General features: G+C 36.0%; 1 protein-coding gene across 3 annotated transcripts; it reads left to right on the forward strand.

The window, feature by feature from the left end:
- Positions 1 to 33,976: 33,976 nt before the first annotated feature.
- Positions 33,977 to 43,540, forward strand: LOC112703417 (uncharacterized). Of its 3 annotated transcripts, XM_025754853.3 has the most exons (8): positions 34,170 to 34,371; positions 35,421 to 35,496; positions 35,761 to 35,873; positions 36,470 to 36,532; positions 36,676 to 36,723; positions 36,805 to 36,858; positions 43,048 to 43,102; positions 43,220 to 43,540. In XM_025754853.3, exons 3-8 carry the CDS (start codon positions 35,784 to 35,786, stop codon positions 43,360 to 43,362), a joined length of 453 nt encoding a protein of 150 aa, XP_025610638.1. In that variant the 5' UTR covers positions 34,170 to 34,371; positions 35,421 to 35,496; positions 35,761 to 35,783; the 3' UTR covers positions 43,363 to 43,540. The 3 variants fall into 3 exon arrangements, with proteins under 3 accessions (XP_025610637.1, XP_025610640.1, XP_025610638.1); XM_025754852.3 differs by lacking the exon at positions 35,421 to 35,496 and having other exon boundaries at positions 33,977 to 34,371; XM_025754855.3 differs by lacking the exon at positions 35,421 to 35,496 and having other exon boundaries at positions 33,977 to 34,371; positions 43,319 to 43,540.
- Positions 43,541 to 72,089: the final 28,549 nt, after the last annotated feature.

Here is a 72,089-nt window from a genome sequence, read left to right on the forward strand (position 1 = left end):
TGACATGTTGATATGTTTGTAATTTAGCCATTTGTTTGAAATGGGTAAAAATGGTTGTATGGTGGTTTTGTGAATCGTGGTAAAGTATTAATGTATGAGTTGAGGAGGCTTGATGTTGATTTTGGTATATTTTGATTGATTTCAAAAAGGGTTGAAACTAGCATGTTTTGGTTGATTTTAAAAAGGGTTGAAAATGGCTTGTTTTGAAAATGGCACTTTCTGGTTTTGTATGAAAAACATGGTTTTTGGGCATACTTTGATGGGACATAACTTGGACTCTGGATCTCTGTTTCGAACAACGGGTGAAAAACGATTTAAAATGAGAAAGTTATGTCCGTTGGAAGATTGGGGTTGAATCTGTGAATTCTGCAGCTTTTAACTTAGAAAATTTTTAGCAGAATGGCCTCTCACGCGTAGGCGCACTTGGCGCGTACGCGCCGTTCTTTCAGAAAATGCCATCCACGCGTGCGCGTGGTGTGCGCGGGCGCGCCAATGTGCTGCACCCAATGCCCAGCCATTTTCCTGAGAGTTGTGCCAGAGTTGTGCCAGTTTTGTGCCTGTGGCGCAAATGCACCCACGCGTACGCATGGCTGACGCTTACGCGTCGTCTAGCTATGTTTCAATCTGCGCGTCCGCGTGTATGACGCATACGCGTCGATGAGCTTTATGGCCATCCACGCGTGCGCGTGGAGTACGCGTACGCGTGGCTCTGTTTTATCCCAAAGTTGATTTTTGAGTTTTAAAAACTAAATCTCATACTCTAAGCCTCCGATCTCACCCCCATGTATTAAATCATTATGATATGCCTATCAATGAGAAAAGAGTTAGGGGATGTGGTAATTTGCGAGTGAAGCAAGGGGAAAAGTTATGATTAATGATGATCAACGATGATTATATGAGATATAGAGGATGATGGTTGAAGTACCGTGTATGCCATGAGCCGAAGGGCTATATTTATTGATAAATGGCTGGTTCTTGATTGAACCATGAGCCGGATGGCTGAGTTATTGCCGGGGTACGGCAAAGCCATTATTGATTATGGCTGAGTATAAATGCATATATGATTAATGAATGAATGTGTTAAATGGATAATAATGGAAAATATTGAAATATGATGTGTAACCCCGGGTAGTAGGCAGTGGCGTTGTCCACTTGCTCCGGTATGAGACGGAAAATGATGTTTATGATAAATGAGTTTAATTATGGAGTTTTGAATGAATGTATTTGTGATACCTGGGTAGTAGTAAGGGTTGTGGTTCGTCCCACTTGCTCCAGGTTAATATTTGAGATTTGATAACAATGAGGATTGATAATATAAATTGAGATTGAATGAATATATGTTTGAGATACCTGGGCAGTAGCAAGGGTTGTGGTTCGTTCCACTTGCTCCAGGTCAGAGATTGTGATGCCTGGGTAGTAGTGGCAGTAGTGGTGAATCCACTCGCTCCAAGTTGAGCTTTTAAACACCCACCTGGGTAGTACCCGCAGTAGTGGTTGCTCCACTGGCTCTGGGTTGAGCGGGTAGTAGCAAGGGGGTTGTAGCTCAAACCTACTTGCTCCGTAAGGGGTGTTTCTGTCCAATGGTTAGCTACCAGGACATGTCGGGTTGGCTATATAACCGATAGATGATATCATCAGCCATAGGGCAGGCATACATTATTTGCATATGTTTGAATTGTTTGGGTTTGGCTATTTATTTTGGATTTCTACATCATATATGCCATGTTACCTGATTATATGCTACTTGTTCTACTTGTACCTTATTTATGAATTAATTGTCTGTATTGCTTGTGTTTGTACAACTGAGAGATCCCTCATGTTGGTGTCGGTGGATGTTGAGGGCTGTTCTTGATGAGATGAATTGATAATGCGATTGCATGATAATGATAATTTTTGAATGAGATAATTTGAGGCCCCTGGGTAGACGTAGTGATATGATTTCACTAGCTCCAGGCGAGGGTGTGATGTATTAATATAGAGTTGCTGAGGCAGAACAACTGGTGATGGTTTTGCTTATGATTCTGAGTCTGATTCGTGGAAGAATCAGCGAGTTGGGAAACATGTGTAACATGAACTAGATTTAGTATCCCCTTACGACAGATGCCTATTTATGGATTAGTGGGAATCTAGGCTGGATACTTGGTGAAAAGGAGTTTAGGATGCTTAGTGAGTTTTTATTGCAGTGCATTGTATTTATTTGGCACTTTTACCGTACTGGGAACCCATGTGCCCGGGGTTCTCATTCCGTATATATCTCTTGTTTTTCAGATACAGGTCCAGGTGCTCAAAAGTGAGCTGTGGTTCGTCTGAGAGACGGCGAACATCTTTATTTTCTCTACTTTGTGTTTTGCTTAGAATCTCTCCATCCTTGTTTTGAAAAGATTATATTATGTATTGAACTCTTTTGAACTTGCCTATAGAGGCTCATGTGTTTCCTTTGGGAGAGATTAGGATATACTGTTGTCAACTACTTTTATACTGTACCCTAGCCGGCCTAAACTTCGTGGGTCGCGACTAGTGGCTATTTACTTATGTTATATATATCTATCTGTTATCTATCTCTTAATCTCCTTTATGCCTTGTCCGTATATCGCTTTCGGCTTCACGTTTTATCTTTTCGTTGTCGAAACATGAGTGATACGTCTTCGCGATTTTATTTCTACTCTTTTCAGGCTTCTTGATTAATATTCCTTTCGAAATTACCTATATTTATATATTAAAAATCCACCTGAGAGTCGTACCACCGTAATATCATTGACTTATGACTCGAGCATAAGAATTTGAATATTAGTGTGTTACATTATGGTATCAGAGCAATTTGTCCTCGTGTGCCTGAGGGATGGAACTGCTTATGCTTCAATGTATACTCTGAGTTTGTACCTGTGCTAGTTAGGGTATCTAACCAATACATCTGGCATGAAGTCCATGAGTGTACCTTTGGTACTTTGAAGCACTATACTTCCGATATTGAGACTGATCAACTTGATATCGATTGTTTAGTGTATATAGGAACCAGATGGCGCCTCGTGGACCCGGTCGGGGACGTGAGAGAGATCATACTAGTACACAGGAACCGGAAATCAACCTGAATAACCTGGTAAACCTTATGGCGGCGTTGGAGAATATGGCTGCTGCTATGCAGGCCACTGCGGAGGCCCTTGGGCAACAGATAAACAATAATGGCAATGGCGGAAGGAAAGCTCAGGGCCCGATGACACTGGCAACTTTCTTAAAGGTTAACCCACCTAAGTTCAAGGGAACCACCAATCCGACTGAGGCCGATACCTGGTTTCAGGCTATGGAGCGAGCGTTGCAAGCGCAATTAGTACCCGAGGAGCAGTGTGTTGAATTTGCTACCTATCTGCTCACGGGGGAAGCATCGCATTGGTGGCAAGGGGCTCGACGTCTCCTACAACAGGGGAATGATCTTATCACTTGGGATGCCTTCCAGGTGGAATTCTATAAGAAGTACTTTCCAAATTCCGCCAAGACAGCCAAGGAATTGGAGTTACTATAGTTGAAGCAAGGTGCTATGTCTGTATCTGAGTATACAGACAAATTTGAGGAGCTATTCAGGTTTTTCCGCATGTGTCAGGGAGCTCCGGGAGACTTCAAGGAATGGAAATGCATTAAGTATGAAGGAGGGCTCTGGAGTGACATCTTGAGTTCAGTGGGACCAATGGAGATCCGAACTTTTTCAGAGTTGGTGAATAAGAGCAGAATTGCTGAAGAGTGTGTGAAGAGGATGGTTGCAGAGAAAGGAAGTCATAGAGAGCACAACCAAAGATTTGCACGAAGGGGTCGAGAGTTTAAGGAGAGAGGATACATACAACACTTTCCCCAAGGACGGAATAACTTTGCAACGAGTGAGGAGTCCCAAAGAAACGGTAAGGGAAAGCAGACATCGACTTCTTCTGATGTTTCGAGCTGTCAAAGATGTGGAAGTCATCACCCAAATAGGCCGTGCCGATTTGGGTTAGGTGTATGTTACAAGTGCGGGTTACCAGGGCATGTATCAAGAAATTGCCAACAAGGAGAGAGTCAGGATGCGGGCCGATTGCGACAGTAAGATTGAGGTAATTATTATCATCAAGCTTAAAGGACAATACGTGATTTTATAATACCGCTTGTACAGTAAAACTGGGAATGTCAAGCTTAATATTAGACTGAGAAGCAAACCGAATAGTCCGAGTAAGGATTTGCCTTAATCCAAATGGATAAATGCCTGTGATGTAAATGATTTTCTGTTGAGAATGATGTGTTGTGTTTGTTATATAGTTGGTTAATTTCTGGATTTTTGGTGAAACGGATTGAACCCGTGACTTTTAGTTCCTTTGATTTAAATAGATAAGGAATGGTCCTAAATGATGGATTTGGAAACGTTGATTTGAAATGCCAGTCACGCTAAGTTGTGGTTGGGTACTTGAGGAAATAAGTGATGGAGCTAATACTTGACGAGAAATCAAAGTGGCATAGCGGAAGCTTGCTAAAAGCGTTAGCATAGTATGGTAATAATAAGGAAAAGTGGGGTATGATTAGAAATGCTTTATGCTTTGAGTACTTAAAAGTTTAGTGAGCTTATACAGATACTGATTCTCGATAATTGGAATTAATTGCGGCTGTGAGCCTTAATGGTTCTGAAATGGATGAGAAAATTATCATTAATGCATAGTCAGATTTAGATGATGATTGAGTGCAAGTTGTCGTGTTTGAGAGATGAGTGCTATGATGTTTGGTCATAGTGACCTTGGATTTAGATCAAGATTTGTAATGATCGGTTTCAGAGGAATCGTTTGGAAACCTTTAAATTGCAATACGGATGCGGTACTGAGATTGGTTTGAGAGAACCCGTGACGGGTGGTAAACTCCAATTTTTGGGGAGGTGCTGTTGAATTTTTTTTTCCAAGAATTTGAAAGAGTGTTGGTTATATTTTTGAAAATGATTTTTGATCTGAGTAACTTCAACAAAAGAGATGTGTCTCGAAAGCTTTTATAGATTAGTAAAGGAAAGCGGATTCTTAGGAGTTTGTCAGCTTGTTAGTCCAAACTCGTTGAATTCTAAAAACGAAGAAAGCTTTGATTGATTATAGTGATGTGGGATGATGGCTATGATTAACGAAGATGGCAATATTATTGATGACATGATTTGAGATTTAATAGGGCGTGGGTTGATGAGACGGTAAAAGTAAGGAACGAGGCTGTTGGTCAGCGTTGAACGAACGACCGAGACCCTCAGAAATAGAGAAATCAGAGCGCAGCAACGGAAGCGCGCAGAGTAAAAGGACCTTGGAACTGTTATGCGTTTGATATAAAGGAAGACTATGCTCGCGTACTTGTAGTGATAGATGGAATTTTCGAAGGCGAAAATTTCTGTTAGGAGGGTAGAATGTAATACCCGGTCTAACCGAAATTAATTAAATAACAAGTTAAGTAGGAGCGAATATGGGTGGAAGATTTGGCAATTGGAATTTGATGATTTAAATATGACATTTGGATTCAGTGAATTTTTTCGAGTCGGAAAACATAGTTTTCTGCGTAAAAGCGCACAGTGAAATTTTGATCGGCAGTACCGGCTGAGACCTGTCTGGTACTGCAGCTGAGAAAATTGATTATGAGTAAATAAGATTAAGAAATGAGGAATTATAATTAGGGGAGGTAGAAATATTTGAAGTGTGATTTAGAGTGCTAATCTTAAAGGTTTTGGTCCAAAATTGGGCCAATGGACAAAAATAAGTGAACTGGGCCTAAGTGGGCCCAAGACCCAACATATATAAACATTAATTATGAGCATTTCAGCTCATTTTGCCCTAAAGAATGAGTGTTGGGCGCTGAATTGAGAAGAGAGAAGAGAAGAGAGAAAACCTAACTCTCTTTGATCTTCAAACCACCATAACTTGAGCTACGGAGCTCCGATTGACGAGCCGTTTGCAGCCACGCGTCGCTCTTCTCATCCTCTACAATTTATCTAAGTTTTGTGGTGAGTATTCCATTCATCTCTGCCCAGGTTTCGAAATTTCCCACTGTTACACGTTTTTGGGAAGTTAGTGTTGAAATCTTGTGATTTTGGGTGTTTAGGGATACTCCAACATGGATTCTAAGTGGGTTCTATCCCTACTTCATATGGGCTGAGGTAAGAAGTGCTCAAACCTTTGTGATTTATCATCTTTATGAGCCCTAGGTTAATGTATGAATGTGATATTGGTTATGTTAGTGCATTTGATGGTTTTGGTGCACAATTGGAAGATTGGTGTTGCTTGAGGAGCTTTGGTGAGGCTTAGGGCTAAGGTTGGTGGAGACTTCCAAAGAAGAGGCTCAATTGATTTGGCTACAAGAGGTACGGTTTAAGTTTCATTTAAGTACCGTGTGGTGTGATGAGAATTCCTAGGCTAGATGCCCCTAGGATTAAGTTTGGATTGTGTAAATGGTTGGTGCTAATCTGCATAGTTGGTTTGTAATGTGAATCTATGATTGGGTTGAATTGTGTGGCCTTGTATGCTTGGTGTATTGAAAATTTGATGTTTTGGGTAATGAGTATTGATTTGTGATTTATGCATTTAAATTGTGAAATTGGGCCGGAGGCCGGAAAGAGGTTAGGAAGGTAAGTTGATGTGTGCATTGTATGATAACACAAGTGATTGGATGAATTTTAGATAATGAATATATGAATGATTGGGTTGGTTATTATTGAGGTTTGAGGAGTTGAAGTGTGAAAATTGGTAATTTTGGGTGAAATTGTAAAGATGAAGTATGTTGGATTTTGGTTGAGATATATTATGTGGTCATGTATGTGAGTATGATTATTGATGCCTTGATGGTATGATAATGCATGAGAGATGTGTATGTTGTGATATATGCTTGAGGAATGATTAAGGTTGATTTAGGGGTGAAACCATGTGATAGTGAGTATGATATTGATTATGTATAATGATGGTTGATTGGAAATAATATTATTGGAAATTGGGATGAGGAAGAATGTATGACATGTTGATATGTTTGTAATTTAGCCATTTGTTTGAAATGGGTAAAAATGGTTGTATGGTGGTTTTGTGAATCGTGGTAAAGTATTAATGTATGAGTTGAGGAGGCTTGATGTTGATTTTGGTATATTTTGATTGATTTCAAAAAGGGTTGAAACTAGCATGTTTTGGTTGATTTTAAAAAGGGTTGAAAATGGCTTGTTTTGAAAATGGCACTTTGTGGTTTTGTATGAAAAATATGGTTTTTGGGCATACTTTGATGGGATATAACTTGGACTCTGGATCTCCGTTTTGTGCCAAACTTGTTTAGAAATGAAATTGGATCCGTAGTGTCCATGCCGTTTGAAGAACAGGTGAAAAACGATTTAAAATGAGAAAGTTATATCCGTTGGAAGATTGGGGGTTGAATCTGTGAATTCTGCAGCTTTTAACTTAGAAAATTTTTTGCAGAATGGCCCCTCACGCGTAGGCGCACTTGGCGCGTATGCGCCGTTCTTTCAGAAAACGCCATCCACGCGTGCGCGTGGTGTGCACGGGCGCGCCGATGTGCTGCACCTAATGCCCAGCCATTTTTCCGAGAGTTGTGCTAGAGTTGTGCCAGTTTTGTGCCTGGGGCGCAAATGCACCCACGCGTACGCGTGGCTGACCCTTACGCGTCGTCTAGCTGTGTTTCAATCCGCGCGTCCGCGTGTATGACGCATATGCGTCGATGAGCTTTGTGGCCATCCACGCGTGCGCGTGGAGTACGCATACGCGTGGCCCTGTTTTCATCCCAAAGTTGATTTTTGAGTTTTAAAAACTAAATCTCATACTTCTAAGCCTCCGATCTCACTCCCCATGTATTAAATCATTATGATATGCCTATCAATGAGAAAAGAGTTAGGGGATGTGGTAACTTGCGAGTGAAGCAAGGAGAAAAGTTATGATCAATGATGATCAACGATGATTATATGAGATATAGAGGATGATGGTTGAAGTACCGTGTATGCCATGAGCCGAAGGGCTATATTTATTGATAAATGGCTGGTTCTTGATTGAACCATGAGCCGGATGGCTGAGTTATTGCCGGGGTACGGCAAAGCCATTATTGATTATGGCTGAGTATAAATGCATATATGATTAATGAATGAATGTGTTAAATGGATAATAATGGAAAATATTGAAATATGATGTGTAACCCCGGGTAGTAGGCAGTGGCGTTGTCCACTTACTCCGGGTATGAGACGGAAAATGATGTTTATGATAAATGAGTTTAATTATGGAATTTTGAATGAATGTATTTGTGATACCTGGGTAGTAGTAAGGGTTGTGGTTCGTCCCACTTGCTCCAGGTTAATATTTGAGATTTGATAACAATAAGGATTGATAATATGAATTGAGATTGAATGAATATATGTTTGAGATACCTGGGCAGTAGCAAGGGTTGTGGTTCGTCCCGCTTGCTCCGGGTTAATGCTTAAGATACCTGGGCAGTAGCAAGGGTTGTGGTTTGTCCCACTTGCTCCAAGTCAGAGATTGTGACGCCTGGGTAGTAGCGGCAGTAGTGGTGAATCCACTCGCTCCAGGTTGAGCTTTTAAACACCCACCTGGGTAGTAGCCGCAGTAGTGGTTGTTCCACTGGCTCTGGGTTGAGCGGGTAGTAGCAAGGAGGTTGTAGCTCAAACCTACTTGCTCCGCAAGGGGTGTTTCTATCCAATGGTTAGCTACCAGGACATGTCGGGTTGGCTATATAACCGACAGATGATATCATCAGCCATAGGGCAGGCATACATCATTTGCATATGTTTGAATTGTTTGGGTTTGCCTATTTGTTTCGGATTTCTACATCATATATGCTATGTTACCTGATTATATGCTACTTGTTCTACTTGTACCTTATTTGTGAATTAATTGTCGGTATTGCTTGTGTTTGTACAACTGAGAGATCCTTCATGTTGGTGTCGGTGGATGTTGAGGGTTGTTCTTGATGAGATGAATTGATAATGCGATTGCATGATGATGATGATTTTTGAATGAGATAATTTGAGCCCCCTGGGTAGACGCAGTGATGTGATTTCACTAGTTCCAGGCAAGGGTATGATGTATTAATATAGAGTTGCTGAGGCAAAACAACTGGTGATGGTTTTGCTTATGATTCTGAGTCTGATGCGTGGAAGAATCAGCGAGTTGGGAAACATGTGTAACATGAACTAGATTTAGTATCCCCTTACGACAGATGCCTATTTATGGATTAGTGGGAATCTAGGCTGGATACTTGGTGAAAAGGAGTTTAGGATGCTTAGTGAGTTTTTATTGCAGTGCATTGTATTTATTTGGCACTTTTACCGTACTGGGAACCCATGGGCCCGGGGTTCTTATTCCGTATATATCTCTTGTTTTTCAGATACAGGTCCAGGTGCTCAAAAGTGAGCTGTGGTTCGTCTGAGAGACGGCGAACATCTTTATTTTCTCTACTTTGTGTTTTGCTTAGAATCTCTCCATCCTTGTTTTGAAAAGATTATATTATGTATTGAACTCTTTTGAACTTGCCTATAGAGGCTCTTGTGTTTCCTTTGGGAGAGATTAGGATATACTGTTGTCAACTACTTTCATACTGTACCCTAGCCGGCCTAAACTTCGCGGGTCGCGACTAGTGGCTATTTACTTATGTTATATATATCTATCTGTTATCTATCTCTTAATCTCCTTTATGCCTTGTCCGTATATTGCTTTCGGCTTCACGTTTTATCTTTTCGTTGTCGAAACATGAGTGATACGTCTTCGTGATTTTATTTCTACTCTTTTCAGGCTTCTCGATTAATATTCCTTTCGAAATTACCTATATTTATATATTAAAAATCCACCTGAGAGTCGTACCACCGTAATATCATTGACTTATGACTCGAGCATAAGAATTTGAATATTAGTGTGTTACAATCCATATTTTACTAAGGTAAAAGCAAGAAAGTCAAGTACTAATAAAGTCACAAATTAAAAATTCTTAAATTATGTGCAGCCCTCTGTACTTCGGTGAAGAAATGGGACTCAAATATGGAATTCGTGTAAATATAATAAGGCATTTCAAACTCCTTGATATTGGCCACATACCTCTGCATGCTTTCAAATTTAGGACTCGTATAACAGAGGGCGGCATAGTTGATGATCCATGATGAGCGGATAATTTGTACGCTTTTTGGCATTGTTTTTAGTATGATCTAGTTAGTTTTTAGTATATTTTTATTAGTTTTTAGTTAAAAATCACTTTTCTCGACTTTACTATGAGTTTGTGTGTTTTTCTGTGATTTCAGGTATTTTCTGGCTGAAATTGAGGGACCTGAGCAAAAATCTGATTCAGAGACTAAAAAGGACTGCAGATGCTGTTGGATTCTGACCTCCCTGCACTCGAAGTGGATTTTTTGGAGCTACAGAAGCCCAATTGGTGCGCTCTCAACGGCGTTGGAAAGTAGACATCCTGGGCTTTCCAGCAATATATGATAGTCCATACGTTTTCCAAGATTTAATGGCCCAAACCGGAGTTCAAAGTCACCCTCAGAATTCCCAGCGTTAAACACCGGAACTGGCACCAAAGTGGGAGTTAAACGCCCAAACTGGCACAAAAGCTGGCATTTAACTCCAAGAAGAGTCTCTACACGAAAATGCTTCAATGCTCAGCCCAAGCACACACCAAGTGGGCCCGGAAGTGGATTTTTATGTCATTTACTCATCTCTGTACACCCTAGGCTACTAGTTCTCTATCTATAGGACCTTTTACTATTGTATTTTCATCTTCTGATCTTTGGAATCTTTTGATCTTTAGATCTTTTGATCATTGGGAGGCTGGCCTCATGGCCATGCCTAGACCTTGTTCTTATGTATTTTCAACGGTGGAGTTTCTACACACCATAGATTATGTGTGGAGCTCTGCTGTACCTCGAGTATTAATGCAATTACTATTGTTCTTCTATTCAATTCCGCTTGTTCTTGTTCTAAGATATCACTTGTTCTTCAACTTGATGAATGTGATGATCCGTGACACTCATCATCATTCTCACCTATGAACGTGTGCCTGACAACCACCTCCGTTCTACCTTAGATTGGGTGGATATCTCTTGGATTCTTTAACCGGAATCTTCGTGGTATAAGCTAGAACTGATGGCGGCATTCAAGAGAATCCGGAAGGTCTAAACCTTGTCTGTGGTATTCTGAGTAGGATTCGATGATTGAATGACTGTGACGAGCTTCAAACTCCTGAGGGCGGGGCGTTAGTGACAGACGCAAAAGAATCACTGGATTCTATTCCGGCCTGATTGAGAACCGACAGATGGATAGCCGTGCCGTGACAGAGTGCGTTGAAAATTTCCACTGAGAGGATGGGAGGTAGCCACTGACAACGGTGAAACCCTTGCATACAGCTTGCCATGGAAAGGAGTAAGAAGGATTGGATGAAGACAGTAGCAAAGCAGAGAGACGGAAGGGACCAAGCATCTTCATACGCTTATCTGAAATTCCCACCAATGAATTACATAAGTATCTCTATCTTTATCTTTATGTTTTATTCGTATATCACCCATACCCATTTGAGTTTGCCTGACTAAGATTTACAAGGTGACCATAGCTTGCTTCATACCAACAATCTCTGTGGGATCGACCCTTACTCGCGTAAGGTTTATTACTTGGACGACCCAGTACACTTGCTGGTTAGTTGTGCGAAGTTGTGATAAAGAAGTGAGATTGCAATTGTGCGTACCATGTTGATGGCGCCATTGATGATCACAATTTCGTGCACCAAGTTTTTGGCGCCGTTGCCGGGGATTGTTCGAGTATGGACAACTGACGGTTCATCTTGTTGCTTAGATTAGGTATTTTTCTTCAGAGTTCTTAAGAACGAATTCTAGTGTTTCAAGGTGATGTTCTTATCATCACCAAGGCTGATTGATCTTCATCAATTTAGCTCTTGAATGCAATGTCTGCTGAAGCTTGGCTAGCCATGTCTAATTTCTTTAGACTGAAGCTTTAGACTAACATTGCATGATTCCTGGAATTCTCATTAAGAATTTTGATATCTTTATTTTCTTTTCCACTTAATTTTCGAAAAAGCACAAAAAAATTACAAAAGCATAAAATCCAAAAAATTTCTTGTTTGAGTCTAGAGTCTCATTTTAAGTTTGGTGTCAATTGCATGTTTCTGTTCTTCTTGCATTCATTCATGTGTCTTAAGGATCTTCAAATAATTCTTGATGATTTTCTTGCTCTGATCTTTGAATTCTCTTGACTTGAGTGTTTTGTTGAGTCTCATATGCATTCTCATTTTGTTAGTGTCAGTAGTATACAAACTGCTAAGTTTGGTGTCTTGCATGCATTATTATTTGATTTTAGTTGCATTTTGATTATTCCTTATTATTAAAAATCCAAAAATATTCTTAATTTGTGTCTTTTCAAGTCAATAATACAGAGAATTGAAGATTCAGAACATACAGCAGAAGAAGTACACAGAAAAAGCTGGGCATTCAAAACGCCCAGTAAGGAAGGCAAACTGGCGTTTAAACGCCAGCCAGGGTGCCTGGCTGGGCGTTTAACGCCCAAAAGGGTAGTGGTTTGGGCGTTAAACGCCAGAATGTGCACCATTCTGGGCGTTTAACGCCAGGATGGCACAAGAGGGAAGATTTTGTTTTTAATGCAGATTTTTTTTAGTTTTCAAACTTTTTCAAAATCAAATCTTTTTCAAATCATATCTTTTCAATCATATCTTTTTCAAAATCAATTTCTTTATTTTTTTCAAAGATACTTGCTATCAATTAATGATTTGATTCAACATTTCAAGTATGTTGCCTTTTCTGTTGAGAAAGGTTTAATGTCTGAATCATATCTTTTCTTGTTAGCCAAGTTATTATTTTTTTTAAATCAAATCTTTTTAAAATGTTTTTCAAATCATATCTTCTCAATCACATTTTTTTTAACCAATCATATCTTCTTAATCACGTCCTTTTCAAAATAGTTTTCAATCAAATCTTTTTTATTTCTAATTTCAAAATCTTTTTCAAAAATCACTTTACTTCTTTCTCAATCATGGTTTTCGAAAATTAATTAGTATTTTTCAAAATATTTTCAAAATCTTTTACTTAATTTTCGAAAATTACTTCCCCTCTTCTCACATCCTTCTATTTATGGACTAACATTATTCCTTAATGCACAATTCGAACTCCATCCTTCTTGATAAGTTCAAATTTTCTACCTCTTCCTTCCATTTTTCTTCTCCTCTGACACCTCAAGGAATCTCTATACTGTGACATAGAGGATTCCACATTTTTCTTGTTTTCTTCTCTTTCATATGAGCAGGAGCAAAGACAAAAGCATTCTTATTGAGGCTGACCCTGAACCTGAAAGGACCTTGAAGCGAAAGCTAAGAGAAGCTAAGGCACAATTCTCTGTAGAGGACCTAACAGAAATCTTCAAAGAAGAAGAACACATGGCAGCCGAAAACAACAACAATGCCAACAATGCAAGGAAGGTGCTGGGTGACTTTACTGCACCTACTCTCGACTTCTATGGGAGAAGCATCTCTATCCCTGCCATTGGAGCAAACAACTTTGAGCTTAAGCCTCAATTAGTTTCTCTAATGCAACAGAATTGCAAGTTCCATGGACTTCCATTGGAAGATCCTCATCAGTTTTTAGCTGAATTCTTGCAAATCTGTGACACTGTCAAGACTAATGGGGTTGACCCTGAGGTCTACAGACTTATGCTATTCCCTTTTGCTGTAAGAGACAGAGCTAGGACATGGTTGGACTCACAACCTAAAGAAAGCTTGAACTCTTGGGAAAAGCTAGTCAATGCCTTCTTGGCAAAGTTCTTTCCACCTCAAAAATTGAGTAAGCTTAGAGTGGAAGTCCAAACCTTCAGACAGAAGGAAGGAGAATCCCTCTATGAAGCTTGGGAAAGATACAAACAATTAATTAGAAAGTGTCCCTCTGACATGCTTTCTGAATGGAGCATCATAGGTATTTTCTATGATGGTCTGTCTGAACTGTCCAAGATGTCTTTAGATAGCTCTGCTGGAGGATCTCTTCATCTGAAGAAGACGCCTACAGAAGCTCAAGAACTAATTGAAATGGTTGCAAATAACCAATTCATGTACACTTCTGAAAGGAATCCTGTGAACAATGGGACAAATCAGAAGAAAGGAGTTCTTGAGATTGACACTCTGAACGCCATATTGGCTCAGAACAAAATATTGACTCAGCAAGTCAATATGATTTCTCAAAGTCTGTCTGGAATGCAAAATGCACCAAGCAATACTAAGGAAGCTTCATCTGAAGAAGAAGCTTATGATCCTGAGAACCCTTCAATGGAAGAGGTGAATTACATGGGAGAACCCTATGGAAACACCTATAATCCTTCATGGAGAAATCATCCAAATTTCTCATGGAAGGATCAATAGAGACCTCAACAAGGTTTCAACAATAATAATGGTGGAAGAAACAGGTTTAGCAATGGCAAGCCCTTTCCATCATCTTCTCAGCAACAGACAGAGAGTTCTAAGCAGAACACCTCTGACTTAGTAACCATGGTCTCTGATCTAATCAAAACCACTCAAAGTTTCATGACTGAAACAAGATCCTCCATTAGAAACTTGGAGGGACAAGTGGGTCAGCTGAGCAAGAAAATTACTGAACTCCCTCCTAGTACTCTTCCAAGCAATACAGAAGAAAATCCAAAAGGAGAGTGCAAAGCCATCAACATGGCCGAATTTGGAGAGGAGGGAGAGGCAGTGAACGCCACTGAGGAAGACCTCAATGGACGTCCACTAGCCTCCAATGAGTTCCCCAATAAGGAATCATGGGAATCTGAGGCTCAAAATGAGACCATAGAGATTCCATTGGACTTACTTCTGCCATTCATGAGCTCTGATGAGTATTCTTCCTCTGAAGAGGATGAGTATGTCACTGAAGAGCAAGTTGCTAAATACCTTGGAGCAATCATGAAGTTAAATGATCAGTTATTTGGAAATGAGACTTGGGAGGATGAATCCCCTTTGCTCACCAAAGAACTGGATGACTTGTCTAGGCAGAAATTACCTCAAAAGAAACAGGATCCTGGGAAGTTTTCAATACCTTATACCATAGGCACCATGACCTTCAAGAAGGCCTTGTGTGACCTAGGGTCAACTGTAAACCTCATGCCTCTCTCTGTAATGGAGAAGCTAGGGATCTTTGAGGTGCAAGCTGCAAAAATCTCACTAGAGATGGCAGACAACTCAAGAAAACAAGCCTATGGACTTGTAGAGGATGTTCTGGTAAAAGTTGAAGACCATTACATCCCTGCTGATTTCATAGTCCTAGAGACTGGGAAGTGCATGGATGAATCCATCATCCTTGGCAGACCCTTCCTAGCCACAGCAAAGGCTGTGATTGATGTTGATAGAGGAGAATTGATCATTCAAGTGAATGAAGAATCCTTTGTATTCAAGGCTCAAGGATATCCCTCTGTCACCATGGAGAGGAAGCATGAAGAGCTTCTCTCAAAACAGAGCCAAACAGAGCCCCCACAGTCAAACTCTAAGTTTGGTGTTGGGACTCCACAACCAACTTCTAAGTTTGGTGTTGAACCCCCACATTCAAACTCTAAGTTTAGTGTTGGGAGGTTCCAACATTGCTCTGAGCATCTCTGAGGCTCCATGAGAGCCCAATGTCAAGCTATTGACATTAAAGAAGCGCTTGTTGGGAGGCAACCCAATGTTATACTTTATCTATTTTCCTTTGTTATTTTATGTTTTCTGTAGGTTGATGATCATGAGAAGTCACAAAATCAATTGAAAAAGCAAAAACAGAATGAAAAATAGAAAGAAAAACAGCACACCCTGGAAGAAGAACCTGCTGGCGTTTAAACGCCAGTAAGGCTAGCAGATGGGCGTTTAACGCCCAGTCTGGCACCATTCTGGGCGTTTAACGCCAGAAAGGGGCACCAGACTGGCGTTAAACGCCAGAAAAAGGCAAGAACTTGGCGTTAAATGCCAGAAAGGGGCACCAGCCCGGCGTTTAACGCCAGAATTGGCATAAAGAGCAATTTTGCTCGCCACTTGGTGCAGGGATGACTTTTCCTTGACACCTCAGGATCTGTGGACCCCACAGGATCCCCACCTACCCCACCACTCTCTCTCTTCTTCACCCATTCACCAATCACCTCAACACATCTTCCCCAAAAACCCTTCACCTATCAAATCCCATCTTTCTCTTCACCACTCACATCCATCCTTCATAAAACCCCACCTACCCCACCATTCAAATTCAAAACACTTTCCCTCCCAAACCCACCCATACATGACCAAACCATAACCCTCCCCCCACCCCTATATAAACCCATCTTCACTCCTTCATTTTCACACAACCTAAACACTACTTCTCACCTTTTTGGCCGAACCACAAAGCCACCTCCATCTCCTTCATTTCTTCTTCTTCTACTCTCTTCTTTCTTCTTTTGCTCGAGGACGAGCAAACCTTTTAAGTTTGGTGTGGTAAAAGCATTGCTTTTTGTTTTTCCATAACCATTTATGGCATCCAAGGCCGGAGAAACCTCTAGAAAGAGGAAAGAGAAGGCAAAAGCTTCTACCTCCGAGTCATGGGAGATGGAGAGATTCATCTCAAGGGTGCATCAAGACCACTTCTATGAAGTTGTGGCCTTGAAGAAAGTGATCCCCGAAGTCCCTTTCAAACTCAAAAAGAGTGAATATCCGGAGATCCGACATGAGATCCGAAGAAGAGGTTGGGAAGTTCTTACCAACCCCATTCAACAAGTTGAAATCTTAATGGTTCAAGAGTTCTATGCCAATGCATGGATCACCAAGAACCATGATCAAAGTGTGAACCCAGATCCAAAGAATTGGCTTACTATGGTTCGGGGGAAATGCTTGGATTTTAGTCCGGAAAATGTAAGGTTGGCATTCAACTTGCCCATGATGCAAGGAGATGAACACCCTTACACTAGAAGGGTCAACTTTGATCAAAGGTTGGACCAAGTCCTCACAATCATTTGTGAAGAGGGCGCCCAATGGAAGAGAGATTCAAGAAGGAAGCCGGTTCAATTAAGAAGGCATGACCTCAAGCCTGTGGCTAGGGGATGGTTGGAGTTTATCCAACGCTCAATCATTCCCACTAGCAACCGGTCCGAAGTTACTATAGACCGGGCTATCATGATTCATAGCATCATGATTGGAGAAGAAATAGAAGTTCATGAGGTTATATCCCAAGAACTTTATAAGGTGGCGGACAAGTCCTCTACCTTGGCAAGGTTAGCCTTTCCTCATCTCATTTGTCACCTCTGTTATTCAGTTGGAGTTGACATAGAGGGAGACATCCCCATTGATGAGGACAAGCCCATCACTAAGAAGAGGATGGAGCAAACAAGAGACCCCTCTCATCATCAAATCCCTGATATGCCTCAAGGGATGCACTTTCCTCCATAAAACTATTGGGAGCAACTAAACACCTCCCTAGGAGAATTGAGTTCCAACATGGGACAACTAAGGGTGGAGCACCAAGAACATTCCATTTTCCTCCATGAAATTAGAGAAGATCAAAGAATCATGAGAGAGGAGCAACAAAGACAAGGAAGAGACATTGAGGAGCTCAAGCACTCCATAGGATCTTCAAGAGGAAGAACAAGCCGCCATCACTAAGGTGGACCCGTTCTTTAATTTCCTTGTTCTTTTTTTTCTGTTTTTCGAAAATTATGCTTATGTTTATCTATGTTTGTGTCTTGTGATCATTAGTGTCTTAGTGTCTATGCCTTAAAGTTATGAATGTCCTATGAATCCATCACCTCTCTTAAATGAAAAATGTTATTAATTGAAAAAGAGAAGAATTGCATGAATTTTGAATTTTATAACAGTTTAATTATCTTGATGTGGTGGCAATACTTTTGTTTTCTGAATGTATGCTTGAACAGTGCATATGTCTTTTGAATTTGTGGTTCATGAATGTTGGCTCTTGAAAGAATGATGAAAAATGAGACATGTTACTGAGGATCTGAAAAATCATAAAAATGATTCTTGAAGCAAGAAAAAGCAGTGAATACAAAAAAAATTTCAAAAAAAAAGAGAGAAAGAAAAAGAAAGAGAAAAAGAAAGAAAAAAGAAAGAAAAAGAAAGAAATAAAGTTGTGATCCAAGGCAAAAAGAGTGTGCTTAAGAACCCTGGACACCTCTAATTGGGGACTCTAGCAAAGCTAAGTCACAATCTAAAAAGGTTCACCCAATTATGTGTCTGTGGCATGTATGTATCCGGTGGTAATACTGGAAGACAGAGTACTTTGGGCCATGGCCAAGACTCAATAAGTAGCTGTGTTCAAGAATCATCATACTTAACTAGGAGAATCAATGACACTATCTGGATTCTGAGTTCCTAAAGAAGCCAATCATTCTAAATTTCAAAGGATAGAGTGAGATGCCAAAACTGTTCAAAGGCAAAAGGCTAAAAGCCCCGCTCAACTAATTAATACTGATCTTCATAGATTTTTTTGGAATTCATTGCATATTCTCTTCTTTTTATCTTATTTGATTTTCAGTTGCTTGAGGACAAGCAACAATTTAAGTTTGGTGTTGTGATGAGCGGATAATTTGTACGCTTTTTGGCATTGTTTTTAGTATGTTTTTAGTATGATCTAGTTAGTTTTTAGTATATTTTTATTAGTTTTTAGTTAAAAATCACTTTTCTGGACTTTACTATGAGTTTGTGTGTTTTTCTGTGATTTCATGTATTTTCTGGCTGAAATTGAGGGACCTGAGCAAAAATCTGATTCAGAGACTAAAAAGGACTGCAGATGCTGTTGGATTCTGACCTCCCTGCACTCGAAGTGGATTTTCTGGAGCTACAGAAGCCCAATTGGCGCGCTCTTAACGGCTTTGGAAAGTAGACATCCTGGGCTTTCCAGCAATATATGATAGTCCATACTTTGCCCAAGATTTGATGGCCCAAACCGGCGTTCAAAGTCACCCTCAGAATTCCCAGCGTTAAACGCCTGAACTGGCACCAAAGTGGGAGTTAAACGCCCAAACTGGCACAAAAGCTGGCGTTTAACTCCAAGAAGAGTCTCTACACGAAAATGCTTCAATTCTCAGTCCAAGCACACACCAAGTGGGCCCGGAAGTGGATTTTTATGTCATTTACTCATCTCTGTACACCCTAGGCTACTAGTTCTCTATCTATAGGACCTTTTACTATTGTATTTTCATCTTCTGATCTTTGGAATCTTTTGATCTTTAGATCTTTTGATCATTGGGAGGCTGGCCTCACGGCCATGCCTAGACCTTGTTCTTATGTATTTTCAACAGTGGAGTTTCTACACACCATAGATTAAGGTGTGGAGCTCTGCTGTACCTCGAGTATTAATGCAATTACTATTGTTCTTCTATTCAATTCCGCTTGTTCTTGTTCTAAGATATCACTTGTTCTTCAACTTGATGAATGTGATGATCCGTGACACTCATCATCATTCTCACCTATGAATGTGTGCCTGACAACCACCTCCGTTCTACCTTAGATTGGGTGGATATCTCTTGGATTCTTTAACCGGAATCTTCGTGGTATAAGCTAGAACTGATGGCGGCATTCAAGAGAATCCGGAAGGTCTAAACCTTGTCTGTGGTATTCTGAGTAGGATTCGATGATTGAATGACTGTGACGAGCTTCAAACTCCTGAGGGCGGGGCGTTAGTGACAGACGCAAAAGAATCACTGGATTCTATTCCGGCCTGATTGAGAACCGACAGATGGATAGCCGTGCCGTGACAGGGTGCGTTGAACATTTCCACTGAGAGGATGGGAGGTAGCCACTGACAACGGTGAAACCCTTGCATACAGCTTGCCATGGAAAGGAGTAAGAAGGATTGGATGAAGACAGTAGCAAAGCAGAGAGACGGAAGGGACCAAGCATCTTCATACGCTTATCTGAAATTCCCACCAATGAATTACATAAGTATCTCTATCTTTATCTTTATGTTTTATTCGTATATCACCCATACCCATTTGAGTTTGCCTGACTAAGATTTACAAGGTGACCATAGCTTGCTTCATACCAACAATCTCTGTGGGATCGACCCCTACTCGCGTAAGGTTTATTACTTGGACGACCCAGTACACTTGCTGGTTAGTTGTGCGAAGTTGTGATAAAGAAGTGAGATTGCAATTGTGCGTACCATGTTGATGGCGCCATTGATGATCACAATTTCGTGCACCAATCCATCAGTGTCAGCAAGCTAAGATAAATAAATCAGATGATGTGCAATGTTCAATTATTGAAGGAATACAATTATAATGCAACAAAGGCTCAGATAAGGATTTTTTTAAACCTGCTGAAGAAACTCTAAAAGATCAACATCATTTAAGTTGACGCCTAAAATACAAGGTACCTACAAGCAAATACATAACAACACACATTTGTAATATGTAAAACATGGAAGGCATTTAGCACTTCTTGAAAATTGAATTCAAATGTTGATAATAATAAATGACGGCCATTGGTTGTCTGTTGAGAACATCCAAATTCCTGCAAGGCAATGAAAATTATATATTAAAAAACCACATCCAACTGAATGAGTTTGATGTAACAAATTATTCTAGTTTAATTTGGGGCCAGACAATAAGATGCACGATATAAGAAAATAAAGGCATTTTCTATCTTGATTTGTTCCCAAAACGATAAATAACGAATGACTCATTAACACTATTCACCTTCTAAAAACATTGATCTAGGAAGTATACAACTTTTGCAAGCCAGCAGACAAGCATACCTTTTATAGGGTTCAAAATGAACATGAATGTTGCACATCCAACCCCAATCTTTAATATGTTCGCTATAACTATGAAGTAGTTGATAACCAATCTTTGGCAGCACCTGTATAATGCGTCTTGCTAATGGTGTAATAATTTTAAAGAATCAGGGAGAGAAAAGAGTCTCATAGGCCCTCTAATTCATAAGGTACATACCAGTTCCTATTTAGCATCCAGATAGGTTATTCTTTTTGCTTCTTCAGATAAATGGTTAGTCAAGATTTTACTCTAAAAAAGTTAACATCATAGGTATTTTCGCTTTAGAACTTTAAATATGACAAGGCAACCCTTTCAAATTTTCAAAATGTACATATTAACCATGTTGACATTTTCTCTATCAAGTATCAAGTGTGAAACAAAATATAAATAAGCAAGGTTTGGCATATCAAAGTGCGCATTATTAAAAAAAATGAAATAAAGAATAAGAAGGCAATTAGGTTCTTGTATAATATTGAGATAGATTTATAGGTATTTAAAAGAAAAAATAGTATCAAGGAAGCTAAGTCTTTGAACAAATTATATAACGAACTACAACTTTTTTCTTAAAAAGTTATAAATCCATTGCAAAATCCAAAAAGACTTATGTATTATATTACTCTAACAAAAATTAAAGCAAAGGGTGAATTATATATAAGTCAGTGCTGCATTGGTTAACAATCATAAGTCAACAATCGTTTTTGTTAATGTCGATAGTGATAACGATATAAAATTTACTAGAATCATATAATTAATGAGTATTTTATCTAAAATTGGAATTTTACAGACTATTGGAATTGCGAAAGAAAATCGAAGATAAAGATAATAGACATTAGACAAAGATCAAGATCATTCCAATTTAGAACAATAAGGGTATTGGAATAAAATAATTGGTGAAAGATAATAATCCAAATCTTGTATTTTGGTTTAAATTTGACAGAAAAGAAAAAAAGATCTAGCTGGAGATGAGGCTTCTTGATAGACAGAATGCCATTCAGAAGTAAATAACTTATCAACAGTCCCAAAGTTCATTGTTTGTGCTGCTGAATAGTATGAATATGGAAGATCTTCAGCCACTGCTCTAGAGAAAAGATCACAATCTCTAGACAATTTTAATTTTTTCACAACATTTGAACAGCGTTGAGCACCATATAATGGATACTCTTCCAATTAGCTAGAAATATAATGGAAACTCTTCCAAAAAAGGGGGCTAACTTAATTTAAGAATCTAAAAACATAGTTGGTAGCATTCAACAATTAGAAAAGGGGCTAACTTAATTTCAGCTGATATGAACACAATAGATGACTAATAATTATGAACAGAATGGCCATGCAAGTTGCAAAGGTGCAAATTATTACTACATTACTACTACTACTTCATATTTACCTAATAATTTCATTACAAATTGAAAGAAAGATCTCAGCTTAAATATGGACCATGTGAGTATGAGAATCCACCATTAAGAGTGCTTCTGTTTCCACCAAACAGAGAAATAAAATGAGCTTCTGTGAAATTATGGAATTATTAAACTTAGTCTTAGCTCTTAAAAAAATAGAACCAGAATAAACATGATGACCATGATTTCTAGATTTAAAAAACAGGATATTACAATTAGGTCATAGTTTACACCTGAAATAGGGAATTTCCAATTGAAACTGAAGTTGGCTTTGAAAATGATACCTGGTTCTTGTGAGCTCGATTGAGAGAGAACGGAGAAGAACCAAAGTAGGAGGAGCCACAGCGGCAACAGAGAGAAGGAGCGACGGGGGCGCAGCAGCAACGGAGCGACAGGCGGCGCAGGCAAGAGGAGCAACAGAGCGCGACGGCAACGCGAGTAAACGGAGTGATGGCGGTGCAACCGTGACGCCGATAGAAGAGAATGAGGGTTGACTCTAAACTTGGTGGCAGATTGGTGACGAATGCAGAAAACAAAAAGATAAAATGAGGGTTGGTGTTTCTAGACTTGGAAGCGGGAGGTGGGCGTGGAGATGGTGTTTTTAGCAATAAAAATTGACAGTATAGTTGTCGATTTTAATTTAAAAAAAACAACGGCTTTTGTGTCTATTTTATACATTAAATCCACACCATTTATTTGATTTTAGAATTCAATCTAAACCGTTCAAATTTATCGACGGAAGCTTTGTCGATATTTTAAATATAAAAATAGACGTCAGATCCGTCGATTTTAGAATAAAAGTATTTTCGCCTCCAACCTCGTCGACCCTATAACGGTAGTTTAAAAATGGTTTAATGCAATATAAAAAAATCGACGGCCAGACTGTTGATTTTATTAGTTTATTTTTAATTATCTGTTTTTTAAAATATCGACAACAAGTCGTCGAAAAATATCAACGGGAGAAATAGCCATCGATTTTTTGCGTCGAAAAATACGCTTTTTCTTGTAGTGTACGGAGGTGAATTTATACAAAATTCTAAAGGTGAATATGGGTGGAGGATAGTAATCTCAAGGTAATGTTGATGTATTATTTTTTTATTTTTTTTATTTTTTGCAGCTAAAGACTAGAGAGGAATAATGTGAACTAGTTTATATTGGTAGTGTAAAGAAAATGTGAATGCAATAATCATATTATAAGAGTAACATGCATTCTGGGAATGTTTTAGATGGAGTAATGCTAAGTGTGAGTGTTATGTAGGTTTTTTTTTTATGCCTACCAATTAGCATGATGTTTCATATCGTGATGGTAGTGTTAGTATTTGTTTTATTTATTGATGACCCTAAGGCCTCTTATGGGAATTGAAAAAAGATTCTCCTTTTAAATGCTACTTTCTCTCTGTAGTTATAGATTTTATATTATCTTCAGGAATTTAATATCCATTAAATGAAGATAAGAATTATTGTAATTTACATATCTCATATTTAGGTATTCTCAATGCTTGCTTTTCCTTGTTTTAAATGAAATAACACATGATGAAATAATTTTTATATTGCTCCCTCTTCCTTGTCGAGTTTTTTTTTTCTTTTTGTTACATTAATCCCTACAAATAATGTTCGTTGGCCAGGGAGGAGATTTTATCTCCAAAAATAGGATAGATGTTTAACAAATGAGTCCGATTAAAAGTATTTTTGTAAATTATACCTTTTTAATAAAATAAATAAGGGGAACAAATTACAAAGAATGAATAAGAAAAAATTATTTTCATAAAAAACAAGTAAAACCTCTTAATAATAATGTTAACACAGAATAAAATGCCTTCAAATAGAGAAAATATAGGTAAACAATATAAATATTGAACAACGTGAACAACGATTTAAAAAAATGTTAAATTAATTATTAAAATCAGATTCTTAATTTATTAAAATAATCAATTTTTTAATTTAAATTATTAGGGTTAGGCAACGTAACATTCTCTGTTACATCACGTTTCTATTCCATCTCAACCCTCCTCCCCCTCCTCCAACTCACATTTTCTCCTTTCACCACGCTGCGACGAAAACATCGATGTAGCTTCAACGGGATCAATCCGTTATCAATCAAGACCTCAACGCTTTTCACCTTCTCTTTCAACGCAGCCCATTGCAAGGCAGTCCACCCCATTCTAGTCCCTTCCATTAACGTTCGCTCCCCCCATCGTCAAACAGCTTGCCATCCCATGCTAGTCCCCTACCATCGCTGCTTGAAATAGCACGTCCCCCTAGTGCAGCAAATCCTCTAATTCCACGTGTTCGTTCTTCATTGCTATCGCAAATGCTATTTTTCCCACTCTGGTTCGCATCGCACCCACATTCAGCTAACAAACTCGCTGGTGTACGAAATTGTAAATCACACTTTTCACAACTTGTACCACTAACCAGCAAGTGCACTGGATCGTCCAAGTAATACCTTACGTGAGTAAGGGTCGAATCCCACGGAGATTGTTGGCTTGAAGCAAGCTATGGTTATCTTGTAACTCTTAGTCAGGATAATAATAATTCTCGGTTTTGATTGGTAGTAAATAAAAAGCATGGATTAAATAATACTTGTTATGCAGTAATGGAGAATATGTTGGAGTTTTGGAGATGCTTTGTCTTCTGAATCTCTGCTTTCCCCCTGTCTTCTTCTTCACGCACGCAAGGTTCCTCCTATGGCAAGCTGTGTGTTGGTGGATCACTGTTGTCAATGGCTACCATCCGTCCCTCAGTAAAAATGGTCCAGGTGCGCTGTCACCGCACGACTAATCATCTGTCGATTCTCACTCATGCTGGAATAGATCCACTGATCCTTTTGCGTCTGTCACTACGCCCAACCCTTGTGAGTTTGAAGCTCATCACAGTCATTCAATCCCTGAATCCTACTCGAAATACCACAGACAAAGTTTAGACTTTTCGAATTCTCAAGAATACTGCTAATAGATTCTACCTTATACCACAAAGTTTCTGATTAAGAAATCCAAGAGATACTCATTCAATCGAAGGTAAAATGGAGGTGGTTGTCAGGCACGCGTTCATAGGTTGAGAATGGTGATGAGTGTCACGGATCATCACCTTCTTCATATTGAAGTGCGAATGAATATCTTAGATAGAAACAAGCGTGTTTGAATAGAAAACAGAAATAATTGCATTAATTCATCGAGACACAGCAGAGCTCCTCACCCCCAACAATGAAGTTTAGAGACTCATGCCGTCAAAGAGTACAAAGTTCAGATCTAAAAATGTCATGAGGTATAGAATAAATCTCTAAAAGTTGTTTAAATACTAAACTAGTAACCTAGGTTTACAGAAAATGAGTAAACTAAGATAGATAGTGCAGAAATCCACTTCTGGGCCCATTTGGTGTGTGCTGGGGCAGAGACTTTAGCTTTTCATGTGTCTGGGCTGTTTCTGGAGTTAAACGCCAGGTTGTAACCTGTTTTGGGCGTTTAACTACAACTTGTAACCTGTTTCTGGCGTTTAACACCAGAGTGGAACATGGAACTGGCGTTAAACGCCAGTTTACATCATTTGTCTTCAACCAAAGTATGGAATATTATATATTTTTGGAAAGCCATGTATGTCTACTTTCCAACACAATTGAGAATGCATCAATTGGACTTCTGTAGCTCCAGAAAATCCATTTCGAGTGCAAGGAGGTCAGAATCCAACAACATCAGTAGTCCTTTTTCAGCCTGAATCAGATTTTTGCTCAGATCCCTCAATTTCAGCCAGAAAATACCTGAAATCACAGAAAAACACACAAACTCATAGTAAAGTCCAGAAATATGAATTTTGCATGAAAACTAATAAAAATATACTAAAAAGTAGCTATAACCTACTAAAAACTACCTAAAAACAATGTCAAAAAGCGTATAAATTATCCGCTCATCACAACACCAGACTTAAATTGTTGCTTGTCCCCAAGCAACTGAAAATAGGATAAAAAGAAGAGAATATACTATAAATTCCAAAATATCAATGAAGCTTAGTTCTAATTAGATGAGCGGGACTAGTAGCTTTTTGCTTCTGAATAGTTTTGGTATCTCACTTTATCATTTGAAGTTTAGAATGATTGGCATCTATAGGAACTCAGAATTCAGATAGTGTTATTGATTCTCCTAGTTTAGTATGTTGATTCTAAACTAAGCTACTTTATGAATCTTGGCCGTGGCCCTAAGCACTTTGTTTTTCAGTATTACCACCGGATACATAAATGCCACAGATACATAACTGGGTGAACCTTTTCAGATTGTGACTTAGCTTTGCTAAAGTCCCCAATTAGAGGTGTCCAGAGTTCTTAAGCACACTCTTTTGCTTTGGATCACGACTTTAACCACTCAGTCTCAAGCTTTTCACTTGGACCTCCATTACACAAGCACATGGTTAGGGACAGCTTGATTTAGCCACTTAGGCCTGGATTTATTTCCTTGGGCCCTCCTATCCATTGATGCTCAAAGCCTTGGATCCTTTTTACCCTTGCCTTTTGGTTTTAAGGGCTATTGGCTTTTTCTGCTTGCTTTTTCTTTTTCTTTTATATTTTTTTGCCATTTTTTTCGCAAGCTTTTGTTATTCATTGCTTTTTCTTGCTTCAAGAATCAATTTTATGATTTTTTAGATTATTAATAACATTTCTCTTGTTCATCATTCTTTCAAGAGCCAACAATTTTAAAATTCATAAAATTCAATATCAAAAATATACACTGTTCAAACATTCATTCAGAAAACAAAAAGTATTGTCACCACATCAATATAATTAAACTAATTTCAAGGATGAATTTGAAACTCATGTACTTCTTGTTCTTTTGTTTTTAGAACATTTTTCATTTAAGAGAGGTGAAAGATTCATGGAGTTATTCATAGCTTTAAGACATAGACACTAAACAATAATGATCATCTAGTAAAGACACAAAACATAGACAAACATAAAGTATGAAAATCGAAAAAAATACAGAAAAATAAGAACAAGAAATTTAAGGAATGAGTCCACCTTAGTGATGGCGGCTTGTTCTTCCTCTTGAAGATCTAATGGTGCTCCTCTATGTATCTTCCTTGCCTTTGTTGCTCTTTTCTCAAGGCTCTTTGATCTGCAATCAAATGCTCTACCACTGAACTATGGACCCTTGAGATGAACCTCTCCATCTCTCATGACTCAGATGTGGAAGCAACTGCCTTCTCTTTCCTCTTTCTAGAGGTTTCTCCGGCCTTAGGTGCCATAAATGGTTATGAAAAAATAAAAAGCAATGCTTTTTCCAAGGACAATTCCCTTATTCAAAATTTTGTGCCCAAGGGCAATTCCTTCAGTCACCATAAAGTGACATTTCTCCCAGTTTAAAACCAGGTTAGTCTTTTGGCACCTCTTTAGAACAAGTGCTAGATGGTCAAGACAGGAGCTGAATAAGTCTCCAAATACTGAAAAGTCATCCATGAAGACTTTCAAAAAATTTTCCACCATATCAGAGAAAATAGAGAGCATGCACCTTTGAAAGGTTGCAGGTGCATTGCACAGACCAAATGGCTTCCTTCTGTATGCAAATACTCTAGATGGACATGTGAATGCTGTTTTCTCTTGATCCTGGGGATCTACTGCAATTTGATTATAACCTTAATATCCATCCAGAAAGTAGTAGTAATCAAGAGCTGTTAGTCTTTCTAGCATCTGGTCTATGAATGGTAAAGGAAAATGATCATTTCTGGTAGCTGTATTGAGCCTTCTGTAATCAATACACATACGCCACCCTGTAACTATTCCTGTAGGAACCAGTTCATTTTTTTCATTATGAACCACTGTCATGCCATCCTTCTTAGTGACGACTTGGAAAGGGCTCACCCAGGGGCTATCAGAAATAGGATAAATAATCCCAACCTATAGTAATTTAGTGACCTCCTTCTATACCACCTCCTTCATGGCTGGATTCAGCCGCCTCTGTGGTTGAACCACTGGCTTAGCATCATCCTCCAATAGGATCTTGTGCATGCATCTGGCTGGGCTAATGCCCTTAAGATCACTGATGGACCACCCAAGAGCTGTCTTGTGTGTCCTCAGCACTTGAATTAGTGCTTCCTCTTCCTATGGCTCTAAGGTAGAGCTTATGATTACAGGAAAAGTGTCACCTTCTCCCAGAAATGCATATTTCAGGAATGGTGGTAATGGTTTGAGCTCGGGTTTAGGAGGTTTCTCCTCTTCCTGAGGGATTTTTAGAGGTTCTATTATTCTCTCTAGTTCCTCCAGATCAGGCTGAACATCTTTAAAAATATCCTCTAGCTCTGATTCGAGACTCTCAGTCATATTGACCTCTTCCACCATAGAGTTAATAATATCAATGCTCATGCAGTCGTTTGGGGTGTCTGGATGCTGCATAGCTTTGACAACATTCAACTTAAACTCGTCCTCATTGACTCTCAGGGTTAATTCCCCTTTTTGGATGTCAATGAGGGTTCGTCCAGTTGCTAGGAAAGGTCTTTCTAGAATGAGAGTTACACTCTTGTGCTCCTCTATTTCCAGCGCCACAAAGTCAGTGGGAAAGGCAAATGGCCCAACCTTGACAATCATGTCTTCAATCACGCCTGATGGTATTTAATGAAGCCATCAGCAAGTTGGAGACATAACCGGGTTGGTTTGACTTCTTCAGTCAAACCAAGCTTTTTGATAGTGGATGCAGGTATTAGGTTGATACTTGCTCCAAGATCACATAGAGCTTTCTTGGTACAAGTACCCTCTAATATGCATGGTATCATGAAGCTTCCGGGATCTTTAAGCTTCTCTGGTAAGCTTTTCAGAATGACTGCACTGCATTTTTCAGTGAGGTAAACTTTTTTAGTTTCTCTCCAATCCTTCTTATGACTTAAGATCTCTTTTATGAACTTAGCATAAGAGGGTATTTGCTCAAGTGCCTTTGCAAACGGAATTTTTATTTCAAGAGTCCTGAGATAGTCTGCAAAGCGGGCAAATTGCTTATCCTGTTTCGCTTGGCAGAGTTTCTAAGGATAAGGCATTTTGGCTTTGTATTCCTCAATCTTAGTTGCTGTAGGTTTATTTTCTACAGATGTGGTTGGAAAAGCCTTTTTAGAGGGGTTGCTATCAGCACTTGTATGTGTCTGATCCCTCACTGGCGTTTGAATGCCAGGGTTGGAAGCTGGATTGGCGTTGGACACGAACCCCTTACCTGTTTCTGGCGTTTGAACGCCAAAACTAAGCTTCCTTTGGGCGTTTAACGCCAACTCCTTGCCTGTTTGTGGCGTTTGAACGCCAGAACTGAGCATGGGTTAGGCATTTAACGCCAGCTCTCTACCCTTTTCTGGCGTTTGAGTGCCAAAATTATTCCTCTTTGGGCTCTTACTATCCTCAGAGGGATTTTGGGTAGCAGTTTATTCATTTGTTGGCTTCCTGCTGCCTTGAAGTGATGTATTTAATGTTTTCTCACTTCTTAATTGAACTGCTTGGCACTCTTCTGTTATTTGTTTTGATAACTGTTGTTCTGTTTGCTTCAACTGTACTTCCATATTCATATTAGCCATTCTTGTGTCTTGTAGTATCTCCTTGAATTCGGCTAGCTATTTTGTTAGAAAATCTAATTGCTGAATGAATTCAGTAACTTGTTCTGCAGGACTGAGTTCAGCAGTTACTGTTTTAGCCTCTTCTTTCATGGAAGACTCACTACTTAGGTACAGATGCTGATTTCTGGCAACTATATTAATGAGCTCTTGAGCTTCTTCAATTGTCTTTCTCATGTGTATAGATCCACCAGCTGAGTGGTCCAAAGACATCTGAGCTTTCTCTGTAAGCCCATAATAGAAGATGTCTAACTACACCCACTCTGAAAACATTTCAGAGGGATATTTTCTTAGCATCTCTCTGTATCTCTCCCAGGCATCATATAGAGATTTATTATCTCCTTGTTTAAAGCCTTGGATGTTCAACCTTAGCTGTGTCATCCATTTTGGAGGGAAATATTGATTCAAAAATTTTTCTGACAGCTGTTTCTATATCCTTATGCTAGCCTTAGGTTGGTTATTTAACCACCTCTTAGCTTGGTCTTTTACAGCAAATGAAAATAGTAATAATCTGTAGACATCCTGATCTACTTCTTTATCATGTACTGTGTCAGCAATTTGTAAAAACTGTGCCAGAAACTATGTAGATTCTTCCTATGAAAGACCGAAATACTGGCAATTTTGCTGCACCATGATAATGAGTTGAGGATTCAACTCAAAACTACTGACTCCGATGGAGGGTATACAGATACTACTTCCATATGAAGCAGTAGTGGGGTTAGCATATGACTCCAGAGTCCTTCTGGACTGTTCATTTCTACTTAGGTCCGTGATGGAGAAAGGGAGATGTTGTGAATTGGAGATTCAAATAGTATTAAAATATATATATATTTTTCGAAATAATAATAATAAAAATTGGAAACTAGAATAATTAATAAAATAAAAAATGATTTGAAAATTTTTTATGAGGCTTTTCGAAAAATTGAAGAGAGAGAAAGTGGTTAGAAAGTTTTGAAAAAGATATGATTTTAAAATTTTAAATATTGATACTTTCTTAACAAGAAAACACCAAACTTAAAATTTCTCAATCAAAATAATAAATTAGGACCAAAAATTCGAAAATTATATAAAAAGAAAGAAAAAGATTTTGAAAATCAATTTAAATTTTTTTTTTCAAAAATATTAAGAAAAATTGAAAAAGCTTTGATTTTTTTGAAAAAAAGATATGATTGAAAAAGATATGATTTTTTTTTGAAAAATTTCGAAATTTTTGCTTAAAAATAGTTAGAGAAGATATTTTTTTGATTTTTGAATTTTATGATGAAAGAGAAAAACACACAAAAGACACACAACTTAAAATTTTTAGATCTAATGCTCCTTATTTTCGAAAATTTTGGAGGGAAAACACCAAGGAACACCAAACTTAAAAATTTTAAGATCAAAATAAAAGGAAGACTCAAGAACAGTTTGAAGACTCACAAGAACAACAAGAACATGAAGATAGAACACCAAACTTAAAAATTGACACAAGATTTAATCAAAGAGAAATTATTTTTGAAAAGTTTTAAAAGGAAGATAGCCAATTACCAAGAACATAAGCACAACACTCTAGCCAATTGAGCTATAAATTTAACATATTTTAATAAGGTATTTAATTAATAATTTTTTTTTGAAAACTGATATTTTGAAAAATTACAAGAAAAACAAGAAAAGACCAGAACAAGAAAAACTAAAGATCAAACAAGAAAAATTAACAAGAACAACTTGAAGATCAAAGAAGAACAAAGAACATGCAATTCGAAAATTGAAAGACAAAGAAAAGCATGCAATTGACACCAAACTTAAAACATGACACTAACTCATAGAAAAACTAAAAATTAATAAAGAAAAATAATATTTTTGAAAAGAAAATAAAAGACTCTGACTCAAAAGACAAAATTTTCCTAATCTAAGCAACAGGATTCACCGTCAGTTGTTCAAACTCGAACAATTTCTCGCAACGACACTAAAAACTTGGTGCACAAAATTATAAATCACACTTTTCACAACTCGTACCACTAACCAGCAAGTGCTCTGGGTCGTCCAAGTAATACCTTACGTGAGTAAGGGTCGAATCCCACGGAGATTGTTGTCTTGAAGCAAGCTATGGTTATCTTGTAACTCTTAGTCAGGATAATAATAATTCTCAGTTTTGATTGGTAGTAAATAAAAAGCATGGATTAAATAATACTTGTTATGCAGTAATGGAGAATATGTTAGAGTTTTGGAGATGCTTTATCTTCTGAATCTCTGCTTTCCCCATGTCTTCTTCTTCACGCACGCAAGGTTCCTCCTATGGCAAGCTGTGTGTTGGTGGATCACTGTTGTCAATGACTACCATTCGTCCTCTCAGTAAAAATGGTCCAGGTGCGTTGTCACCGCACGGCTAATCATTTGTCGGTTCTCACTCATGCTGGAATAGGATCCATTGATCCTTTTGCGTCGGTCACTACGCCCAACCCTTGTGAGTTTGAAGCTCGTCATAGTCATTCAATCCCTGAATCCTACTCGGAATACCACATACAAGGTTTAGACTTTTCGGATTCTCAAGAATACTACCAATGGATTCTAGCTTATACCACGAAGATTCTGATTAAGGAATCTAAGAGATACTCATTCAATCGAAGGTAGAACGGAGGTGGTTGTCAGGCACACGTTCATAGGTTGAGAATGGTGATGAGTGTCATGGATAATCACCTTCTTTATATTGAAGTGCGAATGAATATCTTAGATAGAAACAAGCGTGTTTGAATAGAAAACAGAAATAATTGCATTAATTCATCGAGACACAGCAGAGCTCCTTACCCCCAACAATAGAGTTTAGAGACTCATGCCGTCAAAGAGTACAAAGTTCAGATCTAAAAATGTCATGAGGTATAGAATAAATCTCTAAAAGTTGTTTAAATACTAAACTAGTAACCTAGGTTTACAGAAAATGAGTAAACTAAGATAGATAGTGCAGAAATCCACTTTCGGGGCCCACTTGGTGTTTGCTGGGACTGAGACTTGAGCTTTTCACGTGTCTGGGCTGTTTCCGGAGTTAAACGCCAGGTTGTAACCTGTTTTGGGCGTTTAACTCCAACTTGTAATCTGTTTCTGGCGTTTAACGCCAGAATGGAACATGGAACTGACGTTAAATGCCAGTTTACGTCATTTATCTTCGAGCAAAGTATGAACTATTATATATTGATGGAAAGCACTGGATGTCTACTTTCCAATTCAATTGAGAGCGCGCCAATTGGACTCTTGTAGCTCCAGAAAATTCATTTCGAGTGTAGGGAGGTCAGAATCCAACAACATCAGCAGTCCTTTTTCAGCCTGAATCAGATTTTTGCTCAGATCCCTCAATTTCAGCTAGAAAATACCTGAAATCACAGAAAAACACACAAACTCATAGTAAAGTCCATAAATATAAATTTTGCATGAAAACTAATAAAAACATACTAAAAAATAGCTAGAACCTACTAAAAACTACCTAAAAACAATGCTAAAAAGCGTATAAATTATCCGCTCATCAGTCGCCACGGCTCCTAATTGCTCCTCCGACGCTGCATAATGCAACGGCGTCCACCCCTTGTTTCCACCTTGTTATAGTCAACCTATAATATGTTGGATGCTCATTTTAGTATGTATGCAGACGATTACTTTAATTCTTTTGTGGATGATTATTTGATTGAAATGTATTAAATTAGATACAATTAAAATATGCTGGATGTTCAATTCACTGGGTATACGGATGAATATTTTTATCCTTAAGTGGATGGTTATCCTTAAGTGTTGATGAGAGTCCTTGTTGACGAACTAGCAGCGTTGAGGAGGATCTCGACGGTGACGATAGGGGCTGGTTGGCGACCAAGTAATGGTATGAACAACCCATGAGGTGACGATGATGTCTGGTGAGGGAGAGAGTGGCCCTGGCAAAAATGGCTGTTTGGTGAGGCGGCGACGATAAAGGGTTTGGGAAAGAAGCTGGTGCTTTAGTAAATTAGGTTATAATAAATGATTAAAATTTTTGAACAACTAAATGGAGTTTTTTGGTTGAGTAATTTGGGTGAAATTTTTTTTAACTTTATTGGACTAAATTTTTAACATGTTGTTTAGGTTATTTAGATTTTTTATTGTCTACCTAATAAAGATGGTCCAAATATGACAAAAATTAATTATAGAAAACATGATTTTCCAAGAGCCTTTTTTCTTTTTTTTTTTGGTGGTTAATCGGGGACAAAATCCAAAAAAAAGACTAAATACAAACTAAATAGGATATAGAAACTCCTTGTTCATTATCAGCTAACCCCAACATTGTGTACTGCTTCCATAAAGTCTTAACTAACAGGCTGCCTGTAAAAGCCCATAACATCCGTCCAGCCGAATCCACAGACAGCTCAGAACTCAGAAGTGAGCCGAGCCAGGGAAGGCACGCTGATCCCCAAAAGGGAGACAAGCAGCCCACGTGTAGCACAATGGCGAAAAGTTCAGGATTCTCTGTACATCTTCACAAACTTGATCTGTACCGTAGTGCAGCCCTAAAATAAAATAAAAGGGGAAAAATCTGCTGGAAATTGGCATCGGATCCGAGACTGAGACATACAAGAGAAGAGAACACCGACTTGACCAACACACGATCGATTCGGAGCATCCGCTGATTGAGGTTGTGTTCCCTACGCACCTCCTCGCCGGTGAGTCACTCACTGCCTCCCTTCAAATCTGAACCTTCTTTCTTGCTTCAACCCATTGTCTACTATTCTTTTAATTTTTTGGGGTTTTAATGAATACCCTTTTATTTTAGCTGTTATAATTAGAACCCAGATACTTTATGTGGGGTTTGAAGCTCTAGGATTTTTGTGGGGTTGAGCTTCAATAAATCCTTTTTTATTATTTTTTTGTAACGTTGAAATGTGTTTGTATGCCCAAAAAAGAAAAGATTGGGACCTGCTTGATTTGTTAGAGGACCTTGCTAATGCTATCATCATGTTGATCTTTGCTTACATTTTAGCTGTAGTTGATTAAGATTGAAACCATTTGTTTGAGGAAGTGTTTTCGTTAATTGATTTGGAGGAGAAATGATGAGAAGCTTAGGTTAATATGATTTGAGCTTAAGTTGCTAAGGACTGAACTTGCAATTTCCTTGTAAACTTCGATTGCTTGCTCGTTTATTTAGTTGTTTGTTTTTCTCTTCAATTACTTCGTGTTATGCATTTCAAAATTAAAAAAATATATATATTTCTAGTTGATCATAGTGTAAAACCTGGGTTGGGGAAGGCATTCACAGTAACTCTAGTCGGATTAGTTAGATTTTCGGTCTAAATACAGGTGGAAAAGACCATAAAGTTAAAAAATAAAATTTTCAGTTAACGTTTTCCCATGTTTATATTGCGAAGGGTTTGAACATATTTATGGTTACTATGGCTGCCTGGTCTTAGCTGTTTAGGTATTCAAGATCTCAATTAGTTTGAGTATATGACTATATATGCTTGTTTCTTGTGCTGTCCATACAAGTTTTTATATTTTTTATTAATTTGTTTTGGTCAACATGTGTATTTTGTTCACCTTGTATGCTTTAAGTTAATTGGTAAATCAATGTCTCTTGGTATGGGTGAAATGGTGGTTGCTTACTATGTTATCAACACTCGTTTATTTCTTTTGCCCATATTTCAATGAAGTTAGTTTGTTAATGTTGACTTGAATGTCTGACAATATTGATCCAAATTCCCCTTCTTTGCTATAGATTCTGATGCTTTCTTTGCTCTGAAATCTAAAGAGCTCTCTAAGTTGTAGTCATTGTTAGAGTGTGGAACTTATTTGTAAGTTGTAGTCATTATTAGAGTGTGGAACTTATTTGCAAGTGTATCGCTAATTCAGTTTCTGTTTTCATTTTCACTGGTTTATTTTTCAAAATTGTGAAAAGAAAAAGAAATAAAAACAGTAAAGTCTTGTTTTCTCTTTTTTATTTCCTGTTTTGACTTCTTTTTCTCTTTTCAAAATTCTGAAAACATACAACTGAAAATGAAAATAGAATAATTAAAGTAGGAATTTTCTACTAAGATGACATATTCTTGAAACTGCAGGTTTTTACACACTAAAGGGCCTCATGTCAAACGTAGAGGATAACAAAGAACAACAACAAATGGATGTCAATGCATCTAATGAGTCGAGTAACATGCCGTCATCCCAGAAGCAGGTGGTATCCATATCAATCTCCTTGCATTCTTAAATCACAAGTTAAATGTGACCTTCAATGAAATAATCTATTAAGTATCTAAGGAATGTAGGAAATAACACACCTTAAAAGCTAGTTGTTAAGGGGGAAGAACCACTCTCCTTAAATGCAACATCAAGCATTCCATACTACCCAATGCGGGACTTTGGACACCCCATAATACCCAAGTCCCTAAACAATACACCGCCCCTAGAGAACCGACATCCACGGCGGCTTAATTCTATCGACACTGACTCAGTGGTGTCTGGCTTTCAGTATTTGGTATTCGCCTTAATCCAGCCTATAGGTAGCCCTTTCCATGTGCCGACAACCAAGGCTTTGATATCATTGTTAAGTATCTAAAAAAAGTGGGAAACAAGAAACCACATCTTAAAAGTTAGCTGCTAAGGGGAGGAACCACTCCTTAATAAATACAACATCAAGCATCCATGCTACTCAGTGTAAGACTTTGGGCACCCCATAATATCTAAGTCCTTAACATAGTCCCTTTACTATGAGATTATTTACCGCCAAAAGAATTTCTTATTTTCTGCCTTACTAGTTTATAAACCTTGTAGGAGGAAGCTATAAAGAAAAAATATGGAGGAATGATGCCCAAAAAGCCACCTCTCATATCTAAGGTATGTGACTCAAGGATTCTATGAGTAGATTTATTTGTCACTTCTATTTTTGAATTCAAGATGGTCAATACTTGTGATTTTCTTAATGTTCACTGACATATACTTATGTTAATTTTCACTCCAAATCTAACTTCTCATGGCAGGACCATGAGCGCGCTTACTTTGATTCCGCCGATTGGGCACTTGGAAAGGTACTTCTTGCAGACCCTACTATGTAATAATTGCATATATTTAATTTTTCTTACGCTTGAATGTGCTCTCACATTAAACAGCAAGGTGGCGAGAAGCCTAAGGGACCACTTGAAGCACTTAGACCTAAACTACAGGTATTGAACCAATATTCTCATACCTGAATTTAGGATGGTAATGTTGCTTTGTAAGGTTTAGTAAGATTCATTATTCTAATGTGTGTGAATAGTGTGCTGCCTGATGGTTGTTGAATTTATACAAAGCTTTTGTGTCTAATGGCTAAACTGGATTGTATCATGTGGATTGATGAAATGAGCTTAGAGAGGTGAATTTGTGTGTGCTCCCATAGAGGTGAGGGAGAAATTGAGTGAGAAGCATGTGAGTTTGATGAAGTGATTTTGTTATAATGGTGAATCACACCTTTACACTATACAGTTAGACTATATATATAGTAAAGGCCTAACAACTACTTCTACTGCTAACAATGTAACTAACTAGTCCTAGTCAGGATAGAGAAAATACAAACGAGTCCTTAATAAGGATATTAACTTAACAAACAATACATCAGGCTATATCAGTAAGAGTGAAGAGTAAAAATACTTACTCCCCCCGCAAGCTTGGATTGTGAAGGTCGCGCAGTCCAAGCTTGAGAAATAGCTTCGGAAAGGGGCCAGGCACTAACGGTTTCTCGTCAAGATATCAGCAAGCTGCTCTTGACTAGCAATTGGAAGAAGCCTGGTAAGACCGATCTGCATCTTCTCACGAGTAATATGACAATCAACCTCGATGTGCTTTGTCCGTTCATGGAAGACGGGATTTGCTGCCAAATGCAACGCCGATTGACTATCACAATAGAGGTTGATGGACATGGAAAGCGGGAGCTGTAATTCGTTGAACAGATTAAAGAGCCATGGCACCTCACAAGTAGCATGCGCTAATGCTTGATACTCTGCTTCAGTGGAGGACTTGGCCACCGTCAATTGTTTCTTACTCCTCCACGAGATGAGGGAGAAACCATGGAAGAAGCAATAGCCAGAAACCGATCTCCAGGAATCACTGCAAGAGGCCCAGTCAGAATCAGAGAATCCGATAACGTGCTGATCAGAGGTGGAAGAGAAGAAAAGACCTGTAGTTGGACAACCTTTGAGGTACTTAAGAATCCTCATAGCGGCAGAGAAATGCCCGGATCGTGGATGATCAAGGTACTGACTCAATTTGTCAACAGCAAAGCAAATGTCAGGCCTTGTGTTAGTCAAGTAGAGTAGGCGTCTGATAAGCTTTCGAAAAGGTGTCGAATCCGCAAGAACATCGCCACTGTCCTTGGTGAGCTTGCAAGCATAGTCCATAGTTGTAGAGCTCGGTTTGCACTCAAGCAGCCCATAATCACTCAGGAAATCAGTGACATATTTCTTCTGATAAACGACAATGTCCTTGCCAGAACGAGCCACCTCCATCCCGAGAAAGTATTTTAAATCGCCTAAATCCTTAATGCTGAAACGATCATCAAGGAGTTGCTTAACGCTGTTAATTTCTGCAAGAGAATCCCCAGTAAGGATGAGATCATCGACGTACACCAGGATGATGCTGATCCCATGGGCAGTGTGCTTAGTGAACAAAGAAAGGTCAAGTCTAGACTGAGCAAAACCAGCCCCACGTAACACAGAAGTGAGTTTCAAGTTCCATTGACGGCTAGCCTGCCTCAAGCCATAAAGGGACTTCTTCAAGCGACAAACCAACCCTCGCTTAGCAACATCAAGACCTGGAGGGAGTGTCATGTAGACTTCTTTATCAAGCTCTCCATGGAGGAAAGCCGTATTAACATCCAATTGCTTGAGAAACCAATTTCTGACAGCTGCCAAAGAAAGAACAACGCGCAGTGTGGTGACTTTCACAATGGGACTGAAGGTATCAATATAATCAACTCCTGGAATTTGGGTTAAAACCTTTGGCAACAAGCCTGGCCTTGTGCCGTTCATTGGTGCCGTCCGGATTAAATTCAACCTGAAAGACCCACTTGCAACTTATTGGAGTTTTTCCTGTCGGCAAAGGAGTTAACTCCCAAGTCTGATTCTGCTCAAGAGGATCCAGCTCAGCTTTAATGGCGCTCCTCCAACATTGCTGAGACACAGCATCCTTAAAAGTCTGTGGTTCGGTATTTTGGGAGATGGCCATAGAGAACCTTTGAAAACTGTGACTTAAATTTTCATATGATACTGTAAATGGATTTTTGCAATGAGTACAAGTGCCACTGATGGAATTCACAAAATGATAATCCTGAAGATAAGAGGGTGGCCTATGGTCTCTAGTTGATCTCCTAAGAATGGGACTAATGAGCTGGGAAACTGACTCGGATTCAGGACCTACAGGTGGAGGAGGCAATGATGGGGATGTGTCATGCGGAAAGGTAGGGGTGTGAGATGAGGGGAATGGTGAATCATTTGATTCAAGACCTAATGGGAGAGGGAACCTCAGGAGTGTCGTGAGTGCCAAAACTAGTGCATTCATGTAAAGAGAAGTCCGGAGGACGAGAATGAACATTAGAGTCTAATGAAGCTGAACCATGCAAGGGAATGTCATAAGAGAACGGATCTAAGGAAGGGGGATACACCGGTGCAGGGGGCTCGGTGGAAGTTGGTGTGTTGCATGTAAGAAAAGGAAAATGATTTTCATAAAAGATGACATTACGAGAGATGAAAATTTTTCTGGTTCGTAAATCAATTAACAAGTAACCTTTGGTAATTGGTACCCTCTTGATATCCAAGAAAGCAACATTTATGTGCCCTCGAGTCCAATTTAGATTGCTGGGCAGTCAAGGTGCTCACATAAGCAAGACATCCAAATACCTTGAGATGGGAAATATCAGGAAGTTTGTTATACAAAACTTCAAAGGGAGACTGATGTTTAAGAAGGCTACTTGGATATCTGTTTATGAGGTGCACTGCATGCTTAAGAGCATAGTTCCAAAAACAAGCAGAGACGTGTGACTGAAACATGAGGCTTCGGGCCACTTCTAAGATATGTTGATGCTTTCTTTCTACGATTCCAGTTTGTTGTGGTGTTTCCACACAAGAGGTTTGATGAGTAATACTATTTGAAGCATAGAAAGAAAGCAATGTAATTTCTGGTCCATTGTCTGACCGAATGGCCTTAATTGATTTTTCAAACTGAGTTTTCACAAATTGATAAAATGTTTTAACTAAATTAGAAGCCTCTGATTTTCGTTTCATAAGGTAAATCCAGGTAAATCTACTTGTGTCATCAACAACGGTCAAAAATTATTTGTCCACCAAGGGAAGGTACACTCAATGGTCCCCAAATATCCATATGAACAAGATCAAAACAAAATTTGCTGTACTAGAACTAAGAGGAAATGGCAGCCGTTTTTGCTTACCACAGTGACATGGATCACAAGGATCCTTATGTGCTTTGCAATCTATGAAGGGAAATTTTTCTTTCATTACAAGCATTTTAGTGTAGGGTGGATGCCCGAGCCTATTATGCCATGTGCTACTTGAGAGTACATTGTTTATTGTTGGAGGTGCACTAATCTGTGGTGCTATATGGAATGCATGATGTGCAGAGTTTTGTAGAATGTAAAGTCCATCAGCAACTCTAGCTCCACCAATCATCTTCTTTGACAAATCCTGTACTTCACAAACAGTATCAGAAATTTTCAATTCACATTTTAAATTTGTAGTGAGTGATGAAACAGAAATAAGTTTGAAGTTGAAGGTAGGTATATATAGTGTATTTGTGAGGTATAGGTCATTAGTGAAAGAGACAGTCCCCATTATGCTGCTGATAGTGTATGATCCATTGGGGAGCATTGGGGAGTCTCATTATTACAGGTGGGATATGGAAATAAGAATCTAAATCTTGAAGTGAATATGACACATGATCTGTTGCACCAGTGTCACCCAAGATTCCCATTTTTCTGTTTCATCGCCACTGTTCTCTGCCAACATGTGTGATTTAAAGTGTAAAATTTGAACCACTCTTTTACCCCTCATTGTTGGAGCTTGTGTGTTAATTTGGTTGGTGCTATGAACATGCTGCACCTCTTGGTGTTGAAGGAGAGCAAGTAAAGCAAGCTTTTGATCCTGAGTGAACTCCAGAACCTAATCATCAACCTTGTGCGTTTGGTCTGCACTGTCTTCATCACAAGTCTCTTCAGTGGCTGCATAATTGAGAGTTGCAGCACCATCACTGTACCTTTCCTTGAGGTGTGGTGGCAGACCGTGCTTCTTATAGCACACATCAATTGTGTCCTGCCTTCCTACAATATGTACATTGCACTCATTCTCGCCCTTGTCCTCTTCCACCACTGAACCTGTCTCGACCTCATCCTCTATAGGCATTTTCAGAATTTCTGGCAGGGTTCCCTTCACTAGTTCGTGCACTGCTTTGGCTCTCTGCTTGGGAGGCATTAAAGAGTATCCTTGGTTCACCATCAATACTGACAAGCTGCCTTTCTTGCTGTGTAAGCAGGGAAAAGGTGGAATCAATGTGTGGCAAAGGATCCATTAACATAATTTGCAATCGAACTCCACTGAACTGTTCGCTTAATCCTCTTAAGAACCGTACCACATAGCCTTCTGTGCTGTATTTTCGCATCACTCCAAGTCCACACTTACAAGTCTCACCACAATCACATGAAGGAACTGGTTGAAAACTGTCTAGCTCTTCGCAAAGTCCTTTCAGTTTAGTGAAGTAATTCATCACTGACAACTCTCTTGCCTCACAGCATATAGTTCTTCCTCTAATTCAGCGAACCGAAACCGATCTCCATGATAATATCTCCTTTTCAGGTCTCCCCAGAGGTCATAAGCCAAATTATTCCAGATTACACTACGTGAGATGTCAGGACTTAAAGACAAGTTTATCCAAGCCACTACGTAAGTGTTACATCTCTCCTATTGTTCAAACAATACATCAGATTCGCTAGGTTTCTTGATAGTTCCGTCAACAAATTGCAGAACAAATCGCAGTTTATTTTTAGCATTTAGGGCTAAAGTCATAGATCTACACCGGTCATTATAATTCGAACCCAGTCATGATAACAGGAGTGATAGAGATACCAGGATTTGCGGAAGGATGGAGGACATAAGGACTGGCAGGATTTGCGCTCGGATTTGAGGTTCTACGAGCCTTTCGGAGCTCAGATTGCAATTCTGCAATTTGATTCATGAATGCAGCAACTGATTCAGCACTATACGTGCTTGGATTCACCTTAGCCTTGGAATTTTCGTGTGACGCTTCCATGGCGCCAAATCGCAGATCAAAAAATCCAAAGAAGAATTCAAAATCACACTCACTAGCCTCGATCTCAAACTTTCTCGTCGCACACCACCTCGATCCACGTCCACTGCACCATGATGAAATGAGCTTAGAGAGGTGAATTTCTGTGTGCTTCTATAGGGGTGAGGGAGAAATTGAGTGAGTGAAGCATGTGAATTGATGAAGTGATTTTGTTATAATGGGGAATCACACCTTTACACTATACAGTTAGACTATATATATAGTAAAGGCCTAAGAGCTACTTCTACTGCTAGCAATGTAACTAACTAGTCCTAGTCAGCATAGAGAAAATACAACTGAGTCCTTAATAAAGATATTAACTTAACTAACCATACATCAAGCTATATCAGTAAGAGTGAAGAGTAAAAATACTCTTATTCCCCAACATGGATAACTAAAATATAAGCAAATAATGGTAATGCGGATTGGATGGTGAAAATTTAATTGTGCGATTCAGAGCTTATTTGTTTAACTGCCTCCTCCGTCCTCCCTCCTCCCTCCTCCCCCCCCAAAAAAAAAAATCCTTTCTTCTAAGGGACATTCTATCAAATACCCTTCCAAATATGTAGAGAGATTAGGGAGAAAAACGTAGGGTTGTAACTGTTAGTTGTTGCTTGCTTGTGAGTTATATGATTAGCATTTCCCTTTTTCTCTAGGAAACTTCCGATGATAAGATTTTATAAACATAAATAAGTTAATCCAACAGAAACTTAATTTTACAGTTGGGAGCAGCTTCTGCGGCATTTCTGCTTTGTTGTTGCTTTGCATTGCAGTGGTAGAATCATAGTTGGTAAATTTCAGATGTCTTCATAGCTTCTGCACACTTCACTATCAGCAAAAAAGAAAATCTAAACAAATTAACCTTGATACCATAGTTTTGTATAGGCATATTGGTTACCACACGTGCTCTTTAGTAATTCAATAAATAAATAAATAAATTGCTGAAAACTTAAAGCCTCAAATCCCCTAATCACCTACTTTTCATATTTGAACAAAGTTAAATCTAATCACACATTTGCCAATTTCAGCCAACACAACAACAAACACGCTACCGGAAATCTCCCTATGCTCCTGAAGGAGAAGGTATGTCTATTATTTCAAAAGCTTAGATTGTTCAATGAAACTGGTTGGTTTTCTTCGATTCCCTTTTTTGAGCATCATCGAAACAAACTGACCAAGCGAATTCCGTTGTTTCTGTAGAAGGGGGAAGCGTTCCACCAGAGGATTCTCCATCTGTAGAAGGGGGAAGCGTTCCAGTAGAAGGGGGAAGCGTTCCACCAGAGGATTCTCCATCTGTAGAAGGGGGAAGCGTTCCACCAGAGGATTCTCCATCCAACGAGTAAAAGCAGCAAATCAGTCTTTTCATGATGTGCTGACAATCATTGTTCTGATACCTGTGTAGGTATGACCTTTCGTTGTTTTTCAACAATAAAGGAAAGTTGAATTTGTGTATTCATATATTAGCAAAAGACCAATGATTTGAACTTGCAGCTATATGCTGTAAAAGACTTACTGGGATTATGATTCTTGTGTTTGCCTCCTTTTTCACCCTTATCCTCATTGTTTTTTTTCCCCCTCTGGAAGATAAAAGGCGATAAATTATTAATAGTAAAAAATTAAAGAAAAAGAGTGATCCTCTCGTCGTGTCGTTGGCCTCTTTTGTTTTTGGCAAAAATGGTGTACAGATTTTAAATTAAGAACTTATTCTGATATGCACAATTGCGTCATGTAATTTATGTAGTTGATGTTGTAATATATGGTGATCATTGGTATAAATGGTAGAATTAGTATGTATTTGGGAATGCTTAAAAATTAAACTTATTTTAATAATTTTATGGTGAAAATTTACATTTGTCTTCGTATAAAGTTAATATTTACGAATCGTTAAATAATTTGACAATGCATGTGAGTTGTCGCCTAATTTTATGGATTATCATGTTAGGTGTACACTAAAATCAGCTACTAATATAAAATATATGTTAGAATATAAAAATACATATTGAAAATAAGTTAAATTATATGTATTTGTACATATAATGGTGGTTAATTTTAGTGTACAAGTAATATTTTTATTTTATTTATATAATTGCTTTTTAAACTAATCGATCATATGAGAACTAATATACTTGGATATCTTAGCTAACAATAATGGTTTTAAGATCATGTATTGGTTTTTGAATGTGTGAAAAAATTATTTTTAAGTGGTATAATTTACAAAAATGGATTTGAAATAATAGTTTATATTATTTAATATTTGATACTTGAGGTTAAATTGATAAAATTATTACAATTTAAAAATAAGACTTCTGTTTATAAGTTTCAAAATGTGGTTTCACTTATAAGTTTTTTTCTGCTTAAAATTATTCATTTTGATTATAGTCTGATTTCAAAATTTTTCCAAATATGATTATTTTCTAGCAAAATAGAATATTGAAATGTCTTCATACTATTGGTCATTCTAATTGTTACGTCACCAAATTAAAATTGGTGATTTTATGTCTTACAATTAAAGGTATTCATACGTCGGTTTAGTTTGAATCGGGGGTAAAATGAGAGCTAAATCGGTAAAATGAGAGCTAAATCGATTAAATTTAAATTGAGTGGATCCCAACTAATTAAATCGGTTAATTGAATACCCAATTAAAAAGGAAATTTATAAAAAAATTTAATAATAATAATAATAAAACGTTACATCATCAATTTAAAATTAAATAATTATCATAATTTTAAAGACTTTTGGATTAAAAAATAAAGATGTATATATTTTATTTATTTTTTAATTAATATTAAACTAATCAGATAATTGACATAGTTCGGGTTCCACAATTTTAGAACTAATACTCAAACTCATCTTAATTGGCTTGTATTGGATCTGACTTGATTGTATTGGATTATCCATTCAATTCAAAATTAATATAATCTAATTGGATTGATTTTAGATGGATAATCAGGTTATCCATATCCATAAAAACTCTTTGAAATGTATTTCAAATGTTTGTAATATGAAAAGTTTAAGTATTATTTAAAAATTATTAGTTTATATTTTTAGAATGTTTAATTTAATTTGATATATTTTAATTTTATTTATTTAGTTACTAAATTATGTTTTATGTTTGTGGGTTTAAGATTTTCTTTGTTTTAATCTAGTAATAAGTTATAAATACTTCATAAACTACTATAGTCATCATATATTGAGTGATTAAAGGTGTGAAAATTCCTTTTTTTTGGTTTCGTGATAAAATCAAAGTCTAAATAAATTAGATTGAGGAGTCCTTTTTTTATTACATCAACAAATTAAATTAAAAATTGAGTGATTCTCTTTGTATTTAATTTCAATCTATCTTTTTGTTAACTATTAATTGAACAGAGAGTTGCGCCACAACGATGCTGGAATCGTGCGTTTAGCACAATTCTGAGCGACGCGTATGCGTGTCTCACGCAAACGCGTCAATTTCATTATCCCCCATTCACGCGATCGCGTCAATGACGTTTACGGGTCGTTTCATTTTTGCATCATCCACGCTGCCACGTGAACTACGCGTTCGCGTGGATTTGAAATTACTTACACCAACCACGCGAAACCCTAGCCCCCCCCCCCCCCCCCCCCGGTCACCACTTTCCCTCCTTCCCCCCTTTGCACTCTCTCTTCTCCCCTCCCCAACCATCCAACCACTATCACCCCCAGCCACCCAGACCGCCGCCGCGCCGAGCCACCCCCACCGCCGCACCACCCTACGACACCCCCTCCCTCTTCTTTCTTCTTTTCTCCTCCCTCACCTCTTCTTCCCTTTCACTCCCTCCACTGCCGCGCCACCACCACCGCGCCGCCTCCCATCACCGCTGACCACCACCACAACCCCACCACCCTCGCCCCCTTCTTTCCTTACCCCTCCCTTAACCCTAACCCAACACCACAAACCCACCCCATGCCACCACCTCAGACCGTCGCCGCGTCAGCAACACCATCACCACATTCCCTCCATCTCTCTGTGTCTGATTACTGTTCATACACACACCAGGTTCCGCCGAACACCGATTCCTCTATCATTAGTTAGCTAGTTGCATATTTTTTAGATTCTGTTCAAATTAGGATAGTTAGAGATGCATGATTGTAGTGGATTTTAGGTGGTTAGGTAACTAGGATGTGGTTAGTGGATTTGGGCCTGATAATTGTGTCGTTCTTGTTACTTGCTTTATCTATTCCGCAATTTCGATCTTGCTGTGATGTTGATGCTGTTCATATGTTATTCTTCCATGTTTGATGCTGCTGTTACACTGTTCTTTAATATTCCTGCTATTTGTGACTCTCTGCAGCACTATTTAATTTCATATGAACAGATTTTTCCTACTGTTTATTACCCAGAAACATCCAATTTTAGCCGAAATGCTACTCGATTTTCTGTAAATAGTTTCATTCTACCCCATTCATGTATTGAGTTTGGAACTTTGTATTTTGCATTACTTGGCTACAACCAAACCAATTCATGAATGCACGGGCTAGCATTCTTATTCCTTTTGGTTCCCTGCGTAATAAATTGCTTATTGATCATTTCATTCTCATTTTCCACTTCCTTTATCTATCTGAATTATCATCAATAAACTGAAATCTTTGCTTGAATATGAGTTGATTGTTTTTTAAATTTGTGAATTTCTTGGTAACTAGGAAACTCATTCTCATGCCACTCACTTTAACTTCCCTTTTTCTTTAACTCCAAACCATTTTCACTTTCTAACTTCTCTTTTTGCGTTTTACCTAACTACTTTAACTTTCTAACTCAAGGCATGATTACTGTTTTTCCTAATTAACTTGAATTCCACTTATCATATATTTTGGATTGTGATTTTTTTTTATTTTCTGAGTTTTAACTCGAATACAATCCAAAATGCACATATATTTGACTCAATTCATGCTCCTACTGCTCTTTTGCCTTTTTTCTTGTATTGATAATTCCTACTTGCCTACTTGTTTTCCTGCTTTCGTTCTTTAATTATATCCTGCTACTTCTGCTTTTTAGGATGTCTGATCCCAAAAGTAAGGGAAAGGCTAAGGCCACTACAGGCAAAAGGAAGAGAGACGAATCCTCTATGACCATCCTCGATATTTTGCATGATAATTCCTTGCGGGAGAAGAATTTTACTCCGCAGGAAAAAGCTGATCAATTAGTACATGCAATAGATCAAGTCAAATTCGCAAACAGATACTGTGAGCTAAAGTATCCAGTGTTTGCCACTTCCAGGAACCTCTACCTGGAAAGAACTCTTAAAATTCCAGAAGAACTAGCCTAGTACACCTCCGACCAGATAAAATAGAGAGGCTGGTTCTTCTTGGAAAGAAACTTGACTAAAGTCAATGCTTCCCGGGTCAGAGAATTTTACTGTAACTATTTCAAGACTTTCCTGGATGCAGTGCACCTCAGGGGAAGCAGATCTTGATCACTGAGGAAGCTATTAAGGACATCCTCCAGCTTCAGCCTAAGTCAGATCAGCCCGACGGTTACCAACAGGCTGAAGAGGATATGAGGTATATGCGATTTGACTGGGACGCAGTCAAACAGAGAATAGCCCTTGATCCTACTACCCCATGGGTCATGGAAAAGAGTACAGTGGTACCTAAGGGAATCAAGCTGATGTATTTAAATGATGAGTCTCGGATTTGGCAGCAGATTCTGAGTAATTACATTATGTCGAGCACTCATGAGACAGAGGTGTCCGCTGCTATGATTACCCTCATCTGGTGTGTGATAGAGGGTAAGAACCTATATCTTTCCCATTTCATCAGGTATTATATGGCCAGGATCCATGTCAAAGGCACTCTCCCTTTCTCTTATCTGATCACCCAGCTAGGCCGCCGAGCTGACGTGCCCTGGGAGCTTGCTGATGAGAAGCCAACTGCTGCAGACTGCAAGAAGATTATCCCTCACAGCAGGAAGTTCCAAGCCTTGGGTTACAGGCCACCTTTCCTTACTGCTTCTGCTGAGGCAGCCACATCTTCAGCTGCCCCTTCAACGTCCATTGTCCCAGCTCCATCCCATGCACCTCCACCTGCTCCTGGGCCCGTTTATCATCTGGTGCACTGACTCTTTGACCGCCTGGATCAGATGGAACACTGCCACCGGCAACGTTATGAGAGGTCTGAGCGTCGCCACAAGCGATGCTATGAGCACCTCAAGTTGATGATCCAATCCAGCAGCGACATTCCCTCCGAGCCTGACACACCTTCTGAGACATCTGAGGCGGAGGCGAGTGATCATGAGGAGGAGGCACATGCCCAGGCTGAGCAGGGAGGACCTGAGCAGGCTACACCACACCATGAAGAGCACCACCAGATACAGGCCGCAAATCCGGAGATTCTTCTACAGACAGAGCCTCCGCTTCAGCAGGCAGCTCCTCCTATACTCACAGAGACTGCAGACCCTCAGCCTACCACAGTGACATCGGCAGCCCATCATTCCAGTGATGACACTTCTTCACACCCAGCTTGATAGAGCATCGAGGACGATGCTATATTTTAAGTGTGGGGATGTCGCCATCTCTGGCGAATCTTTTTGGTGAACCACTACAGACTCTTCTATCTTATTTTGTTCATTTTCTGTATTTTATTTTATCTTTTAGTACTTGCACATTTTTCTTTTGCTTTTGCTGTATTTTTATTTTATTTTTGCATTTTGTACTTTGGGCCGTATATATCTTAGATATTTAGCTTAATTTGCACTTTTAGCATATCAGTTATAGAATATGTGGATTAATTAGTATAGTTTATCCTTTTAGTATATGATAAGTTAATTTAATTGAAAATTAAAAAAAAAGTAAACTAGAAACTTTAGTGTAACAGAATAAAAATAATCCACACACCTTGTATATATATATCAACAAATCTGAGTTAGTTAATAACATTTCATCAAGGAGGAACACTAAGATTTTAAGGGCCACCTTAAGATTTACATTGAGTTGAATGGAAACTCTTGATTTCTACTTGCATGACATATATAACTGATATATGATTTCTGAGCCAAAGAACACACAACCTGTGAGTTTTGAGCTTAATTGTATGGTTACACTCAACTATAAATTTTATTCCTGTGTGTTTTGTACTTCTTTTCTATGCTTGCAATCTTTACTTTGTTTTAATCTATATGTCCAATATATAATATAGATACATACCAAGAGATGATTGAGGCCATTATTTGTATTTTTTTTGCTCACTTATCCCAAATAAACCTACTTTTTATGCCATCCTTGTTAGCCCCCTTGAGCCTTTTAACCCCCTTCTATTTCATAACCACATTACTAGCCTTAAGCAGAAAAACAAATAAAAATTCCAAGTTGAATCCTTAGTTAGCTTAAGATAGATATTGTGTATAATTTAAGTGTGAGGAATTTTATGGGAACATGGGATGATAGAAAAAAGTAGGAAATTAAATTGAATAAGTTAATTGAAAATTTGGAAAGCATGCTCATATGAAATCAAAATAATTAAAATGCCATGTGCATTGAAAAAAAAATTATTTTATTAAGCAATTAAATAAGGGAATACAAAAATTACCCCAATGCAAAATAAATGCACATGGGACAAAATTCAAAAATAAATTTGATGCATGAGCATGCAATACAAAAGTGGAAAAGTTTGGGTAGCTAGGTCAAGAACTTTGAAATTATATAAAGTGTGTATATGTTAGGTGAGATCTTAGACTAATCAAGGATTCACTTTGTTAGCTCACTTAGCCTTATATATATATATATATATATATACCCTTACCCTTACCTTAGCCCCATTACAACCTTGAGAAAGACCTCCTGATTTTTGTATGTCTGCATTCAATGTTTGTTTATTGGTTAGATGAAGAACAAAGTTTTAGAAAGCATGAATAGAAAAGAATAGAGTGATTAACCCCAAACACTGAGTGATTAGAAAGTAAACACAAATCCAGTGAGGGTTCAATATCTCATTCCCATATATCCATGTTTAAATTGTTAATTGTCTTGCAAGTTTGTGAAATATTTTAACCCAACTCAATTGTGAACATGTTCTGGCCTTAATTGTACATATATGATTCCTTGAAGATATGAAGCAAATTAAACACATGTAAGCTCTATATATATAGGTGAATAATAACTAGAATTGCATGATTCATGTAGGTAGCTTGCATTTAGAATAGATTGTATTGCATAAGATTTCACCATTTTACCTTTACTCTTTTCTCTTGGATTTAGCATGAGGACATGCTATTGTTTAAGTGTGGGGAGGATGATAAACTCCTATTTTATGAGTCATCTTGTGCTTGAATTGAGTGTTTTTATCAAATCTTCACCCACTAATTCATGTAAATTGCATGGTTTTACTATTCCTTCTTCATTTTATGATATATGTGAAAACATATTTCCTATGCTTTAAAAATATTAAATTTAATTATCCTTTATTACCATTCGATGCCGTGATTTGTGTGTTAAGTATTTTCAGGTTTCATAAGGCATGAATGACTTAGAGGAAAAAAAGGAGACATACAAAACTGGAAGAAAAGCACAAAAATGGAGTTTTGAAGAAAAAGCAGTGACGCGAACGCGTGGACGACGCGGACGCATGCTTAGCGCAAAAAGCAGCGATGCGAACGCATGGACAGCGCGGACGCATGCCTTGAGCAGAACGTAATTGATGCGGACGCGTGACTGACGCGGACGCGCGGAAGAGCAAAACTCCAGATGACGCGAACGTGTGACCCACGCATACGCGTGACAGACGCCACGTGCAAAAATTGCAGAAAATGCTCCTAGCGATTTCTGAATCCTCTTTTGGCCCAGATCCAAGTCCAGAAGCACAAATTTGAGGCTATAAATTGGGGAATCCATCCATTCATCAAGGAGAATGGATACAACTTCTCATTCACATAATTTTAGGTTTAGATGTAGTTTTTAGAGAGAGAGGTTCTCTCCTCTCTCTTAGGATTTAAAATTTCTCTTAATTTTAGAATTATCTCATCTTCTTCATATCAGGTTCAATGTTCCCTCACTTTAATTTCTTTTTTTGCTTTTATTTATTCTAATGCTTTTATTTGTATTTGATTTATGTTGCCAAATTGGCTTATGAACTTTTCATGTTAGGATTTTCTTAATTAATATAATTTAAGGTATTTCAGACTCATGATTGTTTTGCTCTATTTATGATTTATTTTCCCTTTTGGCTTTGGTTAATTAATTGGTAACACTTGAGTTATCAAACTCAGCAATGGTTGAAATTGGCAATTGCTGATTGATTTGGATCGCTCTAAAGTTGACTAGGACTTGAGGATCAATTTAATTAGTCCACTTGACTTTCCTTTATTTAATAAGGGATGACTAAGTGGGATTAAAACCCAATTTCATCACACCTGATAAGGATAACTAGGATAGAAATTTGAGTTCTTATACCTTGCCAAGAGTTTTCTTAATTATTAATTTAGTTTTCTTGTCATTTAAATTACTTGTTCCTTATTTCAAAAACCCAAAAATACTGTTTTCCATAACCAATAATAAAACATACCTCCCTGTAATTCCTTGAGAAGACGACCCGAGGTTTAAATACTTCGGTTATTTATTTGTATTGTATTTGCTTAAGTGACAAACAAAACTTTTGTACGAAAGAATTCTCTGTTGGTTTAGAAACTATACTTACAGCGTGATTACTTTTATGAAATTCTTTACCGATAGAAAATCTGATCATCACGCACGCATCACCCACGCTTATGCGTGGGTTGCGCGATCAGAACCATCGACTCGGACGCGTCATGCGCACGTACGCGTGAGTGGGCAGGCGTAGGGCTCAGTGCTAGCTCAATTCTCGCATAACTCTCTGGTTTTTTGTACCAGGAGTCGCGAAAGCCGTCAACGCATTCGCGTCTAGTACGCTCATGCGTGGATACCTTCCTTTTTATTTTATTTTATTTTTTTAGAAATATAAAAAACAGAAACAGGGCACTCTCCTAAACCTATAAACATTCTAAAGCATCCAAAATTCAAATTTAACAAAAATCTTTAAGTGATTGAAAAATTTTTCGAAGACAAAACAAACAAAACTTGCACTTCAAGCAACCTACTTTAACAACAATCTAAACTAATCAAAACACACTACTACAACCTATCAATCGAAACAAAATGTGTAAGAGTATAGAAAAGAAGAAAACTACCTATAATGGTAACTCAAATCACTTATTAAGTATATATACAAGAGAATGGAAAGAGTTTACCATGGTGAGGTGTCTCTCACCTAGCACTTTTAGTTTAAGTCCTTAAGTTGGACATTTGATGGGGTCCTTATTATGGTGGCTTATGCTTGAATTCATCCTTGAATTCCCACCAATGTTTGCACTTCCAATAGCCTCCGGAATCCCAAATTAGGCATATAAGGCCTTCAAGGAAGCGTAAGCAAGTGACTAGGCCCTAAAGTGGATGATTGTCTATGTATATTATGGGGTCCCATACTTTGTTTGTCAACCCCCTTTCTTATTGATCTTCATGCTTCTAATAGGGTGACAAACTTATTGAATTCTCCTTGTAACTCCTAGTCATCAACCTAATTCCATTGACTTGAGTACCACTTCACCTTTGAATCCCAAAATTTGAGTTTCTACCCACTATGTACCTTGATTCTTGTTGCCAACCAACATCCAGCTTTTTTCTACTTTCTAACCCACAAATATTTTTAAGTTGACCATCTGTTTATAACAATGCATATTGATATAGGCCAAGGAAATTAAGGGATGAGATGATTACCCACTCAATTTGTAATTTGGATGGTGACTTAGCAAGGAAGATATCCAATGGTCTTGACATTGTAGGCTCCACTTCCTTTGGCTCCTCCTTGATGACTTCCATCTTTTGACAACTTCCTTCAATTTCCTCTTGTTTGCTAACTTCTTCCAACTCTTCCTCATTGATCAAGTCATGTGTTGGAGGTTGCTCACCCTCCTCAACATCGGTTTCACATTCAATGGAAGAAGCTTCAACAAGATCCTTAGTGTCACTTGGTGTAGAGTTGTCTTCAATGATAGAACTCCCCTCTTGTTCAACCTTCCCTAGTTCTTCTTCCACTTCTTCTTCAAGAGTCTCTACTACCTCCACCTTTTGGGCCTCCTCTTGCTTCTTTTGAAGTATAGATACGTGAATATGATCCATCAAGTCCCTAAGACGATCCCTTCTCTCTTGTTCTATGTCAATCGCATAATTGAGATCATGTTGCTCTTGGATTGATGGATATGGATGTTCTTCCATGGAGGGTGGTGGTGGGATGGAGGGATCATCATGTGGTTGGAAAGGAGGTTCATTAAAGCTTGGAGGTTAGAAGGTGTTTTGGTTATTGGTAGAAGAGAGAGGTATACGGAATATAAACTCATGGAAGGCGGAGGTGAAACTGGCAAGTGCGGTTTGGAGCCCTTCTTGCTCTTGAGGAATGATACCAAGTGTATCGTCCATGGGAACTTGGTTTGAAGGGTAAAGATGTTGGAGTGGTGGTGATTCAATGGTTGTTTGTTCATAATTATCATAAGGATATGCATAGGGGGAATATGGATTAGGATTTTGTAGAGAAAATTGGTGGAAATAGGATCTGGATTGAGAATATGGTAGTTGGAATGATGGTGTTTGAGGACTATGTTGAGAGTATGGTGTGTGAAATGATGGTGGTTGAGTGGCATAATCATCATAAGAACCATCATATCATATCTATTGGAATGATATGCATTATAGGAGAGATTACCATCATAGTAGCTTAAATGAGGAGGTTGACATGGTGATTGCTTATATGGATGTGGCTCCCTTCTCAAGAATTCATCTCTCCCATAATGTGAGCCATCATTAAAGTTTTCATCACCTACAACATAGTCATAACCATATCCAAAACCACAAGGATGAGAATTCATATGGAAAAGAGGAAATCAAAACGAAAATCTCAAAAAGGTAAAGAAGAAGTAAACTCCTAATTACTAACAAGACCTAGAAATAACCAAAAAGCAAGATATTCACAATATGGACATATTCACAATAGCCAATAACATAACACTATTGAAACTCCCCGGCAACGGCGCCATTTTGATGATTGGGATTTTTGTGTGGTTTAGAATTTCATAATAAGATCTCGTTGCAAGTATAAGTTCTAAACCAACTAAAATTCTTTCATACAAAAATTTGTTTGTCACAAGTACAAACCCTTAAAATTAATAACTGAAGTATTCAAACCCCGGGTCGTTCTCCCTAGAAATTGCAATAAAGTATTCTTGTTATTGGCTATGAAGTATCTTTGGAGTTTTTGAAATGATGAACAAGAAATGTAAATGGCAAAAGAGATAAACTAACAATTAGGAAAGCTCTTGGTAAGGTATGAGAACTAGAAGTCCTATCCTTATTATCATCCTCAATTGTGATGAGAATTGTTCATTGCCTCCACTTAGTTAGCCTCTAACTATAAAGGAAAGTCAAGTGGATATAATCAACTTGATTCCACAAGTCCTAGTCAAATCATAAGAAAGACTAGCTTAGTGGTATTCAAGTTAATTAGCAACTCTCAATTGTCAATCAACAAAAGAGTTGGATAACTCAAGAGTCTCCAATTACTCAACCTAGGCCAAGAGAAGTAAAATCTACTCTAACATCCTTCTAAGCATTTATCAAATACTTGGAAGGCATAAAAGGAAAGCATAATAAATTGACAACAAGAATAAAATCTAGCAACTACTAATTACAAAGAATTAACAACAACAATCAATTAAAGCACAATTAACATGAATTACCTCAAATTGTATTAAAAGAAAATAAAAGGAACAAGAGTGTATTAACAACAAAGTAAACAAAATAGAGAAAATTACAACAAGAGAATAATAGAAGAAAAATATGTAACAATAAGAAATTGAGAAGGAGAAGTAATTGAGAAGAAGGATTAAACCTAGATCTAAGAGAAGAGCTTAAACCTAATTCTAATCCTAATTCTTGAGAGAAGAGAGAGTTTCTCTCTCTAGAAAACTAACTATAATTACTTCTAAAACTAATTGGTAACTAACTAGTTCACTCCCCTTTAATCCTTGAGTTAAATAGCATCAGAAATGAGTTGGATTGGGCCCAAAATGCTTCAGAAATCACTGGCCACGAGTTGCCTTTAGTGAGTCACGTACAGCTTCCCATGCGTACGCGTACATCATGCGTACGCATCTCTAAATGCCAAACAATTATAAATAATTTTATATCATTTTGAAGCTCCAGATGTTAGCTTTCCAACGCAACTAGAACTGCTTCATTTGGACCTCTGTAGCTCAAGTTATGATCGATTAAGTGCAAAGAGGTCAGGATTGACAGCTTTGCAATTCCTTCATTTTTTCATGAGTTCTCCATTTTTACATGCTTTTCCTTCGTTTTCTTAATCCAATCTTTGCCTCCTAAACCTAAAATCACTTAACAAACACATCAAGGCATCTAATGGAATCAAGGTGAATTAAATTTAGCTATTTTAAGTCCTAAAAAGCATGTTTTCACTCTTAAGCACAATTAAAGGAAAATTACAAAACCATGCTATTTTAGTGAATAAATGGGAGAAAAGTTGACAAAATCCTCTAAATTTAACACAAGATAAACCCTAAAAATGGGGTTTATCACTACCACCATCGTTTATCTCAGTTCAACAATTCAATTCAAATAATATCCAATCTTTCAAGTTCAATAATATACAATATGCATTATCAATTTTTTATATCAATTACAACAAATTCCAACATGGTACCAACAACAAATTCAACCTCACTAGCCATTTTACATAAACCAAGTTAATCACATCATACAAACAAGCTTCTATCACAACTTCCAACATCACTAACCACATACATAATAATACAATCCATCTCAACCGATCAACCACATCAACATTTCAATTTCCTATCCTAGGGTCACTAGCCTAAATTTTGATATTACATTATATTTTAGATACGAGAAACTAAAACCATATCTTGGCTGATTCCCCTCTCAACCCGGAACACCTCCAATTCAACTTTCCTCAAACTTTTAAGACTCCAACATCTCCCAAACAAATTTTTCAGCCACAAGAATTCATTCCAAGCATCTAAGACCTCAATCAAGCTCTTATATACATATATATACTACTTAATCCACAATATCACATTCAAACATAACAACTTAATACCCAAACACTATAAATCAAGAATTTCACTAGGGTTGAGAATTCTTACCATACCCAAAAACCAAAGAGGTAAGATTAAGCATTTTCCTCAAAGATTTTTGAAATCAAGGGCTGGAAAACTGGAATGGATTCGTGGTTTACCTCTTGAATAATATTGTGGCCTTTGTAGAGCTCAACGCCATGGTTGTGTGGCCGCAAACGGTGCGGCTATCGGTACTCCGGATCAAAAGTTACAAAAATTTGAATCAAGGATAACGGTTTAAGAACTTGCGATATGTTCTTCTCTTCCTCAAAGTGTTTTAGTGTGTTTTGCTTATGAGGGGGAGAAGAGGGCGCTGAGCTCTGTTTGTTTAATGAGGCTTGGCTGAGCTTTGGACCAAATAAGGGCCCAATTTGTCCAGTTTGGCCCGTTCGTCCCAATCTTGGGCCAAATTCTTTAAAAATAGTGTAAAAAATCTTGTTTTAATTTTCTCTACCACATTAAACTATAAAAATCACATTTCTAATTTCGTAGAATAAATTTTAATTTATGAATTAATTATTTATTAATTATTTAAATTTTACAACTTACATAAATTCTTAGGAAGCTTAATATTTAAAATAAACAAGGTAGTTTACTTACATCCTGAAGCATCAAATTAGCCAATTTTTTATTAGAGAATTAAAGCATAATAACCAAGGTTCTGAAAACCGAACCGGTCATCGAACCGTTCTGGCTACTGGTTCAATGGTTTTCAGGTTCAATCGATTCGACCGTGGTTGAACCGAAAAAACCGTTTTATAATGAAATAATAAATAAAATATACATAAACAATTAAACACACTAAAACTATATGATCTTATCAATTTACAAACTCAAAAATTTTTTTAAACTCTCTTAAAATATGTTTCCAAGCACTTTTGTCATCATCATCTTCAGCTTTACATTCATCACTCAATTAAAAAATCCACAATCCTAATCCTCTATGATTTCTTTTGGAAAAATAAAATTCAATTCAAGAAGGAAACCACAGCTGTAAGTAATTGAGAATATTTGTGAGACTCAACACCAAGACAAAACAAGTATATAGATAGAGCAGTACCAAACAATCCAATTCTCAATTCCATGAATCATAAACAAAAGAGTGTCTAAATATCCACAGAATCAATCAAATTTAGCATTAAAAAATATCAGAAACCAAATTTTGCAGTTAAGGAATGAAGTAAAAAACATTAGAAATGAGAGTGGCTTGAACCACTGTCTTCTGCATAAGAGAAATATACTACCATCATCAACAGCACTCCCAAGACCTCAAACAATAGCATCATCTTCATGATTTCCTTGCTCTAAATCAATAACATGGGACATATGTTGTTTGTTAATTTTTTGAAAGCATCAATTTGGTTTAAAATTAAAACACAGCAACAAATAATTACCCTAAACTCTGAAATCAATAAATCTATCAACAAAATTCAAAGACAGTATACTCATAAATTAAAAAATAGAAGCAGCAGAGTAACAAACCCATTTTAGCAATAATTTCTGACAACAATTGATTTCACATTCAGAAAATTACTAATCAATTTCAGAACAGACACAACAGAGCAATAACAACACAATCTAATACAGTTTTGGTGTTCATCATGTTGAATCACAGTTCAGTTTCAGTAATCACTAATCAATAATCACAGTATAGTTTAGCTCCCTCTAATCAGAGTTCACAAAACCATGTCACAAAATCAAAATTCAGTTCACAAAATGAGTTCACAAAATTAGAGTTCACAGTTTCAGAATTCAGAGTTTATCATGTCACAAAATCAAAGAGCTACTCAATGAACAGAGTTCACAATATCAGATTTCATCACAGCATCAGAGACTCAGAGTTCATCACAGTATCACAGTATTCACACTTCACAGTATTCAGAGTTCATCACAGTTTTCAGAGTTCATCAAAGTATCACAGTATCACAGTATTCAGAGTTCATCACAGCTACTCAATGAACAATAATAAGTTCATAACTAAAATTTCAATTACCTGGAACTCGAAGGCTTTCTCTCAAAGCTCGAAAGGAACCTTCAGGCTTCAACGCCGAGTCGAGTGGTGACGGAGAGTGGGAGAGTGGGAGACAGACAGCGACGCCGACTCGAGTGGTGACGGAGCTCATTGCGCGACGGAGCTCACTGCCGTGTGGCCGTGTGCACCGGTGAGATCGTGATGGGTGATGGCGTTCTCTCCTTCTCTCTGAAGTCTGAACCTTGATGAACGATGAGAATGGCGATTGGTGAAGCTGAACTGTGAAGTGGGAAGGGCGAAGGCATTACCGCATTAGGGATTCAGATTTGAGATCTCAGTTTCAGAAAATCAGAAGAGAGAAAGAGAAGACTACCCTCAGCGTTGCCGTTCATCACATTGATTTAGCCATTAGGGTTCAACTGTTCCAGAGCTCCAAACGGCAGCGTTTTGCTGCTAAGCTCAAAAACCGGCCGGGTAACAGTTCGGTTCGACCGACCGATTATCGGCCGGTTCACCGGTTCAATTCCGGTTCTTAAATTTCACGGTTTTTCTCATTATCCGAACCGTTTTAGCTTTCGGTTCACGGTTCAACCGGTTCGACTGGCCGGTTCGAACCGGTTTTCAGAACATTGATAATAACCACTAATAATATATAAGGATAAGTAACTGACTAAAAGTAATTCTCTTTTCAAGTACACGAGTGGATAAGTAACTGCCTCTCAATTTTGGTTACATTTGCAATTGTTTATTGAAGTGCTTCTCACTTTTGGTTCTACTAAAAAATTGTGTGCATATAATGGAACATCTCACATAATTAGTCAACACCATTAGTTATGCTACTAGGCCACTAAACAATGCTAATTCACTAATACTTGATTGACTACAAAACAAAGTTACTTTTAGAACAATTTTAGGTCTAAAACTTAAACTTTCAAATTCTGAGACGTACAAAAGAAACACATTTTCAATTTCATTAAAACCAAATTCAACCAATCTCTAAAAGGAAAAATCGAAGTAACATTTTGTTAACTAATGTATGCACTCAAGTGGAAGCTGTTCAAGCTTATGACATAACAGCAATTGAGTGCAAAGAAATTAATGCAGTAACAAACTTTGATTAAGTAATTGCTTAAGTTATATTATTAACAATAATGTAAAGTATGATGGACATATTGATTTTTGTTCTATGTTTTCATATCTTAATAGTATTAAACTTTACAACATATCTTAATGATAATTGCTAAAAGAAATTAAAAAGCATGGTTGACAAGAGTATATGATATGCAAGAATTCACAGTTAACAAGATCCTATTTTATTGTTATATTTGAACCATTAACATATATAAAACAAATTAACTATTGCTAATTGTGCTTTCTTAGAAGTTAAAGATCATTTGATCCAAACTTCCTTTACAATCAAAAGAACCAAAAAGTTCTACAAGTTCCTTTTAGGATAAAATATCCAAGCAACAAATTTCATATACCCAAAATTTAGGATTTAAAACATAAAAACAGAAAAAAATAGAAACAGAATTATCAGTACCTACAGAATAATGACTAGTGGTGATGAACACTAGCAAAAGAATGCTAGAAAATTGGGAGACCAGAGATGAATGACAAGCAGAAACTAGAGAAGCTCCAAGCGCAAGGAGACACACAAGAATTGAACATTGAGCATGGCGATGGCGATGAATATTACCAAAAAATGCTATAATAGCAACAACAACATTATTAAAATTAGGATTCAAAGCATGAAAATGGAAAAGAAAAAGAAAGAGGCAGAATCAAACGCGAAATAGTAACCGATAGTGATGAACAAACGCGAGCAAAGAGAATCAAATGTCAAAACTAAAGAACCATGATGAACGAATAGAGAGGAACGCGCGTCAATGTCTCCATTACCATCATCGAATGGGTTGAACGAGACATTTCGAATGATTTTGTGTTTGTGATTTCAAAAATTTAGAGTTGGAGTTTTGTTTCACTGAAGAAGATTAAGATGATGAATTGAATTAGGGTTTTGTTTTACTGAAGGGTTAGGTTTTGTTTTTCTTTTTTTTTCAGTTAAGGAGGAAAAAAGTGATTTTTGTTAAAATAATTGGAGGAAGATTATAAATTTAAGAAAAAAGATACTAATTTATTTTAGGCAACATTTATAAGTTAATGTTTATTAAAAATTTAAAAGGAAAAAAGTGATTTTTGTTAAAATAATTGGAGGAAGATTATAAATTTAAGAAAAAAGATACTAATTTATTTTAGGCAACATTTATAAGTTAATGTTTATTAAAAATTTAAAAGCAACTTTGATTAAATGTAATATATGAATACAGTAAACGTTTCCTATTTAATTTATTAAAGCAACATTTTTTATATATTTTTTTGTCTAAAAAGGAACACTTATAACATATTGATTAAAAAATATTGTAATAGCCTTATTTCCTTGCAATAAATATTAAGAGTTGGTTTTTTATTATTTTAGACAACACTTTTTAAGTATTGCCTAGAATACATGTTGCCATAGATAAAAATTATTGTAATATATGTTACCCGTATAATCGTCAGATACACAAAATTGATGGAGCAAATAATGATTTTATTCAAGATATATGAGTTGTATGTTGTGCAATTCTTAAATACCTTCTAGCTAATCTCTATCCAATCAATCACAAAGGTTAAGTGATACGTCGATAAAATTTAATTAAAAAATGGGTTAAATACTCAAGTCATCAAAACGTATGCAAAACAACCAACAACGATAAAACCTAAAAGAAAAAAAATTAAAACATCAACTTTGGATACTACTATTGTACAACCTAAAACTATAACATTTTAATAAAGTTATCTCAATTATTTGAACTCAAGTTTTTATCATAGTCTCTATAAGCATAATCTTAAATAATAAATCATGTAATGCAATCAATAGACGTCCTAAATTTACATCGATATTTTCACTTTTCTCTTATGTTTATCAATATGTTTTGATTGCTTCCTGAAATCATTACATGATTTTGTTGCCTTGCGATGGAACAAAATGAGTTCTTTGCCAATGTGATTTAAAAGAGGATAATCTTTTCATTATTTACTCTTTTCCAATTCTCGAAGTCATTTTCAATAAAGACATATGAAACTGTGTTAGTTGAAGATTCCTTAGTAAATAGGTAGCATAACAAATAATATATAACATTTTAACATAATACTTTAATCATGAAGCGTATAATTCAAACGAAGAAATTTGAAAATGACGCTGATGACTTGTATCACTAGAGAATGAATAATGATCAACTATTGGTTGACGATTTGGTCCACCTTTAAGATAAATTTGACAAATTTTATCTCTTTTATTTGGATGAAACTTTCAAATCATAGGCTGAATTCTCAAATTTCGTACCAAATAACATACATCCATTGAAATCTTAGACTTCGAAAATAGTTGATTAACACAAGACACTGATGTTTAAGAGAGAGATTCACCTTGACTTTTATAGGCCAGGAGAATTAATAACGATTTTGAAACTGAGTTGGATCTAAACTAAAAACTTAATGAATAGTAAAAAAGGAGATGAAAAAGTGTAGCTCCATATCCCAATATTTCAAATAATATCATATTTTACTATTTTGACAACAAAAAATATTTTAAATAAAAAAAGAAGTAAAATACTTACAAAGTTCAATAACTCATCATTAAACATATTCTAAATATTTGCATGTTACAATATTTTTTCTTTAAAAGAAAAAAAAAGGTGATAATGCCTACTAGCTCATCCTACCAAAGCTAGTAAAGTATGTGGTGTAGGTTAGGCAAGTTTCTTCGGCTCAAATTTAATGTCAAATTAGTTTAAATAAATTGACCTTGACATGTTACGGGCATTTGTCACTTCTACCTGCAAGCTGTAATAGGCTGTTTTGCCGATATTAAGTCGAGCCTGAAGCATGAAATTTAAAATATATAAAAAAAATTTACAAAATAAAAATTACAATAATAAATAATTAAGACATCAAGAAAAATACAAGAGTAAAAAAATATAAAAGATTAGTATATTGGTTATAACATTTTTATGCAAAAGTTCAAACCCCACTCATTGCAAAGTATATTTTAATACTAGCAAACATGTTTCTCTTAATTTTTCCTTGAACATTGAAACGATAAAATTTAAAATTTTTAACCTATTTAATTCAAGGCTACTTCTACAGCTCTACCATGCCTACCTTAAACCTGGCTAAGCTGCCTATGAGTTTTAAGTGTTCTATTTTGTATGTATTTTCGCAATTATGCAATTGAGGTAACCATCAAACATTTCTTCTTACTAACAATATACATCCTTTCTCTCATTTGGATTTTTCCACTGAGGAGATTAACGACACCAAATTTGACAATACTAATAGAGAAAGTCTAGGGGGTCAGCTTATTAAAATCTGGCCAACACTTAACTAGCAAAAAAAATGAATAATTTCACACTATTAGATGTAATCTCACACCATTAAAAATATTAATGATGACTAATTGATGGCTATAAATCACAAAACCTGCTGGCCCCCTTGATGGGTGAAAATTAGATTTCCACAAACTCACCGACAAGTGTACTGGGTCGCATCAAGTAGTAATAACTCACAAGAGTGAGGTCGATCCCACAGGGATTGATGGATCAAGCAACTTTAGTGAATAATCAGTCTAGTTAAGCTAACATTGGTGAATTGGATGAAATTGAAGCAATCAGAAAGTAAATTGACTAAAAATTGTAAATGGCAGAAAGTAAATTTCGCAGAAACTTAAATAGCAAGAAAAGTAAATTGCAGAAGATCTAACTTGCAGGAAGTAAATTGACAGAGGCTTGAAGAACAAGAAATGTAGATTGCAGTAAATGTAAAGGGGATTGGGTGCTGGAAATTAAAGATGCAGTAAATCAAAGATTAGAACAAGTGACAGAATCTTAAATGACAAGAAAAATAAATTGCATCAATAGAAAAGAGAATTAAGGTGCAGGAAAATTTAAATTGCTTAAAAATGTAAATCAAGCTCATAGTAAGCTCATGTAAAATTTTAGAAAGGATATTAGCAAGGAAGCAGAGAATTTAAATTGCACAGAAAGCAAACTCAGCTCAAAAAAATTGTAAAAGTGCAGAAAAAGAAATTACAGAAGAGAATTGTAGAGATTGAAAGTGCATAAGCGAAATTGAATTCAGTGCAGAAAAATAAAAGGATTTACAAGAGATTTCTATTCTACTCCTACTCTTACTGCTCTCTATTAGAGCTAGCCATCTTTCTAAAATGGAACGAATGCCTTTTTATAGGCTTTACAAAATGAAAATGAAATTGAAAAACAAATTACAAATGAAAATTCCTAATCTAGCTTCTCTGTGTGCCTTTGAGTCATGTTAATGGGCTTTACTTGCTTTGGATTTGAATAAGAATGAGTCAGGAGTTTGGGTTAGGGACACTTGTTCTAGTGGAGCGCTCCGTTGTGTAAGTGAACTTGGCGTTTACTTTTGTGGAGTGCCAATTTGGTGCTCCTTATGTGCATGTGGCCTCCTCCAACGTTCACTTAGTGAACGTCGCGCTCCCTTAGTGTACGCTATTCCTTGGGCGCTTGGTTCCCTCTTCGAGCCTTGGTTGCTTCCCTTTGTGAGTTTCTTTTTGGTGTAGCACTCAGTTAAGAGATGTGAACGTAGCGTTCACATGCTTCCCTTGCGCGCTTTGCTTCCCTTGCATGAGGGCCTAAAAAAGTTAAAGAAAGTGAGCGTAGCGTTCACTCCTTTAAACGCTAGCCAAAGATCTTTGTTTCCAAGCCAAGGTCCACGAGAAAGTTTGCTTGTGTGAACGCTAGCGTTCATTTAATTGAACGCTCTTCCTTGCCCTTTTGTTCATGGCTTTCATTAATGCCTTGGTATTAATAATAGGAGGCCGCTTAGATAAAGACGCCTAAAACGTCTTTTTTTAAAGATGTTCCCATGTTGTGTTTTAATTGGTTTCTGTATAATTTATTCGGTGTTCCTCGTCACATATTATTAAATTCTTCAAAAGATTTTCTTTCCAAAAATAATAAAAAAATATTTAATTTGGACTAAAACAAAAAAAGGTAATAAATTAACTATTAGATTTTTTTTAAATAAAAAAATAATTAATTTATATTCATATAATTAATATATAAAATAATTATTATATTATTATATTATAGATTAAGATTCACTAATTTAATTTTTTTTTTATTTTTAATATAAGCATTAGAAATAAATAAAATTTTTATAACTAAATGTAGTGTAACAAAATATATATAATATTAATTAGTTCTTAAAAAATTCTAAAAAAATAGTTTCTTTCATTTTAGTAAAATAACTATTTATTAAAGTAGACAAATTAATTATTTTCTTCTCATATATAGTTTTTTTAAGACATAAAAGTAATTAATTAGGACATTGGTTAAGATAATTAAAGTCACTATTTCATTAAATTTTTTATTTAAAGAAAAATTCTAGTTAATTTTGGTATAGAAATTTTGAATTTGAAAACTTTGATAAAAATTATGTTGAATTTTGATTCATTTGATTCTCATTTAAATTAATCATTACATAAGTTAAAGTTTTGTTTTGAAGTTATATTTGAGCTTTAATTTGATTTTTAAAATTTCAATTTACTTAGTTTGATTTTTTAACTTAGGTATCCGTGACTCGTATTAGGATTTTAAGTGTTTAGTTGAAAAAAATAAGGTAAACAAATTTTTAATTGTCACATCAAATAGTCGCTAGAATGTATAATGTAGCGGTCGTTAGTCCATCTCAGCATGTCGTTAACGATTTTGTGAGACAGTGATAAAAATAAGATTAGGAACCAATGTGAGTCATAACTATTAAGTTGGGAGACTAAATTGAGTAAATCAAAATGTTTGAAATTAGATTGAAACATAGTTGTTAGAACCGAACCAGTGATCGAACCGGTAAAGTTACTGGTTCACTGGTTTATTGGTTCAACCGATAAATCACTGGTTGAACTAATAAAACCGATCTCACGTAAATATAAAATATAAAATAGTTAAAAACTTGAAACTAAAATTTGAAATACATATCTTCACTAACATTTTATGAAGAATCAAGTCTCAACTTCTAAAAATAACTAATTTAAAAAAATCATAAAATTTTAATACTACAATAGTATCAAAAATAATTAATTTATATTCATATAATTAATATATAAAATAATTATTATATTATTATATTATAGATTAAGATTCACTAATTTAATTTTTTTTTTATTTTTAATATAAGCATTAGAAATAAATAAAATTTTTATAACTAAATGTAGTGTAACAAAATATATATAATATTAATTAGTTCTTAAAAAATTCTAAAAAAATAGTTTCTTTCATTTTAGTAAAATAACTATTTATTAAAGTAGACAAATTAATTATTTTCTTCTCATATATAGTTTTTTTAAGACATAAAAGTAATTAATTAGGACATTGGTTAAGATAATTAAAGTCACTATTTCATTAAATTTTTAATTTAAAGAAAAATTCTAGTTAATTTTGGTATAGAAATTTTGAATTTGAAAACTTTGATAAAAATTATGTTGAATTTTGATTCATTTGATTCTCATTTAAATTAATCATTACATAAGTTAAAGTTTTGTTTTGAAGTTATATTTGAGCTTTAATTTGATTTTTAAAATTTCAATTTACTTAGTTTGATTTTTTAACTTAGGTATCCGTGACTCGTATTAGGATTTTAAGTGTTTAGTTGAAAAAAAATAAGGTAAACAAATTTTTAATTGTCACATCAAATAGTCGCTAGAATGTATAATGTAGCGGTCGTTAGTCCATCTCAGCATGTCGTTAACGATTTTGTGAGACAGTGATAAAAATAAGATTAGGAACCAATGTGAGTCATAACTATTAAGTTGGGAGACTAAATTGAGTAAATCAAAATGTTTGAAATTAGATTGAAACATAGTTGTTAGAACCGAACCAGTGATCGAACCGGTAAAGTTACTGGTTCACTGGTTTATTGGTTCAACCGATAAATCACTGGTTGAACTAATAAAACCGATCTCACGTAAATATAAAATATAAAATAGTTAAAAACTTGAAACTAAAATTTGAAATACATATCTTCACTAACATTTTATGAAGAATCAAGTCTCAACTTCTAAAAATAACTAATTTAAAAAAATCATAAAATTTTAATACTACAATAGTATCATATTTTGACACAATAAAAAAATAATTAATTCACAAAGCCTATCATCTAACTATAATATCAGTAGATTTTAACACTAGCAATAAAATAGATCAAGTAAATTAATAAATTTTTAGTAAAATTTATATTTATATTAATAATGGTATATAATTAAAATATAATTAATTTTAAAAATAGAAAAAATAAAAATTAAATTAGATATTTATGTATACTATATAATTAGTATTTGTCAAATATAATACTTAGAAGTGCAATGGCTAAGTGACAAGTAGAGGTTACTTTTGCTCTAAGGTTCTTGGTTCGAGACCTTGTGGAGACATTTTAAAAATTTTTTCAAGCAGGCCAGTTCGGTTAGACTGATTTGCACCGATTCTTACCGGTTCACACCGGTTTTATTCCTTAAACGATCCAAGGAGTAAACCAAATCGGACTAGGGTCCGGTTCCGGTTCTATCCCGGTTCACTAGTTTTTCGGTCGAACCTGCCGATCCAGTTCGATTTTTACAACTATGGATTGAAATACGAACATAATTTCAGAGACCAATAAGTATTATCTCTTTGTTGACAATAAAGTTATTTTAATGGTAATTAAGATCTAATAATGGTTTATAATAAAAGAAGCATTCTTTTGCAACAATGAACCTATAGTAGTAGTTACGGGTGTTCATAGATTAGATCATATCCATATAAATCCACAATATTTATCCGTATCTGATCTATAATTTGAGGATATGGTCTGATTTGTAAGATGATCGGATTGGATCGAATCGGATCCACACTCTAATCAGATAGAAATAAATATGTTTAAAAAATTAAACAAAAAAATTATTTACTTTTTTTATAAAAATAAAATTTTTAAATATTTTTTATTTTATGAATATATTTGATATATGATCCAAACATAAAAAGTGCAAATATCGAATTTGATATAATGAGTTTAGTGCGGATTGGATCAAATTTTCAGCCATATCCCATCTGTGAACACCCCTAGCAATAATAACTAAAAAATTATAATGATTATATTTTTAACTAAGAGGAAGTGCAAAAAAAAAGTACTAAATATAAGAACATTTAATCAAATATTAAAAGAAAATTTTACTTTAAAACAGTTGGACTTTTTTTGCTCATATATATATATATATATATATATATATATATATATATATATATATATATATATATATATAATGTAATAATAATAATATGATAATTGTTTTATATATCACACAAATATAAACATTTTTCTCTATGATCTTAAGAAAGGTTTTGTAACTCCCTAACCTTGTTATCAATTTTTGTAGTGTTAGACCTCATATTATCAGTTTGATTCATATATAATTCGGATGATAAATTATTTGGTGACGTGCTTCCTTTTTTACTGTGATATACTTGTTTTATTTTTATTATTATTATTATTATTATTATTATTATTATTATTATTATTATTATTATTATTATTATTATTATTATTATTATTATTATTATTATTATTATTATTATTATTATTATTATTATTATGTACATTAAAAAATAACAGGCCAAATTATTGCCATAACACAATAGAAGTATGGAAGTTTATCATTTTTCTCTAAGGGTGAAAAAAAACTCTTTTCAATAGTTTATTTAACGTTTGGTAGAATAAAAATAAACTTTATTAGAATAAATTTTAGTACGAGTTTAATATTTTTATTCATCGTAAAATATTTATAGAATTACTCGTAGATAAATTTTGGAAAAAAGAAAAAAAATCATGATTTTTAATTTTATTTTTAAATAAACTTATTTTTAATTTAAAATAAATTTTAATTTTATTTTTTGATAATATTAATTTTTTATCGTATATAATTATTCAATTAATTTTTAATCATATATAAATAAATTACTCTTAATAAGACTTTTTGTGTTATTCAATTATCTTTTTTTAAAAATAATTAATTATTAAAATAATTAAACTTTTCACAACAAAAATAATAAACAAATTATGAACAAAAAAATTAACCATCCTGATAATTTTTTGTATTTTTATTCATATTTTAATTATAAACATAAATATAATTTAATTATATTATTTATGAAATGTGACTATAGATGTAGATAAAATTTAGTTATATTACTTAATATATAGTTTTATTGTATTGTGTTGCTTATAAAGTTAGATTATAATTATGACAATAGAATTGTTTTTGTATTTTTATATGTATGATTAATTGGTGGTGTTAAAACATTACTCTTAATTATAAATAAGGTTTATAATTTAAAAAATCAAAGACTCAATTAAAAAGATACGAAAAAAATGATGTTAAAATATTCTAACTCTTTAAAATAAAAATATTCAAAATTTAATTAAAAATTATTTAAAATTTAAAACCTCAATAAAAATTTATATTCAATGTGTTTTGTATTAAATATATTTAATAACCTATTATATCATATTGGTTGAAATTAGTTTTTATAATGTTAATTTTTTAATAATACTTTATTAGAAAAACCATCTTTTCAGAATTTTTTAAAAATTAATTAATATTATATATATTTTGTTACATTACATCTCGTTATAAAAAATTTATTTATTTCTAATGCTTATATTAAAAATAAAAACAAAATTTAAATTAGTAAATTTTAATCTATAATATAATAATAATATAGTAATTATTTTATATATTATATGAATAAAAATTAATAATTTTTTTTAAAAAAAATTTTAAGAGTTTGTTATATATATATATATATATATATATATATATATATATATATATTGATGAATGTGATATATTTTTTATGTAAATAATCTTTTTTAAAAAAATCTAATAGTTAATTTATTACTTTTTTTGTTTTAGTCCAAATTAAATATTTTTTATTGTTTTTGAAAAGAAAATCTTTTGAGAAATTTAATAATATGTGACGAAGAATACCGAATAAATTATACAAAAATCAATTAAAACACAATATAAAAATATCTTTAAAAAAAGATGTTTTAGGTATCTTTATCTGAGTGGCCTCCTTAATAATATGCATGCTTCCATGGTTTTAATAATAATGCCAATGCATTAACATTGCATTCATTCAGTTCATTCTCAATTAAATGCATTAGTAATTAAATATTTCATGCATGCATGCTTTCATTTATCAATTCATGATGCATGCATAAGGCATTAATAATTAAATGCATGCATGCTTTCATTAATGCCTTGGCAAAGTATTGAAATAATATTACTTGCATGCATTCTTTATTAGCATTGCCAATTAATGAACGTTAGCGTTCACTTTTTTTAACGCCATGGTTCATGGTGGCATTAAATAATTAAATGCATGCATAAGGCATTAATGCATGCCATGGCTTGATCGTCATGGGCCACGTTTTTAAAAGCGTGGCTTAAGGTTCCAAAACATACTCAATCTTTAAAATGTGTCTAAAATTCTTCTTTTTTTTTTTAGTTTATTTTGTGCTTTTTTTGCTTCTTTTTCTTCTTATTTCCTACAAAGTTTATAAAATAAAAAGATTAAAGAAATATATCATTTAAGCACAAAAGAATGCAATATTTAAGCACTAACCATCAAGTTCTTGTATGAAAAAACATAGAAAAACATGACATGATGACATGTCATCACAACACCAAACTTAAACCTTGCTTGTCCCCAAACAAGAAAAGAATCATGCAATAAAGATTGACAATCCAAGGTAAGAAGAATAGCAACTCAATATTTATGGTTGGCTAGTTTTCTATGCATGCTATGATGCTTCTATCTAGCTCATTTTATGAAATCTTTTCCTTATATTTCTTTCTTGAAACAAGCTTTTCATTTTCTTATTAGCTTCTCCTTTTGGGTGCTTTACCCCATGAGTTGATAACAAATTTACGACTTCTAAATGCTTTGTTTTCAAGTATTACCACTTAATACATATGCACCACAAGCATTTAATTAGAGGACTTCATTAAGCTCATTTGTTTCTTTTCTTTACTCTCTAATCATTGATGCTCAGAGCCTTGAGCTTTGAGGTTGTGCTTTTGCACTTAAGCCTAACCTTGACTCTAAGTGTTTTGTTTTCAAACTTTTTGCTTGATACATAAACACCACAAGCACTTAACAATTGAATTGTCATTGGTACTCAGAGCCTTCAGCTTTCTCATTCTTTCCCTTTTGCTTTTCTCGCCGTAACTGTATTTGCTTTTTCAAGGTTTTCATGATTTCCAAAGATTTCACAAGAATATTCTAGATGAAAACTTCAATTAAATAAAATCCAATGCAATTGAGCAACAATTAACCATACTAGCCTTTCAATACTTGTATGCACATGCTAAATTCTTCTTTAATTCCTTATTTGTTTATGATCATGATACTTTACTGCTTTAAATATTACAAAACTCAAGTTGGCAGTCACAGTGGCATAACAACATGTTACAGATCAAAATTCAGGCTATACTTATTCATACACACATGTAAATAGAGAGGATAAAGACAATCATGCAATTTAAAGTGTTGGAAACAAATGAGAGGAAAAAAAACTTTACAACCTTGTAATTCATCTTCTCTATTGTTGTCATTTTTCCTCCCTTTCTTCCCCTTTCCCTACCAACTTCAGAATGCTTGCTCATCCTCAAACAACAATTAAAAAAGTGGTGATGGGGCTAAGATGGATTATGAGTGTCTTATACAATGAAATGTTAGTAGTACATGTGTTTTAAGCAAGCAAAATTAAAGATAACCATGAAGGCACAGAAAAACAGAGACATTGTGTTTGCGAAAACAAGAGGGTGTGCATGACACATTGCATAAAGAATGCGTGGCACACCAAACTTAGTGTGACGCTTTTACTTGGAGTTGATGCAAGTATCCAGTAAAGATTGGAAGGAAATTTTGTTGCATAGCAACACCAAACTTAGAATGCAATTACATGTCCATTTTATTTGAACTAAGACTGAATGAAACTGTTATATGTTAAATATAATCACCAAGCCAAGAATTTGTCATGAATAAGGATTTGTTGGTGATGTATTAACGAAAACAGTTAATAACATAAAGCATTAAAAACAAGAAAATGACAAACAAAGAGGAAACTAAAATTGTCTAACTAAAAAAAAGATGACACTGCAAGGCATTATGATTATGCAGACAAGTGGTGCTACTGAATAGATTGCATAGGAAATAAGTGGCACACCAAACTTAGAATCTTAGTGTGACACTTTCAATTCTCAACACCCAAGACTCAAGACAAGAGTAATTGAAATTGAAAACAAGAAAACTAAGAGGAAGAGAATTCAATTCTCCTTCCCCAAGACTCAGAAACTTAAAATCACTCTCAAACCAAAAGCTCTCCAAAACTACTCAGCCAAAACTAAAGAAAAGCTCCTTTCTGAAGAACTTAAATTCTAAGCTATTTATACACTTTCTTCAAATGGTCTTCAAGCCTTGAATTGGGCCTTTGCTCTTGATGGAATTGGGTTGAAAAAGGCCTCTGTTGATTGCTCTTGGAGTTGGAGAGAAACCCAATGTGAACCGGGCCATGAATCACAAAAGCTTGAGTCAAAGTTTGAGGTAAACTTTGGCTCAAGCTTTTCATATCAGCTAAACCCCCCTTGCTGTCATCCACGTTTGAGCTAAAGTTTGAGGTCAAACTTTAAGCCAAACGTGGATCCCCTTGTGTGCTTTGTGGCGCCAACGTTTGCCAAAAAGCTTGAGGCAAACGTTGGCGCAAGCTTTTGCCTTATCCATGGTGAATTCAACTCTTCCAAAAGTTTGAG

This window comes from Arachis hypogaea, chromosome 7, assembly GCF_003086295.3.
Source record: "Arachis hypogaea cultivar Tifrunner chromosome 7, arahy.Tifrunner.gnm2.J5K5, whole genome shotgun sequence".
NCBI classification, from domain to species: Eukaryota; Viridiplantae; Streptophyta; class Magnoliopsida; order Fabales; family Fabaceae; genus Arachis; species Arachis hypogaea.

Excerpts from the sequence above, each read along its gene's own strand:
- LOC112703417 (XM_025754852.3), top strand. The coding sequence starts at position 35,784 with ATGTCAAACGTAGAGGATAACAAAGAACAACAACAAATGGATGTCAAT. Across the intron at positions 35,874-36,469 it reads TGCCGTCATCCCAGAAGCAG|GAGGAAGCTATAAAGAAAAA; the intron begins GTGGTATCCATA and ends TAAACCTTGTAG. Across the intron at positions 36,533-36,675 it reads AGCCACCTCTCATATCTAAG|GACCATGAGCGCGCTTACTT; the intron begins GTATGTGACTCA and ends TTCTCATGGCAG.